Raw genomic sequence first — 71669 nt, 5'->3', positions numbered from 1 at the left:
GTCAGGGTGACTAGCAAGTAGCAGGGCAGGATTCCTAGAATACTGGCTACTAGAAAATCTGGAACAACAAGATGGAAATAACATGTAAGGAATCAGTGGCTGGACATATAGAAAGACAGAATATATCCTCAGAATATACCATATCAAATCTATCCATAGAATAGCCTCCATCCATGGATGGTCTCTGATGGTTCCCTGTATGTGTGCCATTCTGCAGCAGCAGGTAGCTGTAAAGCCTTAATTTGCAGAGCAGCAGCCTCAGTCACACACTTACAGTCACACTGGTAGTAACACCTGCTGGGAAGGCAGCATGCCGGATTCTCAAATTAAGGCAAAGATCTGTGCTGTTACTAGGCAACAGCACAGAGATGAATTTCTCCAATTTATTGCACTGCCTCCAAAGTGGTGTTGACTAGCGAGCGTGTGTGTGTGTGTCCTCTTCTGCAGTTTGTCCTTCCCTGCCCCCGGGGTTAGACCTACTCCAGTTTAAAAGGCAACTGGACTTTGCTCAATGCCAACAATGATTTCTGGCCTGCTTTTTCCCACCCAGATTGGGACAAAAGAGTAACATCTGTCCTTTTAACACACAACACATATGAATTATGTGCACACGGAGAGACGAACACAGGGTCCAATGTTGGACAGACAGTGATGTGTAAATCTCCCAGGTTGAGAGGACAACCAAAGTATAAGGACAACCAAACATGGTATTCACCATTGTAAATAGTAGCCAGGTATAGCTATGTAATAACCATCTCCAGAGACAACGGTCATCCAACATTAACCTGACTAGACAGTAGTCCAACAGTCCTAACAACCCCTAGAGACAAAGGACAGGCAACATTCTGTTTTGTATAAGTCAGCGAGACCATCTTACCAGTCGCCAAAGTTGCTGCTAATAGTGCTCCCTTAACTCAGCACACAGTGGCAGGCCAATAGAAATGAGCCATTTGAATTCAGACAACCCATTGTGACTGAAGTACTCTAATGACATGAGTGCACTGTACTTCTACAGGCCATCTGCACTGTACTTCTACAGGCCATCTGCACTGTACTTCTACAGGCCAAACAGCGTGTTTCAGAAGAATACATTTACATTTAAATTTTAGTCATTTAGCAGACGCTCTTATCCAGAGCGACTTACAGTAGAGTGCATACATTTTTATTACATTTTACATACTGAGAATAACATCTCACCCTCTTCTATTACAGATTATTCTATTCAGGCATCCTGTATAAAATGAAATATGAAGAAATGTTTTGTTATTATAGTATTGTATTATTGTATTTTCTGTGGATATCATCCACTGAGATAAGGTTTATTTTTAGAATTTTTTCTATTCTTTCTGGGGGTGCTGCAGGACCCTCAGCACCCAGAGCCATACTTCCTGCGGCTTTGCATCGAGGGCAGTCATTCAAATGAATTAAAATATCAATTGAATTTAGCACACAGCAAACGGATCCAGGCATGACTCTATGGAAATCTCAATATCCACTATACTCTCACAAATGGCAACCCCACAAACAATGAACTGATTTCCTGGTGGACAAGTCTTAATGATCGTCAAACCAGAATTGCTCAAACAAACGGTGGATGTTAGACATTTGTTCATTCAAAACACAATTCTCCGTGACGAACCAACGAGTCATCACCAACTTGGTAAGTCAGACAAAAATGCAATGAGTCAGGCTGTTTTTTTTTTAAACAAATAGTCTGCTTCGAAAAGTGGAAGAAAAACAAAAGCACCCCTATAATTATCTTGAAGCAATCAGTTTACCCTATTCTTGCTCTATCGGTTTCAGTCCGTTTCCTCTATTCAGGAGTTTTCCATGTTATTCTGAGATACTGGCCAAAGGAAAGCATGGGAACACAGAGCAGAGGCTGCTGAGAAAGCACTCCAAAAGCCCAGCCACTAACCACAGAGAGCGGTAAAGAGAGAGAGAGAGATGCAATAGTGAGGGGGAGAAAGAGGGAGAAGAGACAGAGGAAAGGGACGACAGAGAGCAACAATGTATTTATTGCCCTAAGCTTTTAGTGTGTTATATCTGTTCAGCCAAGGGTTCCTCTCCCTTTTTCTCCACCTCCCTCCTCTCTCTCTCTCTCTCTGCCTCATTCCTCATCCCACTCACATATTTACAGACCCAAGGGAGCTGTCATCATAGGGTACCCAGCCCACTGAGCCATGATGATTGGTCTGTTCTAGTCATGTGGGAGGCAACAGGGAAGTAAAATCTCAGAGATAGGTTCCACATAGCAGGAAGTGACTCATCCAGGCCATGCAGTGAATCTCTGGGGAGAAATCTCAGTGCAAAAAAGGACATGCCCCTTTTCTACCAAACTGCTCTGGGACACGTAAGCTGTTCAGCAGCTGCAGCAGTTCACTCTGACTCCCTATGCTACTTCTTACCCCACTCTCCTTCTTTCCGAATCAAAATCACAAGGCTGCTGAAACCTCTGCCAGGAAAAGGAAGGTAGAACTAGGACTGGCGTGTTACATTTAAGTGGGAAAGGGGTTTTCACAGTTTGGAAATACAGGCCAGTCCTTTATCCTGTCTCCCAGCCCTAACTAACAGTCAACATTCCTCCCATTCCTGAATGGTCAAAACTCATTTTGTTTCCTCTGTGAGTAGGTTACTCATCCTTCCTCTTTTTCAGGCGGGAACTTTCAAAATTCAAAAACCACATGCCCGCCTCTTTTCAAACCAGACTGGAAATACCAGATAAATAAGGTCCTCTGGTTTGAGAGACTGCTTTACTAAGAGTATTGTCAAAATTTGCATTAGAGAGGACTTATGTGTGTTTAAAATGAGGGATAAAACGATATCAACCAAAAGCAATTGAGTGAATGTCCACTTTTTTTAATCAGTTACACATTAATAAACAGGGTGGCAGCGGATAACCATTACTCAGATACATTAGTGAAGATAGAATGTTCCGCATGTCAGATAACTCATCTTCATCCTCATTGGAGTAAGCCTATAATATTTCAGCAGCGCAACATACACTGAACAAAAATATAAACACAACATGTAAAGTGTTGGTCCCATGTTTCATGAGCTGAAATAAAATATTCCAGAAATTTTTCATAAGCACTAAAGCTTATTTCTCTCAAATTATGTCCACAAACATGTTTACAGCCCTGTTAGTCAGCATTTCTCATTTGCCAATATAATCCATCCCCCTGAAAGGTGTGGTATATCAAGAAGCTGATTAAACAGCATGACAATTACACAGGTGCACCTTGTGCTGGGGACAATAAAAAGACACACTAAAATGTGCAGTTTTGTCACACAAGTTTTGATAGAGCGTGCAATTGGCATGCTAACTGCAGGAATGTCCAGATAATTTAATGTTAATTTGTCTTCCATAAACACCTCCAGTGTCGTTTTAGAGAATTTGGCAGAAAGTCCAACCGAGGTGGTGGGGTTATGGTGTTGGGCAGGCATAAACTACGGACAATGACCACAATTTGCTTTTTATCGATGGCAATTTGAACGCACAGATACCGTGACGAGATTCTGAGGCCCATTGTGGTGCTATTCATCCGCCGACATCACCTTATGTTTTAGCATGATAATGCACAGCTCCATGTCGCAAATATCTGTACGCAACTCCCGGAAGCTGAAAATTACAACATTCCACAGGCCACAATCAACCGTCTGATAAACTCTATGCAAAGGATATGTGTCGCGCTGCATGATGCAAATGGTGGTCACACCAGATACCGACCTGGTTTTCTGATCCACGGTCCTACCTTTTTTGTGACCAACATATGCATATCTGTATTCCCAGTCATGTGAAATCCATAGAATAGGGCCTAATGCATTTATTTCAATTGACTGATTATATTTCAACTGTAACTCAGTAAAATCTTTGAAATTGTTAGATGTTGCGTTTATATTTTTTGTTCAGTATATTTGAGTTTACATTTCAAATCCCACAGCAAATGCACAACTGTATGGGCATGGAAAAACAGAACGCATTTGTCTCGAACCCCAATATCTTAAATTAGAAAAAGCTAATTCCACAGCAGCTTAGCAATATATTACGAAGCCTATAGCTAGAAGGGGTAGTATTGCAATAATATAAATTCACCTTGAGAGGGGAATCATTGATAGAACATAAGGCAAAGTAACAAGTTCTTCATCACCCCCCACCCCACACACAAATATAAAATGTATGGCATTTTATAGCAGTTTAAATGTATATTTCAATTTCATACAGCAAGTACACACCGTTAAAAGACTACAACATACCTCTTTGAGCATGTCCAGTTCCTGGCGCACGGTCTCGTATTCGATCTCCAGGTCGTCATACTGCTGTTTAAGCTGCTGCTTCTCCTCCAGCACCGCCAGCCCGTACTCCGCCGCCTGGATCTTCTCGTGGGTGGTCTCACTCAGCTCCCGGGAAAGGCGCTCTACCTCGGCTCGCAGACACTCCGGTTCGGCCTCTAGCACGAGCATCGTTTCAGAATAGCGCTGCTCCTCCACCGACATACTGTGGATGTTGGTGATGGATCAACCTTGGCCAGCTAATCCTACGACGAACGACGAAGGGGATGAGACGGCTTCGAGCGGGTCCAATCTTGAAGGATCGCGGAGAACCCTTTCGTTTGAATAGATGATTAGATTCTTCTGTATTTGAACTGCATGATCGGTAGTCTTGCGTTTCTCGTTGACACTTTGGGTATTGCGTTATCGGTCATGAAGCTGTGGTTTCTTGATTTCTTCCGACAGGAGAGGCTTGCCTGTTATCCCTACAACTGCTCCATGACTGCAGTTCCTTTGCCCTTCGCCTCTCCCCGGCTGCTCAGAGCGATTGGGGAGAAGCTGTCTAGCGCTGTCAGATCACTCAGCTGAGATAACTAGAAAATAAGAATAGTGGTTGATGGGAAATGTAGTACCACAAACGCCAATGCATAGACGTCAGGCAAATGCACTCATATCCCATCAGGCATTGTGTGCAGGCTAGTCTAAGGTGAAACGTGTGGAACACGGAAGCGGCGTTTTATTTTCCAAGGAATGGGTCTAGAAAAGATTTAGTCACTGTGCATCTCGTGCCATCTGTCGGTTGTTTCTGTAGATTCACGATGCCGTAGTCATAGCTATAGCCTATAATACAAGTGTTTCCAGCGGCTTTTGACAGGAGCATCACTCTGAGCGATCAACTTGATCAAATGACTAAAGCAGACAATAGGTTGTGAACTAAATAGCCTATTGTCATTGATATTGCCATGCATTTATTGAGGCTAGGGGCTACTGGACGCCTAGTTTTTTTGCCGGTGTGGTGGTATAACTCGAGGTGTTGGAACATGACAATATGAGCGCTTATTGTAAAGAGCGATCAGTAAGCCATCCCCAGTGGGCAGAGCTAGGCATGTTGCACTGGACACGTTTTTTGTTTATACAATGGGTCCCCTGTGGGTCTGTATGGCCTAGTTATGCTAATAGACAATATTTGAGGCCAGTGTATTGCAGTTAATTTCGTCTTTGACTTAATAAGTAAAATATATTTGAGTAGTAGACCTAAACAAGGAAACAGGTAAATGCCAGTTGGAGCCCAACCACAAAGTCCCAGATCAAATTTCAATCCAATTTATTTATAAAGCCCTTCTTACATCAGCTGCTGTCACAAAGTGCTGTACAGAAACACAGCCTAAAACCCCAAACAGCAAACAATGCAGGTGTAGAAGCACCTGCCGGTGTAGAAGCACCTGACAGTTCTCAATAGAACATACCAAAGGGGGGCATCGTTTTCTATTTCAATTATTGGGGGTCATCTGAAATCAGTGGCAACCCATCATTTTTGGAGCCCAACCTGTTACACCTATCCAATGCTTGGATGAGGAGAGTGGTGGACAATTGGTATGCAGACATTGATTTCAGCTGGCTTCATCAACCGTGTCCCAAATGGCACCCTGTTCCCTTTACATAGTGCAGTAATTTTGACCAGAGCCCATAGGTGGTCAAAAGTAGTGCATTGTGTTTAGCCCCCCTACACACAATGTTTTTTATTTTGACATTAATACGTGTCACATATCAGTTTACAAACAATGTAAAAAATATATTGAGTTAATAAAGCCGCATACAAACACGGTCTTTTTTGTTTTGCTTTCTTGAGTAAGGCAGCTTCAAAATGTTGTTGTTTTAGCCTAGGTCAGTGCTTTCGGTGGTGCTTTCGGGCAGCAAGCTGATAATACAGAGAGTAAGGGTTGGTAATGTTCTCTCGTTGCGCCGTGATTGGCTCAGTGTTTTGTCAGTCATCGGGATACTACACTACCGAAAAATCTACAGGGAGAGCTATTGGTTTACATTAGAAGTGCCCATCCAAGAAGGCTCAAGGTCATTGGCCACAGACAAAATTACGTCAAATCACGTTATATCTACCGTAGCTTTGATTGGACTGATCATGTCAACATCATACTCTCAAAATCTTAGCTAGCTAGGTAAACAAGCAGTCATCATCATGAATCAAGTCGACAATCTACTGGCAAATACTTATGTAGCCAAATCCACATGTAGCCTATAGCCTGTTTTAGGGAAATGTCATCATCAAATCGAATGATCGAGATGGCATAGCAGTCAGACGTCCTTTTGTCCTCGTCTTGTCGTGTCCCGTATTTACACATTTCTTCGCATATCTTTTATATATTTTCTTTTCCAAAAACTCAATTTCAAAACGCTTTCCTGCAACCCGCCTCACCAATTACAAAAAAAAAATATTATTTACCTCAAATCTGAAAATCCACAATAGAAGCTAGCCAGAGGCTAACCTGAAGCTACCCAGAAGCTAGCCAGTTTACTGGCTAACGTTAGTATTTCAGCTAACCACGGTTTGTGGTCATCAGCTATTCCTTTAGCTCGATAATCTATCGCCACTTTTGTAGAATGCGACTCAGACCAGAACATACCGGACCTATGTATCTCCATATCCCCGGATTTCAACCGCAAGCTCTGGACATTTACACCTTGATTTCGCAGCTAGCTAGCTGCTACCCGTGTAACTATTGGCTTACGTCGATCCCAGAGCAAACATCAATTATTCCGGAGCTAGCCAGCTGAAGAGTTCCATTCAGCCACTCCTGGGTTACAATCACCTATCCGGACCCGTTTTACTGGCAATGCGGAGTCCCACCGGGCCTTCACGACTGACTACCGACGTTATCTGCCCGAGGGAGTTATCCAACTGGCACCTCCGTCGCGACGTTACCTGAACGCTCATCTGGGGCCCGCTAATCGTTAGCTGTCTTATCGGCTGCTATCTGAATAAGTCTATCGGACAATTTTTCTTGGGTCACTATAACTATATATATTTTGCCAATTGGATTGATCCCCCCGACCACACGGAACCCCACTAATCTACCGACGGAAACGCACGAGGTGGCTAAAAACAGACCTCCATCCTATGCTAGCTTGCTACCGATAGCCCGGCTAGTTGTCTGAATTGCCGGGACCCCAACCAACCTCTATTCACTAGACCCTTATGATCACTCAACTAAGCATGCCTCTCCTTAATGTCAATATGCCTTGTCCATTGCTGTTCTGGTTAGTGTTTATTGGCTTATTTCACTGTAGAACCTCTAGCCCTGCTCACTATACCTTATCCAACCTTTCAGTTCCACTACCCACATATGCGATGACATCACCTGGTTTCAATGATGTTTCTAGAGACAATATCTCTCTCATCAACACTCAATACCTAGGTTTATCTCCACTGTATTCACATCCTACCATACCTTTGTCTGTACATTATTCCTTGAAGCTATTTTATCTCCCCCAGAAACGTCCCTTTACTCTCTGTTCTAGACGACCAATTCTCATAGCTTTTAGCCATACCCTTATCCTACTCCGATGTAGAGGTGAATCCAGGCCCTGCAGTGCCTAGCTCCACTCCTATTCCCCAGGCGCGCTCTTTTGATGACTTCTGTAACCGTAATAGCCTTGGTTTCATGCATGTTAACATTAGAATCCTCCTCCCTAAGTTTGTTTTATTCACTGCTTTAGCACACTCTGCCAACCCGGATGTTTTAGCTGTGTCTAAATCCTGGCTTAGGAAGACCACCAAAAATTCTGACATTTTCATCCCTAACTACAACGTTTTCAGTCAAGATAGAACGGCCAAAGGGGGCGGTGTTGCAATCTACTGCAAAATTAGCCTGCAGAGTTCTGTCCTACTATCCAGGTCTGTTCCCAAACAATTTGAACTCCTACTTTTAAAAATCCACCTCTCTAAAAACAAGTCTCTCACCGTTGCCGCCTGCTATAGACCACCCGCTGCCCCCAGCTGTGCTCTGGACACCATATGTGAACTGATTGCCCCCCATCTATCTTCAGAGCTCGTGCTGCTAGGTGACCTAAACTGGAACATGCTTAACACCCCAGCCATCCTACAATCTAAGCTTGATGCCCTCAATCTCACACAAATTATCAATGAACCTACCAGGTACCACCCCAAAGCCGTAAACACGGGCACCCTCATAGATATCATCCTAACCAACCTGCCCTCTAAATACACCTCTGCTGTTTTCAACCAAGATCTCAGCGATCACTGCCTCATTGCCTGTATCCGTAATGGGTCAGCGGTCAAACGACCTCCACTCATCACTGTCAAACGCTCCCTGAAACACTTCAGCGAGCAGGCCTTTCTAATCGACCTGGCCGGGGTATCCTGGAAGGCTATTGATCTCATCCCGTCAGTAGAGGATGCCTGGTTATTTTTTTTAAATGCCTTCCTCACCATCTTAAATAAGCATGCCACATTCAAGAAATTTAGAACCAGGAACAGATATAGCCCTTGGTTCTCTCCAGACCTGACTGCCCTTAATCAACACAAAAACATCCTGTGGCGTTCTGCATTAGCATCGAACAGCCCCCGTGATATGCAACTTTTCAGGGAAGCTAGAAACCAATATACACAGGCAGTTAGAAAAGCCAAGGCTAGCTTTTTCAAGCAGAAATTTGCTTCCTGCAACACAAACTCAAAAAAGTTCTGGGACACTGTAAAGTCCATGGAGAATAAGAACATCTCCTCCCAGCTGCCCACTGCCCTGAAGATAGGAAACACTGTCACCACCGACAAATCCACTATAATTGAGAATTTCAATAAGCATTTTTCTACGGCTGTCCATGCTTTCCACCTGGCTACCCCTACCCCGGTCAACAGCACTGCACCCCCCACAGCTACTCGCCCAAACCTTCCCCATTTCTCCTTCTCCCAAATCCAGTCAGCTGATGTTCTGAAAGAGCTGCAAAATCTGGACCCCTACAAATCAGCCGGGCTAGATAATCTGGACCCTTTCTTTCTAAAATTATCTGATGAAATTGTTGCCACCCCTATTGCTAGCCTGTTCAACCTCTCTTTCGTGTCGTCCGAGATTCCCAAAGATTGGAAAGCAGCTGCGGTCATCCCCCTCTTCAAAGGGGGGGACACTCTTGACCCAAACTGCTCCAGACCTATATCTATCCTACCCTGCCTTTCTAAGGTCTTCGAAAGCCAAGTCATCAAACAGATTACCGACCATTTCGAATCCCACCATACCTTCTCCGCTATGCAATCTGGTTTCAGAGCTGGTCATGGGTGCACCTCAGCCACGCTCAAGGTCCTAAACGATATCTTAACCGCCATCGATAAGAAACAATTCTGTGCAGCCGTATTCATTGACCTGGCCTAGGCTTTCGACTCTGTCAATCACCACATCCTCATCGGCAGACTTGACAGCCTTGGTTTCTCAAATGATTGCCTCGCCTGGTTCACAACTACTTCTCTGATAGAGTTCAGTGTGTCAAATCGGAGGGTCTGTTGTCCGGGCCTCTGGCAGTCTCTATGGGGTGCCACAGGGTTCAATTCTTGGACCGACTCTCTTCTCTGTATACATCAATGATGTCGCTCTTGCTGCTGGTGAGTCTCTGATCCACCTCTACGCAGACGACACCATTCTGTATCCTTCTGGCCCTTCTTTGGACACTGTGTTAAACAACCCTCCAGACAAGCTTCAATGCCATACAACTCTCCTTCCGTGGCCTCCAATGGCTCTTAAATACAAGTAAAACTAAATGCATGCTCTTCAACCGATTGCTGCCTGCACCTGCCCACCCGTCCAACATCACTACTCTGGACGGTTCTGACTTAGAATATGTGGACAACTACAAATACCTAGGTGTCTGGTTAGACTGTAAACTCTCCTTCCAGACTCACATGAAACATCTCAAATCCAATGTTAAATCTATACATATATCTATAAACATACTATTTATATACTGTATACCACTTAGCTACTAATATTATACTATTTATATACTGTATACCACTTAGCTACTAATATTATACTATTTATATACTGTATACCACTTAGCTACTAATATTATACTATTTATATACTGTATACCACTTAGCTACTAATATTATACTATTTATATACTGTATACCACTTAGCTACTAATATTATACTATTTATATACTGTATACCACTTAGCTACTAATATTACACCAGTAACATACTGTATACCAATTAGCTACTAATATTATACTATTTATATACTGTATACCACTTAGCTACTAATATTATGCTACTACCCACCACTGCGAGCTGTACGCTCTCGTTGGCTGGCCCTCGCTTCATACTCGTCGCCAAACCCACTGGCTCCAGGTCATCTACAAGACCCTGCTAGGTAAAGTCCCCCCTTATCTCAGCTCGCTGGTCACCATAGCAGCACCCACCTGTAGCACGTGCTCCAGCAGTTAAATCTCTCTTGTCACCCCCAAAACCAATTCTTCCTTTGGCCGCCTCTCCTTCCAGTTCTCTGCTGCCAATGACTGGAACGAACTACAAAAATCTCTGAAACTGGAAACACTTATCCAGTGGGGCAAAAAAGTATTTAGTCAGCCACCAATTGTGCAAGTTCTCCCACTTAAAATGATGAGAGAGGCTTGTAATTTTCATCATAGGTACACTTCAACTATGACAGACAAAATGAGGGGGAAAAAATCCAGAAAATCACATTGTAGGATTTTTTATGAATTTATTTGCAAATTATGGTGGAAAATAAGTATTTGGTCACCTACAAACAAGCAAGATTTATGTCTCTCAGACCTGTAACTTTTTCTTTAAGAGGCTCCTCTGTCCTCCACTCGTTACCTGTATTAATGGCACCTGTTTGAACTTGTTATCAGTATAAAAGACACCTGTCCACAACCTCAAACAGTCACACTCCAAACTCCACTATGGCCAAGACCAACGAGCTGTCAAAGGACACCAGAAACAAAATTGTAGATCTGCACCAGGCTGGGAAGACTGAATCTGCAATAGGTAAGCAGCTTGGTTTGAAGAAATCAACTGTGGGAGCAATTATTAGGAAATGGAAGACATACAAGACCACTGATAATCTCCCTCGATCTGGGGCTCCACGCAAGATCTCACCCCGTGGGGTCAAAATGATCACAAGAACAGTGAGCAAAAATTCCAGAACCACACGGGGGGACCTAGTGAATGACCTGCAGAGAGCTGGGACCAAAGTAACAAAGCCTACCATCAGTAACATACTACGCCGGGACTCAAATCCTGCAGTGCCAGACGTGTCCCCCTGCTTAAGCCAGTACATGTCCAGGCCCATCTGAAGTTTGCTAGAGAGCATTTGGATGATCCAGAAGAAGATTGGGAGAATGTCATATGGTCAGATGAAACCAAAATAGAACTTTTTGGTAAAAACTCAACTCGTCGTGTTTGGAGGACAAAGAATGCTGAGTTGCATCCAAAGAACACCATACCTACTGTGAAGCATGGGGTGGAAACATCATGCTTTGGGGCTGTTTTTCTGCAAAGGGACCAGGACGACTGATCCGTATAAAGGACAGAATGAATGGGGCCATGTATCGCGAGATTTTGAGTGAAAACCTCCTTCCATCAGCAAGGGCATTGAAGATGAAACGTGGCTGGGTCTTTCAGCATGACAATGATCCCAAACACACCGCCCGGGCAACGAAGGAGTGGCTTCGTAAGAAGCATTTCAATGTCCTGGAGTGGCCTAGCCAGTCTCCAGATCTCAACCCCATAGAAAATCTTTGGAGGGAGTTGAAAGTCCGTGTTGCCCAGCAACAGCCCCAAAACATCATTGCTCTAGAGGAGATCTGCATGGAGGAATGGGCCAAAATACCAGCAACAGTGTGTGAAAACCTTGTGAAGACTTACAGAAAACGTTTGACCTCTGTCATTGCCAACAAAGGGTATATAACAAAGTATTGAGATAAACTTTTGTTATTGACCAAATACTTATTTTCCACCATCATTTGCAAATAAATTCATTAAAAATCCTACAATGTGATTTTCTAGAATTGTTTTTCTCATTTTGTCTGTCATAGTTGAAGTGTACCTATGATGAAAATTACAGGCCTCTCTCATCTTTTTAAGTGGGAGAACTTGTACAATTGGTGGCTGACTAAATACGTTTTTGCCCCACTGTATCTCCCTCACTAGCTTTAAGCACCAGCTGTCAGAGCAGCTCACAGATTACTGCACCTGTACATAGCCCATCTATAATTTAGCCCAAACAACTACCTGTCCCCTACTGTATTTATTTATTTTGCTCCTTTGCACCCCATTATTTCTATCTCTACTTTGCACATTCTTCCACTGCAATTCCAGTGTTTTACTTGCTATATTATATTTACTTCGCCACCATGGCCTTTTTTTGCCTTTACCTCCCTTATCTCACCTCATTTGCTCACATTGTATGTAGACTTATTTTTCTACTGTATTATTGACTGTATGTTTGTTTTACTCCATGTGTAACTCTGTGTTGTATGTGTCGAACTGCTTTGCTTTATCTTGGCCAGGTCACAGTTGTAAATGAGAACTTGTTCTCAACTTGCCTACCTGGTTAAATAAAGGTGAAATAAAAAAATAAAAATCATAAGACACCAAACAGAAGAAAACAGACAAACGTGTGCACTAAAAGATATGACCCTGGATACTGTGTAGCATCGGTAAACTCACTCACGTTCTCCTTCACTTAACAACTATGAACAACAAGGTACTTCTGACAGTCTTCCATTGAGAAGGAAGATTGGATCCCCATTCATTGCCAAACCACCGACCAACTGGACTCAGCATCTCTCTCTCGCCATCTCTCTCGGTTGAATGTTAGCACAGACAGACTGGTACCCAGTGCCCAGGCTACCCACACCCTCAAAGCACTTTATTCTTTCATTTATGCACCTTTTTTTGTGGCATTGTATTGTCTATGCTGGCTCTATTCATTGTATTGACAATTCCGTGTCATGTCAAATTTACAGCGATTAAAAGTATGCTAATTAGTCGTGTGGAAGTTATACTGTGGAATGCACGAGTGGAAACGGGATCAAGTTAAGGCTTTGATGCCATCATGCAAGAATGTTTTTAAACTGAACTGTTCTATTGGTCTAGCAAATTTTCTTTTTATAAGACTTGTTTTAAAATTATTTCACTCTGTGGCTTCAGTAATTCTAATCTCTCTCTACATTAAAAGCTCAATACCATTATTTACGCTGTTAAATGGACACTAGATGAGGTAGATGTTTCTGTTTTTAATCATGTCCGTGTTCTTATGTAACCTGCAATTCAGTTTTCTTCATTGTAACCTGCTTAAGTGCACAATTGTAGCACATGCATTTGTGTAAATTAAACCTGTCTATATATCTGACATTGTGTTGTAGACATTATACATCAATTTGTAATACACTGTACAAAGATATTAACTACCCAGATATCAACTGTACATAGTCACTTTCACTCCCGCTCGTATCCCTTATTGATCCCTCTCCATTCTCTCTCTTTCTCCTGCTGTAACAGAATACAGCACTTTCTTTTCTCATGTTTATGCACCTTGGTAGCATTGTGTTGTTTCATGTGCTCAGCTGGTAATAAGAGCAATCTCCCCTTGTATCAAAGTGACTCCGAACACCTCACTGCACCACGTTATGCAAGTATGATCAGTAGAGAGACAGACGGAGAGAGAAATGAGAGGGGGTGGGGGGGGGGTCAATGAGGGGCAAGGGGGGGGGAGCAAAAGTGACTCAAGTTATCTATTAATCCATTGCCCATGGGCAGTCAGACAGAGCAGAAGTCCAGCTAGAGTACTAGAGGTGGTAGCTGGCGGTAGAGGGAGAACAGGGAGGGAGTCCTAGACATGAGAGGTGCCCGTGTTCCATCGCAGAGATTCAGGGGGACATTAACCAAGGTACACAGCCTGATCAACTTATCTGCCAGCCATCACAATCTGTACTCGGTAGACATATGTTTGCCATCAATGTGGGGTAAGGAGCTGAAACCTGACAACCCTCCCCACGCCAACTTTCTTGTTGCTGGAAACCCTGAAACGAAAAACTTCTCCTGCCATCTACTGGCTAGACACCAAAACAGCAGCTACAATGTTCGCCCATTTTTGCTGTAGAGCAGGTGTTCCCTAACCTTTTCACTCAGGCCCCCCGGCTTCCAGCATTGGGGAACATCCTGCGTAACGTCTCTTTCTATGGGCACAAGCACTGTTCATGATACAAACTGTTCAGACCCCTCTTGTTGGTGGAGATCTTTTTTTTCTTCTTGCAATTCTATACATTTTGCCATGTCTAGTGTGTATTAATGTGATATTTCAGTCAAACATTACACAGGTGATCAAATATTCAAAGCTTGGTGATGAGTTGGTTGTTTGAATCAGCTGTGTAGTGCTAGGGCAAACAAAACAATGTGCACCCAGGATGAGTCGCAGGGCAGAGTTTGGGAAACCCTAAGCTAGTTGACTGCTGTGGCTAGCCAAAAATGACTTGTTTTGAAAGTGGGACCATCTTATTTAAGTGTTCTTACACTATGATTTGTAACATTCAAAGCAACTGGGAAACGTCCATGGCAGGCATTGTCACCATCGCTTGCTACATAACTTGTGAGTGATAGGAAGCATGAGCACCAACACCAGCCTACACCACTGCACACACACCCGTTGTTACTATGACAACTAGTGTAGCCATGTCAGCAAATGACTGCTGTCTGAGCACACACAAATCTGATTTGGTCACTTGTAACTTTAAAAAACTAAACTGATTTGTGCATTAAGGTCTGCAGTGTGAAGAAGGCTTTAGAGATGGGCCGGATCTAGGAACAACCCCTAGTCCAGCTATTCAATCTGCCTCGATGTAAAGCTCACTGATTGGTCAGTCCACATACCCGGTGTTTCATTTTCCTGATTAGACGGAGACAATGAGAGCCAGCAGTCCTTTGGTCCTCAAGTGTACAGTACATTTGAACAGACTCACTTTCAGCCAATTACGACGCAATCTGGATGCACACTAGTAAAAAAGTTACATTTTGACTTTTTAATTCTGACATTTAACTTTTTGTCTTGTTTTATTTACAGATCCTTGCAATACCACCGAGTGGACCAATGTTCCCAAGGCAGTTGGTATGTACACTGAACAAGAATATAAACGCAACATGTGAAGTGTTGGTCCCATGTTTCTTGTGCTGAAATGAAAGATCGGAGAAACTGCAGGAATGCCCACCAGAGCTGTTGCCAGAGAATTTAATGTTAATTTCTCTACCATAAGCCACCTCCAACGTCGTTTTAGAGAATTTGGCAGTACGTCCAACCGGCCTCACAACCGCAGACCACGTGTTTGGCGTCGTGTGTGTGAGCGGTTTGCTGACGTCAACGTTGTAAACAGTGCCCAATGGTGGCTATGGGGTTTTGGCAAGGGTAGGCATAAGCTACGGACAACAAACATAATTGCATTATATTGATCGCAATTTCAATGCACAGAAATACTATGACGAGATCATGAGGCCCGTTGTGAGGCTCTGTTAAGGTATCTGTGACCAACACATGCATATCTGTATTTGCAGTCATGCGAAATCCATAGATTAGGGCCGAATAAACACATTCCAAAGCTATTTGTCTTCCTAAAGAGAACCATTAACTTCTGACATTAAAACCCAGTCTCTTTCACCCCTTCTATTCGAGGCTTCTTCTCTGTAATTGATTTAATATCTCAATGTTCAAAGTTTAGCCGTGTCCAACAGTAGTTACAGTAGACTTAATTTGCAGTGCATAACACATTTTATTTCATTTGTTTGAATAGCAGCTGTGTGGTAGATGCAAAGATGGATGTTTATGTTGTGTTTGCTTTTAATTAGTCGCGTGATTATTCAAGTGCATAATACCTACATTTGGCACTTTTAAATGCTTTCTTAATCTTGCGGCTATTTCTTGGACAAATGCTCTACTCCAGGAGGTCTTTGAGACTTCCGATGTCCACGACGACGTCTCGCCACCATCGCTCACAGCCTCATCAGACTGGGCTAGCAGACACCAAATTACTTCAGAAAGGCTGAGGGAGGCGAGACTATATCTCATTGACAACTGGCAACAGTGTGGTACTAAACCAGCTGTCTTGCACTGTAGCGGCCGCCATCCGTGTCCCTTCTTTGGTGCCGATTTTGACACAGCCAGGCATTCTCTTTTTGTGTTCCACAATCGGGATGCCATGATGAAAGGCTTCCTACAGCCACTGCCTCCTTCTGCAGGCATCAGCCATTGACGGCAGCCCTGAACTGCATTGCTGGTTAAGGACTTGTAAGCATTTCACGGTTGTATTAGGCGCATGTGCCAATTAAGATTTGATTTGGATTTGATCCAAACCAACTTGGTAACTTTTTAGTGTTTTAAAGATCACTAATTCTACTTACCTTCCTTGCATGTTGAATGTCATTTGGTGTTGAATATCCTTTGTCATTAATTGTATTCGGATATCTGATGTTTTTAGTTAGCTCGTCTTCTGCCTGTAGAGATCCTGCAACGTTTTTGTCTGTGTCCACAACCAGCAATTATGGTTTGCCCTGGCAGATCTGTTGCACTTGTAACCATGGATACTAAGGATGCAGTATACCTTTATTAAGTTTGTCTTATTACAATATGTTTGAATTTTAAACCAATCAACTTTACTGACCCAATCCTCACTTTTAGGTCGTTATAATCTGGCATTGCCAGAGCTCCATTGTGAGACCTGCAAGGAGACCGGTACAGCAGGCATGAAAGACCTGCAAAGGAGTGGCAACTGTCCTGTCACCATTTTAACTTTTGCCTCATTATTAAAAAAAAAAAAAAAACTTGCCACAATTTCGCGATATCCAATTGGTAGTTACAGTCTTGTCCCATCGCTGCAACTCCCGTACAGACTAGAAGGTTGAGAGCCATGCGTCCTCTGAAACACGACCCGCCAAGCCGCACTGCTTATTGACACACTGCTTTTTTTCTTTGCAACTCTGCCTAGAAGGCCAGCATCCCAGAGTCGCCTCTTCACTGTTGACGTTGAGACAGTTGAGACAGGTGTTTTGCGGGTACTATTTAATGAAGCTGCCAGTTGAGGACTTGTGAGGCGTCGGTTTCTCAAACTAGACACTGTAATGTACTTGTCCTCTTGCTTAGTTGTGCACCGGGGCCTCCCACTCCTCTTTTTATTCTGGTTAGAGACAGTTTGCGCTGTTCTTTGTAGAGAGTAGTACACAGCGTTGTACGAGATCTTCAGTTTCTTGGCAATTTCTCGCATGGAATAGCCTTAATTTCTCAGACCAAGAATAGACTGACGAGTTTCAGAAGAAAGTTCTTTGTTTCTGGCCATTTTGAGCCTGTAATCAAACCCGCAAATGCTGATGCTCCAGATACTCAACTAGTCTAAAGAAGACCTGTTTTATTGCTTCTTTAATCAGTACACAGTTTTCAGCTGTGCTAACATACAGTTGAAGTCGGAAGTTTACAAACACTTAGGTTGGAGTCATTAACTCGTTTTTCAACCATTCCACAAATTTCTTGTTAACAAACTATAGTTTTTGTAACAGTTTTCTTCTGTGGAAGAAGGAGAGGACCAAAGCGCAGCGTGATTAGTGTTCATCATGTTTAATAAAAGACAATAAACTGAACACTTCCAAAAATACAAAACAACAAAACGTGAAAACCGAAACAGTTCTATCTGGTGCAGACACACAAAGACTGAAGACAAACACCCACCAAAACCCAACACAAAACAGGCTACCTAAATATGGTTCCCAATCAGAGACAACACAAAACACCTGCCTCTGATTGAGAACCATATCAGGCCAAACACAGAAATAGGAAAAACATAGAAATACAAAACTAGACTGCCCACCCCAACTCACGCCCTGACCATACTAAATAAAGACACAACAAAGGAAATAAAGGTCAGAACGTGACAGTTTTGGCAAATCGGTTAGTACATCTACTGTGTGCATGCCACAAGTAATTTTTCCAACAATTGTTTACAGACATATTATTTGACTTACAATCACTGTATCACAATTCCAGTGGGTCAGAAGTTTACATACACTAAGTTGACTGTGCCTTTAAACAGCTTTGAAAATTCCAGAAAATGTCACGGCTTTAGAAGCTTCTGATAGAATAATTTACATCATTTGAGTCAATTGGGGGTGTATCTGTGGATGTATTTCAAGGCCTTACCTTCAAACTCAGTGCCTCTTTGCTTGACATCATGGTAAAATCTAAAGAAATCAGCCAAGACCTCAGAAAAAATAATTTTAGACCTCCACAAGTCTGGTTCATCCTTTGGAGCAATTTCCAAACGCCTGAAGGTACCACGTTCATCTGTACAAAAAATAGTACGCAAGTATAAACACCACGGGACCACACAGCCATCATACCGCTCAGGAGGGAGACACGTTCTGTCTCCTAGAGATGAATGTAATTTGGTGCGAAAAGTGCAAATCCATCCCAGAACAACAGCAAAGGACCTTGTGAAGATGCTGGAGGAAACAGGTTCAAAAGTATCTATATCCACAGTAAAACGAGTCCTATATCGAAATAACCTGAAAGCCCGCTCAGCAAGGAAGAAGCCACTGCTCCAAAACCTCCATAAAAAAGCCAGACTACAGTTTGCAACTGCACATGGGGACAAAGATCGTACTCTTTGGAGAAATGTCCTATGGTCTGATGAAACAAAAATAGAACTGTTTGGCCATATAATGACCATCGTTATGTTTGGAGGAAAAAGGGAGAGGCTTGCAAGCCGAAGAACACCATCCCAACCGTGAAGCATGGGGGTGGCAGCATCATATTGTGTGGGTGCTTTGTTTGCAGGAGGACTGGTGCACATCACAAAATAGACGGCATCATGAGAATGGAAAATTATGTGGATATATTGAAGCAACATCTCAAGACATCAGTCAAGAAGTTAAAGCTTGGTCGCAAATGGGTCTTCCAAATGGACAATGACCACAAGCATACTTCCAAAGTTGTGGCAAAATGGCTTAAGGTCAACAAAGTCAAGGTATTGGAGTGACTGTCACAAAGCACTGACCTCGATCCTATATAAAATGTGTGGGCAGAACTGAAAAAGTGTGTGCGAGCAAGGAGGCCTACAAACCTGACTCAGTTACATCAGCGCCTGTCAGAAGGAATGGGCCAAAATTCACCCAACTTATTGTGGGAAGCTTGTGGAAGGCTACCCAAAACGTTTGACCCAAGTTAAACAATTTAAAGGCAATGCTACCAAATACTAATTGAATGTATGTAAACTTCTGACCTACTGGGAATGTGATGAAAGAAATAAAAGCTGAAATAAATCATTCTCTCTACTATTATTCTGACATTTCACATTCTTAAAATAAAGTGGTGATCCTAACTGACCTAAGACAGGGAATTTTTACTAGGATTAAATGTCAGGAATTGTGAAACTGAGTTTAAATGTATTTGGCTAAGGTGTATGTAAACTTCCGACTTCAACTGTATATATACGAAAGTTCGTGGACACCACTTTCAAATGAGTGGTTTCGGGTATTTCATCCACACCTATTGCTGACAGGTGTATAAAATCAAGCCCGCAGCCATGCAATCTCCATAGACAAACATTGGCAGTAGAAAGGCCTTTACTGAAGAGCTGTGACTTTCAACGTGGCATCGTCATATGATGTTATCTTTCCACAAGTCAGTTTGTCAAATTTCTGCCCTTCTAAAGCTGCCCCAGTCAACTGTAAGTGCTGTTATTGTGAAGTGGAAACAGTGTTCAGCTGTGCTAACATAATTGCAAAAGGGTTTTCTCATGATCAATTAGCCTTTTAAAATTATAAACTTGGATTAGCTAACACACTGTGCCATTGGAACACAGGAGTGATGGTTGCTGATAATGGGCTTCTGTACACCTATGTAGATATTCCATAAAAATCTGCCATTTCCAGCTACAATAGTAATTTACAACATTAACAATGCCTGCACTGTATTTCTGATCAATTTGATGTTATTTTAATGGACAAGAAATATGCTTTTCTTTCAAAAACAAGGATATTTCTAAGTGACCCTAAACTTTTAAACGGTAGTGTATATCAAGCAACTATTTTTATATTCCACAACTATTATCAGATTAACTGTTTTTGTACAGATAATTATCAGACTACTTTCACAAAAGTAGTGCACTGGGCCTTTACTGGTGCTGTCATTTTTTCCCCAACTGCACCCCCCCAAAAAATGTTTTTAACGAATTGTAGCACCCCACCCCAAACTACTTCCCGCGGCTATGCGTGCTGGGCGTTGCCTGAACCCGCCTTGTTGGTTCTTGGCTGGGGTTAGCTAGCTAGAATTAGAGCCTTCTGGCTAGCCTGTAATTTATGGTTGTAATTACGTTGTGTAACAGCAAAATGTCTATGTAGTTGTCATTTGGTTGTAACTAACATTCGTTTAAGTTGGCTAGCTAATGTTTTGAGGAGAACAGTAGAATCTAGACCAGGTGTGCAGCTGCTGCAGAGGCTGATGCAGTGCCCAGACGAGACGAGAGCAATCTTCTACAGAGTTAAAGTAAAATCTCTCGGATTATATGTTGATTTCAATGTTAAACAAATTTGAAGATGTACTTTTTTTGGCTTGCTAATTGAGCTGCTTTACCTGGGCTCGCGAGTAGCGCAGCAGTCATTGCTAGCTAGTTATTGTTTTACATTAACATTTTAGTCATTTAGTAAAGTGCCTTGCACTAAAGGGCACATCAGATTTTTCAACTAGTCAGCTCAGGGATGAACTAGATCTGTATTATATTCCATCGTTTTTAATCTAATTGCACTGTGTTGCTATCTGTCTCATGCTATACAGTTAATTCGCATGAAGATTGAATTCTGTTGAATTGTCAAGTAGACTAAACTCATTAAAATAACATTGTGCCTCTTTCAGATCTGCCAAACACACCTCTGCCTCTGACAGCTTCTCCCTGTGCTGACCACCGATGGACCGTACACATGAGAGCTGCCGTCGATGGGCTCAGGGAGAAAGACATCCTGAGCGGGTGGATGGGACATACAGCTCTACCACCAGTGTCATGACTGTGTCATTAGCTGCCACAGCTAAACTAATTTACTAATGTTTATTGCATCATATAGTATGTGTTTTCTTTTTCTCCATACAAGATCTAAGCTCCTTCCTGGTTGGCCCTGTCCGTTGAACAACCCCTTTGTCTCAGTCACCAGTAATTATGCTGCAATAGTTTGTGCTGGGGGCTAGGGTCATCTTTTCTTATCTGGTGTACTGTGTGTACTTAGGCATGCTCTCACTAATCCCCCCCATTTGTCAACAACAGCTTCAACACATCATAGCAACATGCTTGACTGAAAATCTTTAAACATGTATATAGACTTCAGTGGAGGCTGCTGAGGGGAGGATGGCTCATAAAAATGGCTGGAATGGTAGCAAATGTGATTTCCATGTGGTTGATACCATTTCATTGAATCCATTACTGTGAGCCGTCCTCCCCTCAACAGCCTCCACTGATAGACTTTATGGGGGTGATGCTGTTGCCCATCAAATGTCATATATTATGCCAATATGTCAAAGTTCTCAATTAGGAAGATGATGTTCAGAATGACATGTTCATGACTGTTGATGTTCACAGGACTCTCCAATGCTATGTTGAACGAGCACCACAGATGGAGGGGGAGGAAAACGGATCGCTTCTCTCTACCACACCTTCACCAAGTCATCCAATTTTTGCTTCATTTTCTAAAATAAATACAGAATTCATTTTGTTTCTAATAGTTTTTTTATGCTAGATGTGAGTTAATTTAGCAGGCCTATAATGTATTGTTTTGGAATGTTAATAAATATATACTCAGTCACAAGTCATTGCCCTTTTAAATATTTGCTACTTTGTAGATGCTGAAACAGTCAATCGTTTTGGGCTAAGACTATGATCTGTAAATGTCCACGACCCTTTTTAAAAAAGTTGAGTGAAATTATTTGTTTTGCCACTATCTGGTGAGGAAGTGGGCAATATGTAATCAGTTTATGGATGTATAAAGAGGGCATCTGTAAAAGACATGGACAACGTCAGGGAATAAGCAGGTAAATGTAGAGGCTGTCAATGACAAATGGTGCAGAGAAATAACATTACTTAGGATAACAGATATTAGATACTTTTGTGTGTTTGTGTATATATATATATAGTGTATGTATGTGGACACCCCTTCAAATTAGTGGTTTCGGCTATTTCAGCCACACCTGTTGCTGACAGGTGTATAAAATTGAGCACACAGCCATGCAATCTCCATAGACAAACATCGGCAGTAGAATGGCCTTACTGAAGAGCTGTGACTTTCAACGTCACTGTCATAGGATGGCACCTTTCCAACAAGTCAGTTTGTAAAATGTCTGCCCTGCTCGAGCTGCCCCAGTCAACTGTAAGTGCTGTTATTGTGAAGTGGAAACGTCTAGGAGCAACAACGGCTTAGCCATGAAGTGGTAGGACACACAAGCTCACATAACGGGACCGGTGAGTTCTGAAGCGAGAAAAATTTGTCCTCGGTTGCAACACTTACTACCAAACTGCCTCTGGAAGCAACGTCAGCACAAGAACTGTTCGTCGGGAGCTTCATGAAATGGGCTTCCATGGCCGAGCAGCCGCGCACACAAGCTTTAGATCGCCGCCATTGGATTCTGTAGCAGTGTAAATTCGTTCTCTGGAGTGATGAATCACGCTTCACCATCTGGCAGTCCGACGGACGAATGTGGGTTTGGCGGATACCAGGAGAACACTACCTGCCAGAATGAATAGTGCCAACTGTAAAGTTAGGTGGAGGAGGAATAATGGTCTGGGGCTGTTTATCATGGTTCATGCTAGGTCCCTTAGTTCCAGTGATGGGAAATCTTAATGCTACAGCATAAAATGACATTCTAGACGATTCTGTGCTTCCAACTTTGTGGCTCCTGTTTCAACATGACAATGCCCACGTGTACAAGCCAGGTCCATACAGAAATGGTTTGTCGAGATTGGTGTAGAACTTTACTGGCCTGCAGAGCCCTGACCTCAACCCCATCGAACACCTTTGGTATGAATTGGAATCCGGACTGCGAGCCAAGCCTACTCGCCCAACACCAGTTCCCGGCCTAACTGGCTGACTTGAAGCAATGTTCCAGAGTGGAGGCTGTTATAGCAGTAAAGTCCATGACTTTGTAATGAGAAATTCGACGAGCAGGAGTCCACATACTTTTGGTCATGTAGTGTATGTTAACTGGACGTGGCTAGCTAGCCGTTTTCAAAACATTGGACCAACTTGAGCAATGAGATCCCAGCTTTCTCCTGTAGATAGCATAGCCTAACCAAAAGTACACCTTTTTAGAAAACAATTTTGTAAAATACTGTTAGCTTCAACTAACATAACAAGTACATAGACCTAATTCGCTGTAAAACAACGTTAGATCCAGTCTATGATATTAGCCAGAAGGCTCTGATGCTAGCTAGCGAACAAGTCAAGTCTATGGAAGAGGCTAGCTAGCATCAGCTTTGTAGGTGTTATACTATGTTGAAACACTCATTTAAAAAATGTCTAAAATGTTTTCCGCAAGCGTATTGCTGTAGCTTTTAAATCCTGTGAATGTAATTTAACAATTTTAACGAAATCTCCTGTTGGCTGCCTGACATCGCACCTGAAACGGCTTCCCCAGTATGAAGATCGGTTGGAACGTTCGAGCGTGGAATGTGCATTGAGGGTAGTGCATCCTTCTCGTTACATGTCCTTATAATTAGAAAGATTGCTCAGAAAACCATGTGTTTTAATCGGCGTATGCCTTACGATTATTAAGATAAGCAGAGTAAGGTGTTTACATGGGCCTTCTGCCATAATCAGTTTAATATCGAATGTTTTGTGAATCGTTTCATGAACATTGTGCAGTACTGTACTCGGCCTCCAGGATGTGTCATTGATTCACATTAGGTCCATAGGCGCACACTGCGTCCATACGGAGACTCAGGAGCTGTCAAAATGGCTACGACTATGTCATGGGCATCATATCTCCTTATTCATTTAGTCATATTTTCATGGTATGTCTTTACGTTATCGGCGAATTGCTCATTGAAAAGCACAGAGATACATCCAGGAGCCAAGACATTTGGAGGCCGCTGGAAATATCTGACTTTCCTCAATCTGGTAAATGTGCTTGTTTGTTGACATCGAGGGCGACGCAAATGAAATGTCATTGGAATGAATGGGACCTGTACAGTAGTAGGCAAAAAACCGACAGCGTATGTTAGAAATCGGTTCCACATCCTCGTCTGTTGCATTACATCCCTTTTGATCTTCCTGTGGCTTCAAGACACGGATTAATTCACTGCTTTATTTATATAGCTAGCCATGTTGTTCAGAGTGTCCTAACCATTACTGAATCATTATTCCACAGGTTTTGCAGACTGTGTTCTTCGGGCTCGTTGTTTTGATTGACATCATCCACCTGATATTGCCATCCAAAAGTTTGAAGTGTGGTGTACCGTTCCTCCTAGTGAAATTAAGAGACACCATTTTCACTATTTTGGCGTTTCCTATTGGGACAGTAAGTGCCTTTTTCCCCCCCCCCTACATGTTATGTATTTATATTTTCTGTGCGCGCATATTAGACGTGTGTATAAGCTACATTTATTACTGATAACATGCTTTGTATTGGACAAAATATAACCCCTTTTCTCTTCTGTTCTCCCCAGTTCGTGTTCTTGTCCTTCTGGTCGATATATCACTATGACAGAGAGATGGTCTATCCTAAATTTCTAGATGACATTATTCCTAGCTGGCTGAACCATGCTCTGGTAAGCACACAATCATTTGCACATGCTGGACTTTGTACTAAAGTGATCCCAATGTATTCAATTAAAGATGGGGCTTCATCCAATTGGCAGTGCTGCTCAGCGTGGCTTTGCTAGAAATTTCTTGCTAGAAATTCAAGGTTAGAGGTTTTTTTTTTATAGGATCATACTCAGATTCACAAAGCTTTGTATCTCCTATGATCATTATATTATGGTTGCATTGTAAATGAATTTGTAGCCAGTCACACAGCAATTTGGTGTTCCCAATATTTTTCAACCAACTTAGCCCAATTTAGAACTACATTAATAATCTGTCAGTGCATAATGGACACTCCTCTCACTCTGTGTGGCCTCTTTCTCCACTACACCTATACAGTCCATACTACAGTTTTACAAGTTGACAGTAGAATACTTTGTCAGAACTGGTTCTAACCAGTTGCGAGCTGTAAAACAGTCTAGCAGACGCTTGCTGTAGATGTTTCACAACAGCCTGCAGTGACGATTACACAATAGCTGGACCTCTCTCCATTTCTCCAGTCTATCTCATTGTTTCTCAATCTATTTCAGGAGGTGCATTGTTTTTGTTCTAGCCCAACACTAACATGTCATACCCTTGTTTATGTGGCCACAATGCATTAACACATGCAATGGTCTATTGGTCTACACATTTGTTACACATGGGGCTATGATGATAGGGTTGTTTTCTATCATTCTTCAAGTGGCATGTCTTTTCCCTCTGTTTGCAGCACACTATCATCCTGCCCCTGGCACTGCTGCAGATGTATATTCAGCCTCATCGATATGGCAGCAAGATGAGAGGCATCCTAGGTCTGGCCTTCTTTTCTGCGGTATATCTGGGATGGTAAGCAAGGTTCAATTAATCACATTGTCAAGTTGTTGTGGTTTGACGAAACCTTTTCTGTTTCTTCGAGTCTTCTTCGTCTCGCTCACTCCTCCCCTCTCCTTGACTGAATGTTATGATACTTTTACAACATTGTGAAAATCTCCTAGAACAATCCTCCATCCCCATCATAGGGTTCTGTGGGTGCACCATGCGGCTGGTATCTGGGTCTACCCCATCATGGAGCGCCTGAGTCCCGTGGGCCTGGTTATATTCCTGGGGGTGGCTTGCATCACCCTGGCCCCCCTCTACCTGCTGGGGGAGAAACTCAACCACAAAATCTGGAGGAGCACTGCAGGATCTGCAGGTGGGACCGCTCTCATACTGTATGACAGGGAATAACCGCGCAGCAGTGTTTCTCTCCTAGAGTGCCACAAGGCCTCTGAATTTGATTTGGTAGTTTGTCAGGGAAGTTTACCTTTGGTGTGTTAGTTAAGCAATAATACACAAGGCCATGTGTTAAGACATGGTTATGGGCGTATTATTACTTTTATAAAATGGGTTACCAGCATTAAAAAGCAATATTCTTTCCCTAACCATACATTTTTCAACTAAACGTGATGCTACACTCATTAACACTGGTTGTCAAGTGTCATTTTAGGCGTTCTCTAGTCGTTAGTTATTCGTATTGACTGCCATGTAAAGCAAAACCACCCAGAACTTTGCAGGTTGCTATGGCAAACAATTTACAGTGGAGATCAAGTTTATGAATTGCATGGGAGGGCAGATGACAATGGATCTGTAAAAGTAGTAGCAGTGCGTTGCTAAGTAAACGACAAACGATGGCACTTTTTATAAATGTACTGGGGGCATGTGTATGTTTTCTATATCATGGGCAGGATAGGCTCTAACAATGAGAATTCCAAACCAACCTTTGAATAATTGTTAATTAACTACTACTACTCTCTTTCGCTCTCTTTTTAAAAGGACCTCAGAAGAAAAAGAAAAAGTAAGCGTGTGCTGGTATGAGTGCCACAGAGGGGACCAGAGAGGCCTATAATGTTGATATCACACGAGGACAGACAGGACACAGCACCCCCAGCACTGATTACCTCAACCAGAAGAGACTGGTGGATCTCTTGTTGGAGGTAGAAGTTGCCCCGAACCACAGATCTAGAACCAGATTACCTTCTCCTCAGTCCTCATTTGAACCATTACAATGAAAAAAAGTATATTATTCTGATCCTATATCAGCAGTTAGAGGCAACTTGTGCCTGCTCTGTATCGCTCAGGCAGATCTCAGGCAGTGGGCATAATGTGCTTCTATGGTCAAGCCAAATTATTTTAAGATTAAATTCAATGATTAGACTTAATTTACTCCAAGGGGATATTGTGCTACTTGTCACGGTGAGATAACAGCTCAATATAAAACTTAAGTTGATCCTTATTGGTTGTGTTAACCCAATTGTTCTCTCACCATCTGTGAAGTAGACTTGCACTGACTGTAGAATAATACTTTAGTATATGCAACTCTAGTGATCGCTCTCTTTTTTGTGATGCTATTTCCTTTATCATGACGCTGTTTAACTTGATACTGTACTGTTGGTTGTGAAAGGGACAGTTCCTTATGTGCACTTGCTAGTTTACCCTTTGAATTCATGCGTATATGCTCACTTTTAGAACACTAATTCCTTATGTAACTTGGAGAGAAATATGAGACCATGATGATGAAATTAAAAGATTTGAAATAAACACGTTGATGTCACTCCCTTCTTTATTAGGTGAAATATTCAACACATTGCAATCTGAGCTGCTTTATGACCACGGTGAGGATTCATTCTATTATACCGTGTGGGAATCTTTGCCCATCACTGCCATTTGTAGCCAGGTGATGGCGCCATCAGGTCAATATTTCCTCCTCTACAGGCAACCAGGGTAAACATTGTCTATGGCAAATAAATATCCCCACTCCTAGGGTATCGGAGGGTAGAATGGAGCTACCACCATTGTGTCTAAGTAAAGCCTTGTTCACACTGCAGGCCTTAATGCTCATCAGTTTTGTTTTTCTAATCTGTTTTGGACTTTTGACTGTCCAAACAGCAAGTTACAAGTGACCAAATCGGATTTGTGTGTGTTCAGACAGCAGTCATTTGCTGACACGGCTACGCTAGTTGTAACGTGTGCGCAGTGCTGTAGGCTGATTGGTGGTGGTGGATATCCTTGCTATCACTCAGAAGTTATGTAGCAAGCGAAGGAGACAACAATGCCTGACGTTTTCCAGTTGCATAGAATTTTCTAAATTATAGTGTAAGAACACTTTTAAAGCCTCAAAGGATAAGAGGATCCACATTTCAAAATGAATCCTGTTTGGCTAGCCACAGCAGTCAACTAGTGAGCTAGGTAGCTGTTTAGCTTTTCTAGCACAGTCACTAATTTGTTTGCAAACAATTAACAAGCTAGTTAGCTACCACGTGTTATTGTAAAACTGTCAACCGAGTAGCTAACAAGATACACCAAATAACAGTCTAAAAACCACTTAGGGGGGAAAAAAATCAGATGTGACACTTCAGACAAGTCACATGACCTGGAATCTGATTTGTATCTGATTTCAAACCACCTACGAAGGTGGTTTGAAATGTGGCTTGAAATATCAGAGTCCATGTGATTTTTAGCTGTTCAGACTGCAGGAAAAATAATAGATTCAAATCGGATATGCAAATAAATAGAATGAGTCACATCAAACTGCCAATGTGAACATGGCTTTAGCAGTCTTCTCTGAGCCAGACTGGCCCATAAGAAAGGTTCCTGTTTATGTAACGCTAGGCAGCTTGATGTACAAGTTTACCACCTGGACAGGGCGCTAGTGTGTCGCAGGGCCTTAATGGGGCATCATTTTGATAATCTTTGGTATGACTCAACCGGGGATCGAATCCCCATCCATCTAAGGGTGGACACTCTCTAACCACGAGGTGACTAAGCTGGTATTACCATTTTGTTTACCTACCAAAACATGTCTATATGAAGTGTCTAGCGGTGGGGACTATAAGTTGTTTATAGATGTTAATTTAGTTAGTGTCTATCCCTGGGCAGCTGTCCCCACACTATGATCTCACTCATCAGGCCAGGGTAATCTTCTAAACAGCATTCTCTCACCCAGAGGTCATGTATCACCCTCTTTATGTAAGACTGTAAGACTCCTACACAATTAGATATCTGTACAAAAGAGTGTACAACTGAGCAGAAAAGTAGTGGTATTTGGTCACACTTTAAATGAGGTGATGTGTAATGGCACAGTCCTGCACAATGTTGCATTGTGTCCCCAGAGGATCCAACAAGACTGATATTAACTAAGATCCTTCTCATCAATTGAGCCCCCTGATCCTGTCACACATTCATCAATCATCTGTTTTGAAAGCCATTGCTGGCAACACGTTCCACCACACCAGAAGGTTCTACTTTACCAGAGGGACGTCAAGGAAACCTGAGGTAACACTTTCTCTTCCAATTAAGAAGACCCAATTACCATTAATTGTGGCGTCCTTAAAGAGTGGCCTAAGATAAGTCAGCGTCATATCTTTTACTTCTTTCCTTAGTGGATGTATACATAATCAGCTTTCACGTACCTCAGGTAATCCAATCAGGAGCTAACTTGACGGTGCTTCCTATGTCATTCAGGCTACTCCGCAGTATCCGAGACTGGATGTCACAGTTAATGAAAGCTGCTTCAGTTAAGTTGTTATTCACATCAAACAAACGAATGTACTGTAACTTGTACATATATATATATACAGTACAGCATAGCACCCTGAATGATTCCATGAGATTACAGTTCATATTTTGGTAGTGTAGTGCGGAGCATTTTACATACAACCTTTTCCATATAGTGGACAAGAGCAAAAATAGACAGAACAATGGGCAACCATTACTTTTATACCATTTGACCTGTTTGTAATTAAAATCAGTTGTTGACCAACCACAGACCAAAATCAGAAGTAATACAACTATGATAGCCAATCAGATCAAAGCAGCTAACATTCTCTAGGAAGGGGGTCACACCTAAGTGTGATGGCCTGAGGGGGGAAGTCTGGGTACAATAGAGGTTTACTCTGAACAGAATATCTGAATACAGATACAGATGGCCATAGACATACAGCATATTAAACCTCACATATCCATATAGATGACATCAAAGTTCTCAGAATAACACTATTGCACCCATGTTTGGTATCTAACACACGTTGCAGTAGTCAGTCCTCTGGATACCGTAAGGCAGAGAGGAATTTTGTCCTCTCAACGGGGAAAGGGATGACTGGCCCCTAAAATAATATTTTGTATTGTTTGGGGGGATTTTTCCATTCGGACCGAGGTAAAATTGGATGTATTGATTTCTGATCACATGATATCTCTGGCTGATTGATCCCGGAGCCAGTAATGAAATGTCAAACAAATATTATCTCATTGTGCTTATCAACTGAAGGGAGTTCAAACAGATGGTCAGAGATGATCTGTCATTTTTTGCTCTACTGTGAGGTGAAGTGGCCACGGGGGCCTTTGCCTCTTGAACCTACTTCTACAGCAATGAGATTAGTGGGTTAATCCGGAGGGAGGAGTCAGGAATGGAGCTAGGTTCAGTACATGTCCAATGAATGAGGAGTGAGGTGTGTTACCATTCAGAGCCATGCTACAGATGAACCTACACCTCTGATGGTCCTCCTTTCTCTGACACCTCACAGTGGAGGCCAGGCCAGGGTACTGTATTCCTATGGCTGAAGCAAAACGCCCGTTCCTGGTGAACATAAAGGATGAAGTGAATGGTGTTGTTGCCCCTCCCTAATTTACAAAGATAATCTGCACTGAATTAACTGAAGACCCGAGGTGGTGCAGGACTACCAAAACGGAGAAAGAAAGCATTTGAGGACATTGCTGCGTCAGTGGTCCAACGTGGGAAAGTAGAGTAGTTTTATGTTGATGTCTGAAGATGCTGACGATCACTAACTCAACAATCGTTTTGCTTCAGGTAAACGTGCTGAGGATACTTTATTGGGAGGTTGCTGTATGATGTAGGTAGGCACCATCTAGCCATGTTCCAATTCCTAAATGGATTATTACATTATGGATTATAATGGTTGATGTCACCTAGGTCATCTTGGATTTTCATCTTTGACAGCTGACACTGCTCTCTGATTATGTGTGTACACTGTAAAAAAAAAACATTTTTACAGCAAGTTACTGGCAGCCAGTTATTGGATGTATTGATTTCTGATCACATGATATCTCTGGCTGATTGATCCCGGAGCCAGTAATGAAATGTCAAAGAAATATTATCTCATTGTGCTTATCAACTGAAGGGAGTTCAAACAGATGGTCAGAGATGATCAGTCATTTTTTGCTCTACTGTGAGGTGAAGTGGGCACGGGGGCCTTTGCCTCTTGAACCTACTTCTACAGCAATGAGATTAGTGGTTATCTGTAAATTATTGTAAAAAAAGTACAGTATGTTACCGTAAATTCCAAATAAACGTTGGTTTAACAGTACATTACTGTAAAGAACTGCTTTCTTTGGAATTTACAGTAACACACTGTACTTGTTTTTACAGTAACTTACAGGTAACTGCTTCCAGTATGTTTTTTTTTTTACAATGTAGTGTCGTAAACTGATCGATATAAGGACCTACCACACTATTTCACTACTATGAAATGTAAATGAGGTTTTGTCTTAGACTAACGTGAGTGTGTGTCCCAAGGCACTGCCATGGCAGTGGAGGTTTGCTTGAGTATTCAGTCATACAACACTCCACCCTCAGACAAGCAGTGGAGTCCCCTACCCCCTCATGGAGTCAGGTATGCCTATACTATATCATTACTCACATTTCTAACATAAAGGATCATGTACTACCGTTAACTAATATAATTTATCAACCTATTTGAAGAGAGTTTGAACAGGGTGTTGCGTTGCTATTTTTATTGTAATACTGTTAAGCCTTGTGGTGTGTGCCAGACGACAGATTAGCTTGCTGTAGATGGCACACTCCCTGCTGAACATTTCATAGTTAAGCTTGACACTACTTCTTTACAATAGGAACAACTCAGTTAAGCTTAACACTACTTCTTTATATTGGGAACAACTCATAGTTAAGCTTGACACTACTGCTTTACATTAGGAACATCTCATAGTTAAGCTTGACACTACTTCTTTACATTAGGAACATCTCATAGTTAAGCTTGACACTACTTCTTTATATTGGGAACAACTCATAGTTAAGCTTGACACTACTTCTTTACATTAGGAACAACTCATAGTTAAGCTTGACACTACTTCTTTACATTGGGAACACCTCATAGTTAAGCTTGACACTACTTCTTTACATTAGGAACACCTCATAGTTAAGCTTGACACTACTTCTTTACATTGGGAACATCTCATAGTTAAGCTTGACACTACTTCTTTACATTAGGAACAACTCATAGTTAAGCTTGACACTACTTCTTTACATTAGGAACAACTCATAGTTAAGCTTGACACTACTTCTTTACATTGGGAACACCTCATAGTTAAGCGTGACACCACTTCTTTACAATGTGCTAATCACAGATATTGTCACTGCAGTTTGTTTCAGTAAGAAGACACACTAGTGTACGCTTTATTACATTGATTGGGCTCCACTAGTCAAAACGTACATGTATGGTAGTTCATTGAAGTATCAGTTCTTTCCAGACTGCAACATAAAATATAATTCTGAATGTAAACTGCTGAGGTCAGCTGGTTGAAATGAGAGGACATTGTTTTACAACTCCTGTCTCCTTTCAAACCCCCCAACCCTCCATGCGTACCCCCAGTCAGGACACCCCAGTCGAAGTACACGTTGGTGGGGGAGGTGATACGTCACGTCATCCCTGGAGCCACACAATGCTCCATAGGGTGTGGAGGTCAGAACTGCAAGTATGAGAACCCTGACCGCTGGAGCAAGGACAAGCAGGCCATCAAAGGCCTCTACTCCTCCTGGTAGGAATCAGAAAGGCTTTATAAAAATGTTGAATGTAAGTGGATTATACCCGTAAGTTTAAGGTAGAAACATGTCTTTCCTTTCAGGGTCACGGAAAACCTACTTGCCATGGCCAGGCCCTCTACTGTATTAATAGAAAAATACAACATTATTGACCAATTTAAAAGGTAACACTATATTTTATTTCAGGGTTTGCTGTCGCCATAAGTCAATTCAATGCTGCTAGTATAGATCAAATAAATGAATTGATGTGTTATGAATTGTTTGTGTTTGTGTGTGTAGATGTGGCCTGAAGACAGTGATAAACCTGCAGAGACCTGGGGAACACGCCAGCTGTGGTCCTAATGCACTGGAATCAGAGAGTGGATTCTCCTACCAACCTGAGGTCTTCATGGAGAACAACAGTAAGTCTATGGCCATTCCTCTACAATGAGAAAAACTGAAGGGAGCCAAGGCAAATTTACTGTGTGAATGGTTAAATAATGACTGCCCTTATATTCCAGTATATTTCTACAACTTTGGTTGGAATGACTATGGGGTGGCCTCCCTCACATCCATCCTTGACATGGTGAAGGTCATGTCCTTTGCGATGCAGGAGGGGAAAATGGCTGTCCACTGTCATGCTGGTCTGGGAAGAACAGGTACTGTATAGGACACAAAAAAGTTGTATTATTAATCGAATGATTATGCTTTGTGGTCACATGACTGACCCTCTCGCTAATGGTTTTGCCACTGTCTTCCATCAGGTGTGTTGTTAGCGTGTTACCTGGTCTTCGCCACCAGGATGACCGCTGACCAGGCCATCGTGTTTGTGCGTTCCAAACGACCCAACTCCATCCAGACCAGAGGTCAGCTGTATTGCGTGCGGGAGTTTGCCCAGTTCCTGGTCCCTGTCAGGAGTATCTTCTCCTGCGCTGAGCCCAGGACTAACCCCATCACCCTGTCCCAGTTCCTGACCCGCCAGGGACACATGCTGCATGGCTATGAGCGGCGGGAGCTCAGGCACTTGCCCAAGATTATCCAGGTGATCTGCAAGCTGCTGCTGGACATTGCTGAGAACCGGCAGGTCATCGAGGAGGACATGCTGGACATCCCTGACATGACGGCCGAGGAGGAGATAGAGTTTGAGCGCTATCGTGACTTTGGATTCACCAAGGGAAGCTTCGGGGGAGGCGGCCTCGGAGGGCAGCCCCGCTTACCGGGACCCCCAACCAAACCCCGGCACGCCAACGAACCGCCCCTGTTCTACCATCGCAAGAGCCTGAGCTACAGCGAGTCGGACCTGCGGAGGCTGGGCTCTGAGCTGAACCTGCCGACCCTACCCCTCTCCAACTCGCTGTCCGCTTGCAACATGTCTGTGGCCTGTTCTCCCTCCCTGAACTCCCTGCCTAGGACCCCGGCCACAGGCAGCCCCATGGGGCCCAGGCAAATAACCACCACCTACGGCTCCCAAGATGGATCCCTCTGGGAGCAGAAGAGCCTCGCGGAGGGATCACCGCTCCTAAAGAAGACACAGAAAGCCTGCCAGCGCAGCGAGTCCGAGTGCAACCCCGAGAAGAAAGGGTATAGCAGCATGCTGTTTCGGTGGAAGAAGGAGCAGAGGGACAAGTTAGCGTACAATGGTGATGTGTCTCAGATAGAGGAGTCAGAGGTGCCCTTCATCACCATCCAGACAGAGCTGTCCAAGGAGGCCAGGCAGCTGCTGGTGGCCCAGGCCCTGGCTGTGGATCTGGAGCTGGACGGCGAGGAGGAGCACAGGGAGAGACTACAAGCCTGGCAGGTACGAACTTCATATTCAACACCATTGTTATTCAAATACTGTGTCTACCTTTTGGAATACTGTACATACAATATTATATATTGAAATAGTCTAGTCAGACATGTGGTGGTAGTAACCGAGTAGCATAGCACAATTGACAAATCCTGTTTACCTGAACAATATCTGACAACTACGTTTGCACATAAAGGAAATGTATAGAGGTTTGACTTTCCATTTTTAATACTGGAGTGGCGTTAGATTATTAGCGCCACTACACCTGATGTGGGTTTTGGTGACACTGATTGTGTATTCTGTGTGTTTTTGCAGTCAGAGTTGAACATGGGAGGGGCATGGGAGAGGCTGTGTACATTGGAGAAGGACCCGTTTGTGCTGTCTGGGCTGATGTGGACCTGGCTGGAGCAGCTGAAGGAGCCAGTCATCTCCGTCGAGGATGTACAGAATCTGGACCATAACAACAGTGACCCTGCAAACTCAGAGGCTGTCTTCAAACCACTGGACCAGGTCAGCAGCACTTACTGTAGGCCATTACATTTACAGTACCAGTCAAATGTTTGGACATATACTCATTGAAGGGTTTTTCTTTATTTGTTCTCTTTTCTACATTGTAGAATAACAGTAAATACATCAAAACTATGAAATAACACATATGGAATCATGTAGTAACCAAAAAATTTGTTAAACAAATCAAAATATATTTTATATTTGAGATTCTTCAAAAAAGCCACCCTTTGCCTTGATGACAGCTTTGCACACACTTGGCATTCTCTTAACCAGCTTCATGAGTTAGTCACCTGGAATGCATTTCAATTAACAGTTGTGTCTTTTTAAAAGTTAATTTGTGGAATTTCTTTCCTTCTTAATGCATTTGAGCCAATCAGTTGTGTTGTGACAAGGTAGTAGTGGTATACAGAAGATAGCCCTATTTGATAAAAGACCAAGTCCATATTTAGGCAAGAACAGCTCAAATAAGGAAAGAGAAATGGCAGTCCATCATTACTTTAAGACATGAAGGTCAGTCAATACGGAACATTTCAAGAACTTTGAAAGTTTCTTCAAGTGCAGTCGCAAAAACCATCAAGCTCTATGATGAAGCTGGCTCTCATGAGTACCGCCACAGGAAAGGATGACCCAGAGTTATCTTTGCTGCAGAGGATACGTTCATTAGAATTAACTGCACCTCAGATTGCAGCTCAAATAAATGCTACAGAGTTCAAGTAAGAGATACATCTCAACATGAACTGTTCAGAGGAGACTGCGTGAATCAGGCCTTCATGGTCGAATTGCTGCAAAGAAACCACTACTAAAGGACACCAATAAGAAGAAGAGACTTGCTTAGGCCAAGAAACACGAGCAATGGACATTAGACCGGTGGGAATCTGTCCTTTGTTCTGATGAGTCCAAATTTGAGATTTTTGGTTCCAACCGCCATGTCTTTGTGAGATGCAGAGTAGGTGAACGGATGATCTCTGCATGTGTGGTTCCCACCGTGAAGCATGGAGGAAGAGGTGTGATGGTGTGGGGATGCTTTGCTGGTGACACTGTCAATGATTTATTTAGAATTCAAGGCACACTTAACCAGCATGGCTACCACAGCATTCTGCAGCGATACGCCATCCCATCTGGTTTGCGCTTAGTGGGAGAATCATTTGTTTTTCAACAGGACAATGACCCAACACACCTCCAGGCTGTGTAAGGGCTATTTGACCAAGGAGGAGAGTGACGGAGTGCTGCATCAGAAGACCTGGACTCCACAATCACCCGACCTCAACCCAATTGAGATGGTATGGGAAGAGTTGGACCGCAGAGTGAAGGAAAAGCAGCCAACAAGTGCTCAGCATATGTGGGAACTCCTTCAAGACTGTTCGAAAAGCATTCCTCATGAAGCTGGTTGAGAGAATGCCAAGAGTGTGCAAAGCTGTCATCAAGGGCAAAGGGAAGCTACTTTGAAGAATCTAAAATATGAACTATTTTCATTTGTTTAACACTTTGTTGGTTACTACATGATTCCATAAGGGTTATTTCATAGTTTGATGTCTTCACTACTGTTCTACAGTACCTCGTAGAAAATAGTAAAAATAAAGAAAAACCCTAAAATGAGTAGGGGTGTCCAAACTTTGACTGGTGCTGTACATTTGTCATTTAGAAGACACTTATCTAGAGTGACTTACAGTAGAGTTCATACATTTTCATATTTGTCCGTACTGGTCCCCCGTGGGAATCGAACCCACAACCCTGGCGTTGCAAGTGCCATGCTCTACCAACTGAGCTTCTCACTCTGGACCCAATCATAAATAGCTCCATACTGTATGAAATTAATTTCTACTGACTACTTCTGTTCAGTTAACCAACTCATTCGGGGTGGCAGTAGCCTAGAGGTTAGAGAGGCCGACCAGCAGCTGGAAGGTTGCTGGCACAAGCCTTGGGCCAGGCAACACAAAATGGGAATGGAACTGGCAGCTAAGAGGATGCTGGTCTTTGATCCCATGTACAATCCCCTGCAAGGCACTTAATGCCCACAGTTGCTCTTCATCCAAGGATGTGTGTGTATCTGGGGGTGTTGTGAAAGGCAGAAGACACATTTTAGTTCTAACCAATGGACAATAAAGTTGTATTCTATTCTATTCAACCACATCCCCTCCAGGCTCCCAGGGAGATGTTAGTGTGCATTCTGGACTGTATGGCTCATGTTCTCACAATTCCAGAGGAGGTGGAGGCTGCTTTCCTGGAGCGCACCATCAAGGCTTTCACAAAGGTAGAACACTAGATGATGTAGGGTTCTCCTTTTTAAACCGCGGCACAGTTTAAAAAAAAAAAAAATATTCAATGGGTATCTCAACCATTCTAACTCTCCACAGATGGGAAAAGGCTCAGCGGTGTATCCGGCCATGACAGAGATCCTTAGGCTGGTCCTACACGACATGAGGTTTATTGCCATAGAGGAGGATGAGGTACCAGATATGGCGCCCATCCCTACTGTACTGATCCCATAAACCTGGGGTATTCTGTCCCAGACCATCGCTTGCTATATTAAAACATATGTTGTGCCTTCCTGTGCAGTTTGGATAGTTTTTCACACACAATATTTTTGTCATTAAGTATTGTACAGTAAGTGTATTGTATACGAAAGATCACTTTCCATTGTTTACTTCTGTATTGTACAGTTAAAATGCAGACCCAAGAAAATGCAGTTTATTTGAGAGTTAAAAATAAATGGTCAGTTTGGTTTTGTTAAGAAGATCAAGGGGCAGTATTTGTTACAGTATGTGCCCTAAAGATTTAGGTTATATTGAACATGCAACATCCAACACAGGGATTTAAATACCTAAGCTCCACATAAAGCCAGCTAAGTGATTATAACCATTCATTCCTGTACAGAAATGTGTTATTACACAAAAAATAAAGTATCATGGCACAGCAAACTGCAATGTTTTTCCCCTTCATTCTTGCATGTTCATGCTTTGCATAACATAAACACATCTGCGATAAATCTTGATTACAATGTATATCCCATAAACAGAGGGGATTGTAAAGGCAAGGCACAACATCAGTGATTAAACTACTCAGAAACGTGCACAATTCATTGTTAGTGACTGATGCTAACGACTGTAGTACCTGCGAAGTCCTCCTAGAGGACAGTGTTGCTCAGGAGTTGAAAGAGTAGGCCTTCAGGACATCCTTCCCATCCACTGCTTCCACTGAAGCCACAATGGTTGAGTAGTCACAAGCCACATAACTGAACCCTCTGTCAACACAAGACATGAAATGTACATCAGTTCACTACTACATTATAACAATCCAACTTTAAAATACAGAGCCAGAATGTACCATTTGTTTCCTTGACGGACGGAAATGTCTTTCTGTACCTGGACATGGAGTGAGAGCCTCCCAGTAAGTGGTATCGACTTTCCAGTGTGAGCCCTTTGTCCCTGTCAGTTTTCCACGTCAGAACTCTTAAGGACAGGTCCCGAGAAGCAGTGACTACACGGAAACTATCCTGAGAGAAAAGCCTCACTTTTAGGGTAAATTTCATGGACAGCCTTTCCCCGAGCACCATATAACCTTAAACGTCAATTCCCACACAGTCTTACCACAAGGTCTATATCCCAAGGGATATTCTGCTAAATAAGAGCCAAACTATTTAAAAAATAAATCAAGGGCAAAATATAATTATCTAGAACACTGCAGTTTTCCCCATACTATGTATAGCGCTTTGAACTCCAATATATAAATTCCAATGCGTAATTACTATTATCAGTAGTCCATACGCACGATAAGAGTGAAAAGCATACCACACAAATAGAGCAGATAGGTTCAGTATGGTCCTTGAAGCTACAGATGAGTTCTCCTTTCACAGTGTAGACCTTCAGCTCTCTGTGAGCAGCTACAACCAGAGTGCTGCTTCCCTTGCCCTCCAGAAGGATGTCCGAAGTCCTGCCCTCAAATACCAACTCGAACTTCTCCACCTGCTCAACTGAAATAGTAGAACATCTGTGAAAGTTAGGCCAAATCTCCATTTCTAGCATAACCACAAAAATGAGTACAACTGACAAAATGACACATGGGGACAAGCTTGCTAACGTAACAGGTATTGATCATCTAAATAGATGAAGATATTAAAACGTCTCGACTTGACACTTTACCCTGGATCTCTGTCTTGAATCGGGTCTTTTTTATGATGATGTCGAACACAGAGAGGACCTTGTTGTGATGCGTGTTTGAGTGTGAGTGGTCCTTGCAGTGGACCGTGGCCAGTCTGGCCGGCTGGGAGGGCAGGAAGGCAACAGCACTGCAGCCTGAGACAGGCAGACACTGGCACAGAGGATCCTCCTCCTCAGAGGGAAACGTCACACTCTGACTGGACAACACCTGCCAGTCAAACAACACAATACACATTTGAACAAAGATGAAACATTACTACTTCTCAGGACTTCTGGGATCCATAATAATTATTATAGACAAACATGTCAATTGTTACAATTACCTTTGGACTCATATCCATATTCTCTGTAGTTCCAGCTAGGATCCATTTCTTGTCTGGCGATGCCAGGAGTAGGTTTACTTTGAATGTGTCACACACCACCAGAGTGGACAGCTTTGACAGTGAGGGGCTAGTCAGAGTATGGACAGAGCCCTGACTGGTCCCCACCTGGTGAAAAGGAAAAATATCATGTATTATGTGTCAGTCAGATATTGATCTGGCAACCAACCAGACATGGTTGGCTGTTTGGGTACTCACTGAGAGAAAAGAGCTGTCTTCCATACTGTAGGGCAGTAAGGTGCACTGTGGGGACGCTGAGGAGTAGAAGGACATCTCCTGTCCACTCTGACCATCCCAGGCTTTGAGCAGCCCTGTCGAATCTGACGTGATGACCCCACCATGCCCACCGTCAGCTACCATCCCAGTCAGAGGACTCTGAACAGGGCTGCACCACAGCTGTACCCCCTGGTTAAAAGGGGAAAAGGAAACACCATTTCCTAAGTGCTAACTGCAAATCCTTCTTTGTGTAGACTAGTAGACCATATAATATGGCTACTGAAGTGGGTGCTACACCTTGGTGGAGGGTAGGATGAGTAGCCTAAATACAATGTAAAGTGCTCTGAAGCCTGGTAAATAAAGCCTCGTAATAAGTATAAAAGGGCAGTATTGTTTTCACCTGCTGGACATCCCAGGCACGGACTGTACCATCTGAGGATGAACTGCAGACAGTAGGGGTGGAGCTCCAGAAGTCAGGGAGCTGGGGAGAGTTCCCTGACAGGTACACACATCCAACCACCCTGCCTGGAAGATATAGATGTTGTAGGCCATACAGCTCTCTAAATACTGTTTCCATAGACAGTTCCATCCTTTCTAAAGAAAGAGAGAGGCTGTATGCTCACCTGTGTGTCCCCTCAAGCTTTTACAGGTGTAGTCCCCACCGGATCTGCCCTTGGTCATCTTCAGCTCCAGGTGAGAGCGACGCAGGAAGTAGCTCTTCCAAGCCTGCTTCCCATGTTCAGAGCCCAGCACCGCAATGTTACAGAAACCCCAACGCTGCAGACACATTTCTCTGCGGGAATAGATTACTAGGCATTAATACACAATTATTATTATATACACGTGTTATATAGAATATACAGTGCCTTTGGAAAGTATTCAGAGCCCTTGACTCTTTGTTTCATTACAGCCTTAGTCTAAAATGGATCAAATAAAATCTACAATCTACTAACAATACCCCATAATGACAAAGTAAAAACATATTAGAAATGTATTAAAATAAAAAAACTGAAATACATTATTTACATAAGTATTCATACCCTTAGCTATGAGACTCAAAATTGAGCTCAGGTGCACCCTGTTTCCATTGATCATCCTTGAGATGTTTCTACAACCTGTGGTAAATTGAAATGATTGGACATGATTTGGAAAGGCATACACCTGTCTATATAAGGTCACACAGTTAACAGTGCATGTCAGAGCAAAAACGAAGCCATGAAGTCGAAGGAATTGTCCGTAGAGCTCCGAGATAGGATTGTGTTGAGGCACAGATCTGGGGAAGTGTACCAAAACATTTATGCAGCATTGAAGGTTCCTAAGAACACAATGGCCTCCATCGTTCTTAAATGGAAGACGTTTTGAACCACCAAAACTCTTCCTAGAGCTGGCCCCCCGGCCAAACTGAGCAATCGGGGGAGGTGACCAAGAACCTGATGGTCAATCTAACAGAGCTCTAGAGTTCCTCTGTGGAGATGAGAGAACCTTCCAGAAAGACAACCATCTCTGCAGCACTCCACCAATCAGGCCTTTATGGTAGAGTGCCAGACAAAAGCCATTCCTCACTAAAAGGCACATGACAGCACGCTTGGAGTTTGCTAGAAGTCACCTAAAGACTCTCAGACCATGAGAAACAAGATGCTCTGGTCTGATGAAACCAAGATTAAACTTTTTGGCCTGAATGCCAAGCGTCACGTCTAGAGGGAACCTGGCACCATGTTTTTTAGCAGCAGGGACTGGGAGACTAGTCAGGTTTGAGGCAAAGATGAACGGAGAAAAGTACAGAGAGATCCTTGATTGAAAACCTGTTCCAGAGCGTTCCGGACCTCAGACTGGGGAAAAGGTTCACCTTCCAACAGGACAACGACCCTAAGCACACAGCCAAGACAATGCAGGAGTGGCTTCAATACACGTTTTGAATGTCCTTGAGTGGCGCAGCCAGAGCCTGGAATTGAACCCAATCGAACATCTCTGAGAGACTTATGTAAATGTGATATTCCCGTTATAACAATTTTAAAAAACATTTGAAAACATGTCTAATAACCTGTTTTTGCTTTGTCATTATGGGATATTGTGTGTATATTGATGAGGGGGGGAAAACAATTGAATTAATTTTAGAATAAGGCTGTAACCTAACAAAATGTGGGAAAAGTAAAGGGGTATTTTTACTTTGAATACTTTCCCGAAGGCAGTGGAATTCAAATATGATGCAGCTGACCACATTGTCAAAAACATGCCAAGAAACATTGATGAATAAGCTATGCAAATGTCTGGTGAATAACGTATGGAAATCAATATCTCTCTCATCATCACACAATACCGAGGTTTACCTCCACTGTATACACATCCTACCATACCTTTGTCTGTACATTATACCTCAAAGCTATTTTATCGCCCCCAGGAACCTGCTACTTTTACTCTCTGTTCCGGACGTCCTAGACGTCCAATTCTCATAGCTTTTAGCCGTACCCTTATCCTACTCCTCCTCCTCCTCTGTTCCTCTGGCGATGTAGAGGTGAATCCAGGCCCTGCAGTGCCTTGCTCCACTCCTATTCCCTCTTTTGATGACTTCTGTAACCGTAATAGCCTTGCTTTCATGCATGTTAACATTAGAAGCCTCCTCCCTAAGTTTGTTTTATTCACGGCTTTAGCACACTCTGCCAACCCGGATGTCCTAGCCATGTCTGAATCCTGGCTTAGGAAGACCACCAAAAACTCTGAAATATCCATCCCTAACTACAACATTTTCAGACAAGATAGAACGGCCAAACGGGTGCAGTGTTGCAATCTACTGCAGAGTTCTGTCCTACTATCCAGGTCTGTACCCAAACAATTTTAACTTCTACTTTTAAAAATCCACCTCTCTAAAAACAAGTCTCTCACCATTGCCGCTTGCTATAGACAGCCCTCTGCCCCCAGCTGTGCTCTGGACATCATATGTGAACTGATTGCCCCCCATCTATCTTCTGAGCTCGTGCTGCTAGGTGACCTAAACTGGGACATGCTTAACACCCCAGCCATCCTACAATCTAAGCTTGATGCCCTCAATCTCACACAAATGATCAATGAACCTACCAGGTACCACCCCAAAGCCGTAAACACGGGCACTCTCATAGATATCATTCTGACCAACTTGCCCTCTAAATTCACCTCTGCTGTTTTCAACCAAGATCTCAGCGATCACTGCCTAATTGACTGCATCCGTAAATGGGTCAGCGGTCAAACGACCTCCACTCATCACTGTCAAACGCTCCCTGAAACACTTCAGCGAGCAGGCCTTTCTAATCAACCTGGCCCGGGTATTCTGGAAGGATATTGACCTCATCCTGTCAGTAGAGGATGCCTGGTTATTTTTTTTAATGCCTTCCTCACCATCTTAAATAAGCATGCCCCATTCAAACAAATTAGAACCAGGAACAGATATAGCCCTTGGTTCTCTCCAGACCTGACTGCCATTAACCAACACAAAAACATCCTGTGGCGTTCTACATTATCATCGAACAGCCCCCGTGATATGCAACTTTTCAGGGAAGTTAGAAACCAATATACACAGGCAGTTAGAAAAGCCAAGGCTAGCTTTTTCAAGCAGAAATTTGCTTCCTGCAACACAAACTCAAAAAAAATTCTGGGACACTGTAAAGTCCATGGAGAATAAGAGCACCTCCTCCCAACTGCCCACTGCACTGAGGATAGGAAACTCTATCACCACCGATAAATCCACTATAATTGAGAATTTCAATTAGCATTTTTCTACGGCTGGCCATGCTTTCCACCTGGCTACCCCTACCCCGGTCAACAGCACTGCACCCCTCACAACAACTCGCCTAAACCTTCCCCATTTCTCCTTCTCCCAAATCCAGTCAGCTGATGTCCTGAAAGAGCTGCAAAATCTGGACCCCTACAAATCAGCCGGGCTAGACAATCTGGACCCTTTCTTTCTAAAATGATCTGCCGAAATTGTTGCAACCCCTATTACTAGCCTGTTCAACCTCTCTTTCGTGTCGTCTGAGATTCCCAAAGATTTGAAAGCAGCTGCGGTCATCCCCCTCTTCAAAGGGGGGGACACTCTTGACCCAAACTGCTACAGACCTATATCTATCCTACCCTGCCATTCTAAGGTCTTCGAAAGCCAAGTTAACAAACAGATTACCGACCATTTCGAATCCCACCGTACCTTCTCCACTATGCAATCTGGTTTCAGAGCTGGTCATGGGTGCACCTCAGCCACGCTCAACGTCCTAAATGATATCTTAACCGCCATCGATAAGAAACAATACTGTGCAGCTGTATTCATTGACCTGGCCAAGGCTTTCGACTCTGTCAATCACCACATCCTCATCGGCAGACTCAACAGCCTTGGTTTCTCAAATGATTGCCTCGCCTGGTTCACCAACTACTTCTCAGATAGAGTTCAATGTGTCAAATCGGAGGGCCTGTTGTCCAGGCCTCTGGCAGTCTCTATGGGGCTGCCACAGGGTTCAATTCTTGGGCCGACTCTCTTCTCTGTATACATCAATGATGGCGCACTTGCTGCTGGTGAGTCTCTGATCCACTTCTACGCAGACGACACCATTCTGTATACTCCTGGCCCTTCTTTGGACACTGTGTTAACAACCCTCCAGACAAGCTTCAATGCCATAAAACTCTCCTTCCGTGGCCTCCAACTGCTCTTAAATACAAGTAAAACTAAATGCATGCTCTTCAACCGATCGCTGCCTGCACCTGCCCGCCCGTCCAGCATCACTACTCTGGACGGTTCTGACTTAGAATATGTGGACAACTACAAACACCTAGGTGTCTGGTTAGACTGTAAGCTCTCCATCCAGACTCACATCAAACATCTCCAATCCAAAGTTAAATCTAGAATTGGCTTCCTATTTCGCATCAAAGCATCCTTCACTCATGCTGCCAAAGATACCCTCGTAAAACTGACCATCCTACCTAGCCTCGACTTCGACGATGTCATTTGCAAAATAGTCTCCAATACCCTACTCAATAAATTGGATGCAGTCTATCACAGTGCCAACCGTTTTGTCACCAAAGCCCCATATACAACCCACCACTGTGACCTGTACACTCTCGTTGGCTGGCTCTCACTTCATACTCGTCGCCAAACCCACTGGCTCCAGGTCATCTACAAGACCCTGCTAGGTAAAGTCCCACCTTATCTCAGCTCGCTGGTCACCATAGCAGCACCTAACCGTAGCACGCGCTCCAGCAGGTATATCTCACTGGTCACCCCCAAAGCCAATTCCTCCTTTGGCCGCCTCTCCTTCCAGTTCTCAGCCAATGACTGGAACGAACTACAAAAATCTCTGAAACTGGAAACACTTATCTCCCTCACTAGCTTTAAGCACCAGCTGTCAGAGCAGCTCATAGATTACTGCACCTGTACATAGCCCATCTATAATTAGCCCAAACAACTACCTCTTCCCCTACTGTATTTATTTATTTTGCTCCTTTGCACCCTAGTATTTCTACTTTGCACATTCATCCACTGCAAATCTACCATTCCAGTGTTTTACTTGCTATATTGTATTTACTTCGCCACCATGGCCTATTTATTGCCTTTACCTCCCTTATCTCACCTCATTTACTCACATTGTATATAGACTTATTTTTCTACTGTATTATTGACTGTATGTTTGTTTTACTCCATGTGTAACTCTGTGTTGTTGTATGTGTCGAACTGCTTTGCTTTATCTTGGCCAGGTCACAGTTGTAAATGAGAACTTGTTCTCAACTTGCCAACCTGGTTAAATATAGGTGAAATAAATAAATAAAGGTGAAATAAATAAAAATGCCCCGCCCCCCACCCACCCACCCACACTCCCGCCCTCACCCATATCTAAACCATACCCACCCAGTATATTATTCATTCTGACATGGGTATGTAAAACTGATCAGTGGGTAAAACCCTCAAACTCACCGCCACAACCAAGGTGTTTCTGCTGCTTCCTGCCATTCCTAGATAAAAAGCCACAAGTTATGGGTTTGTTAATGATCGGCTGTCACACCAGTCCAGTTATTAAAATAAATCTATCAACATATATTACAAACTAATAATAACGTGATGTTTCAAAGTAAAGCAACCGCTTGACAAAATAACTATATGTGGAACATTATAACAGAAAATAGAGAATATATTCAGAACTGTTTTACTATATTCCCAGATTGTATACCTCTACTTCCGCAAGTTTTTGTGACTCTCTTACCTTACAGACACTTGATGCTCGAATTAAATCATCTTCTTGAAAAAAAGAGAAAACGTGAATTAGGCAATCATTAGTTAGGTAAGGATGATAATCCATTTCGACGTTTTACAGCTATGCTGTATTGCTGGCTGTGAAGTAAGACTATCAGCGAAACATCAATATTTTGTCTGCAATTTCTACATAGGCTACGGGGAGGCTGAAAGGACAAAACTCATTTCCGTTATTTTTATTTTTTCAATACTACCAATACTTATTTGTCTGCAGATGGCGCTGTTATAAAGGGTACAAACATCTCCAAAGCAGAAATGCAGAGGAGACACACTGGACACTTGATGAAGGAGCTTTCACAGCTAAGCAAGTCGTGTAGAAATGTTGTGCCAACATACTATGTATAAAGGTGACCATTTGTTGGCATTGTTTAATGCCCAGTAGGTTATGTGAACAATTTATCAAGTGAGTGCAATGAAATGTGATGCATGCAATTCAATTTGAGTTTTTGCGCGGCAGTTCGAGTTACATGCGTGCATCAAGTACAATATATTGCCTAGGCCTAGATTAGGTTTAAACCCATAAAATGTATGTTTGAAGTAGGCATATAAAGGGGAAAAAACATATACAAAATAGACAGAAAATGTCAAATAGTTTTTGTAGTTACATATTTCAAAGTATTATTCAATGATAATCATACGACTTCAGTGAAAGTCATTAATTCTCATTATAATCACACAATATTTTGGCGCCGGAAAAAATGGCTGACCTTTTACGTGCTCCTAACCGAATGTGTTTTTTCGCTCGTTTTTTTTCGTTGTTTGTAAACTTATTTTTTTTACTTATTCTGTACATAATGTTGCTGCCAAAGTCTCTTATGCTCGCTATTGTTATTTTACTTTTGCTCTTTAATTACGTGTTCCTTTTATTTCTTATTCTTATTCGCATGTTTTAAATTGCATTATTGGTTAGGGGCTTGTAAGTAAGCATTTCACTGTAAGGTCTACAACTGTTGTATTCGGCGCATGTGACAAATAGAATTTGATTTGAATTTGACAACCATCACTATCCACTGCTTGTGTTGTTTTTATTAGAAAGTTAATTAATGAGCAATTAATGAGCAGGTGAATTGACACAAGTGGAATAGTTGTGGAGAGATTCAGCCCAGGCGGGATTCCAGAGTAGGGCTCCATGCCATGACTTCTCTGAACACGCCCCAGATAGATGAGCCAGATAGCCTATATAGATCTTGCTGGTAGCAAAAAAACTGTGAGAAGGAGATAATCGCACTACAGCACTTGCTCATCCTCCGTTTTTACCTGTGACACCCTCGCAATGATAAAACGGCACAGTAAAGGGGCCACGTAGGGGAGTTTACGGATATCATTAGCCTACAGCTAAGACTAGCTTAGTATATAAAATAATAGGCCTATCTGTTGGGGATATTCGTTTGTACCGACTTGAAGTAATTTTGGATAACTTGGACAGTGACTATCGGAGAATATATATTCATCGCTTTCTCTTGCACACTGCATGAAGCTGAGAGTGGAAGCATCATGAGTCGAAAAACTAGACGCTGGATTTTTCGGGTTTTGCTTTGCCTTGGGATTGTCTATTTGAAAATCGGGTGAGTTTGTCATTGGCATGTTCATTAGGTAGCCCGTGTTTCTAAAAAGAAAAAAAGAAAATATAAGAGTAGCCTATAACAGAAAGTTTCGGTGTGAAGTGTGTTTGAATAGACATAGCCTACATTTCTATAAATTAAACTGTATATAAATTATTATAATTATTCATCTAACTAAGCTATGTTCATTGCTTATTTGACATTGACCCGTCATCATGTCTGAGAGTTTTATTAATCTGTTCTAAAAAGCATATAGTTTGAGTTTTTACAGTTAGAAACCACCTGACGAAGGTTTATTCTGATTTATTTGCCCATCTATAGGCTACAACACATAAAATAAATGGTTTCCGGGTTAATTTATCAATTAGAGATGGCTTCAGATCTGTCCTTCATATTTTGTGACACACTTGTATTTCACTCAAAGACAGAATAATTGAGTTTAAAATAAACCGTGTTCTCACCGCTTATCTCTCGTATTTCTACAGCCCATATTTTTTTATAACCTCTTCTAGACAAGGAAAACAATAAGTGCGCGTTTAAATTGTATGAATGTTAATCCCTTTTTCACGTTATAAACATGTAGGTTATAACGCTTTAATAAACACCGTTGTATAGCCTATAGGACGATGAAAACCATGTTCAATGTCCTATAGGCTATCTGGCAGTCAGTACTTTCTCTTTAAATAGCCACAAAACGACAATATACCATTGTTATATGGGTTAAAAAAAAATGTAATTCAATGTCTAACTATTATACCCTTACAGTGGCTTTTCATCGGTGGTCGCGCTAGGTGCGAGTATAATCTGTAACAAGATTCCCGGTTTGGCTCCCCGACAGCGGATAATCTGTCAGAGTCGCCCGGATGCCATTATCGTCATCGGAGAGGGAGCCCAAATGGGGATAAACGAGTGTCAATTTCAGTTCAAAAATGGGCGCTGGAACTGCTCTGCGCTTGGAGAAAGGACGGTCTTCGGAAAAGAGTTGAAAGTGGGTATGTTGCAAATCAATTAAAGTTTGGTTAGAACATTTTGAAATGTCATCTTATCACTGAAAATGTCCCCATGTTTATATAGGCCTGAAGGTTCATTGTGCGTCAATAGCGCATTGTGGCGCTTGTAGCCAAATGGCCCGTATATTTTTGAGTGCCTGCATATCTGTTCCAATGAGAGTTGACACAAATCGTTCCTGGCTTTTCTGAATGTCATTTGCGGATGACACATTATGTGTGCCTTGATAACATGGACAGACGTTGGGGAAAGGTTATTGTGTGTCATTTGAGAACAACATGTGGTGGAAATTCCTATAGTTCAATTTGAGTTTTAAAAACGTTTCCCATAGGCTATACACTAGAAGTATCGACAGGGAACTTTCCCCCAAAAACTTAAATGCTCATAATTGGTGAACAGATCGAAGCTGTGTCTTACACTGGTCTTTCAAGATAGAGACAGAGTGTGAGAGAAAGGAGGGGAACTTAACAAGTCCAAAAGGTATCAGAAGCCAACACGGTAACAAAGCTCTTGTGAACATTGACAGCCTGTGTTTTCAGGTCAGCGTAGTCCCCCGAGGCATATATTCACTGGTCTTTATCCTTCTCTATCACTGGGTGCTGTGGCTCTCACTGTAAAGACGGCGATCTTACCACGGGTATAAGTTACAGTAGATAGAAAGTACAGAGGAATAAAAGCTTGAAATACCGAGCTGCACATACACAGGGGAGTAACGAAAGAAAGGAAAAGTTCAAATGAAGTACTGTAGCTACCTGGTTAGGCAATAGGTTTCACAGCATTGATGGATGTCTAGGATGTCTTTGGGGAACGCAGGGATGGCCTACAGTAGGTGCAGGTTCATGGCTGGTCTACTGGAGGCTGAACTTTCCAAAGAAACATGTTCAGTTTTCTTGTTCTGCTTCAAAACGTTTCCATGTTGTGCCTACCACACATGCCCTGAAGTTGTCTGAAGGACTTCTTGGGGTATTCTCCTGTGCATAATATTACATCATATTCTCACTATACTGACTGTAATGACTGTACAGTTACAGTTACTCGGAATAACACAACAGTAGATGGCTAATCTGTGCAGATTCTGTGCTACTCATATATTCAGGGAGCAACTAGAACGTAATCTAGGATCATATCCTATCCCAACCTGGATTTGGGCTGTTCAGTAGAGTCAAACACAACAAATAGCTAATAGCATTGTAATAGAACAGGTGTTTTAACCATCAAGCAGCTAGACTAGAGAGACCTTCATACAATGCATTCCTATAAATCCACAACTAGTGCATTCAATGGTGATTCATAATATTACTTCGAAAAGCTCTTTACAGCTGTTGGTGTGAAGGGCATAATCCTCTTCTGCTGTTCAAGTGGAAGCTGTGGTCTTTCACAATATGTTTTCTTCTTGAATGAGTGTTTTAAGTCACTGAAGAGTCTGGCATAGAGACCCATGCAAAATAGATTGGTTTCACGGATCAGATTAGAGGTTAGAAATGAATGCCATTGTTGATGTCTAGCGTGAGTTGGGTGGAGCTTGCACACTCTCGCTTGTGGCAGCCAAAGAAAGGCAGCCTGTCTAGGGTTTCTGTTCGCAGGGGTGCAAGGTGCATCTAATGTTTTGAGTGTTTCTGTAGTATTTTGTCCATTGCAGATCAACCAACACGCATATGTAAAGTTAAAACTGAAATAACATTTGATGTGACTTATTTAAAAGAGACTATTCTACACTTGGTGCAATGAGAGTATTCAATTTGCATATGGCTCTTGCTACTTACTCACTTAAAACCGGATAAAGCATTGCTTCTGTTGCTTTTAGGTCTTTCCAGTCAGGTCTCATGACAAAGTACTGAAGAATTCCTGCCATCCTTTGTTTTGAACCAATGCACTAGGGACTCCTGGGGGGAAATTAACAACGGAGCAGTTAGAACTGACTGCCCGGCACACCTTCTTTTCTGGCTCGGGGCCCATCGAATCTATAAAAACGTCCACATAATTGATGCCTCAATATGAGGTTATCTTTCAATGGCAAGGGCGCAGATCGTAGATGTTTATCGAAAACAGGGCAGCAGCACCTCGTGAATCTGGGTTCACCAGGAAGTAAAGAGGAAGGTGTCATGTTTGTTTTTGAAGAACTGTGGAGTAGTTCGTTTACATAGATATGATGGATATTGCCATCAGTCGCTGGTTGTTTGTATATACCGAACTGCAGATGCAGGTATTTCACTCTGTATGCATGCGTACACAGAAGTGCAATTTGGTTAATAATATGATTAATATTGATAACTGCAACACATTTGTTTGTGTCAGGTGATAACATTAAACCAAACAAACATATTGGAAAATGGCATATGGACGCACTTGTACAGTGGTATTGGTATAAGCCAGTTTCCCAGTTCTCTATTTACATAGCATGTTGGACCTTAAAATAGATGCTGTGACTAAGAACTTTGAACAAGAAGCTCACTCTTTCAATCATGACAGGTTCACCTTTAATTATATGCTGGTAATTCAAACATCCCAGTGTGCGTAAATGATTTGTTCAGTGGACATGGGAGAGATAACCTCTGAATCAAGATCCTCCCTGCAAGAATACACAGAGTGTACCAGGGCACTAATCTGATCAATAGCTCATCCTTCTCCACAGCCATCTCATTCATACTACTTTATTGATTAGGGAGTTCACAGACATTTTGTTTCTAAGGCAGGCCAGTTTCCAGGTCAGTTTTCAGATGACTGTAGTCCTTGAGTGGTTTGTCTGACAAATAAGTTGCCATGAGCACTGACACTTAATGGTTAAACTGCTCTCAAGTTGCTATTTTTTAACATACAGTATACAGTATATTTGATATACACCATATAGACGGAAGTATGTCATGGAAATCCAGATTTCCTCCCCCATCCCTGTGCTATTTATCAAGCTGTGAAACACACAGCTGTAGCACCATACAAAAAATATGAATTCTCCCAGATATCACACCAGTTTACACATTAAAATGATTAAGCATACTAAATACTAAGTCCCAACTGTGTTCCCTCCTAGGCAGTAAAGAGGCGGCGTTCACCTACGCCATCATAGCGGCCGGCGTTGCCCACGCCATCACTGCAGCCTGTACTCAGGGGAACCTGAGTGACTGCAGCTGTGACACGGAGAGGCAGGGTTTCTACAGTAAAGGCCAGGGCTGGAAGTGGGGCGGCTGTTCAGCAGACATCAGCTACGGCCTGGGCTTCTCCAAGGTGTTCGTGGACGCCAGAGAGGTCAAACAGAATGCCAGGTCTCTCATGAACCTGCACAACAACGAAGTGGGACGCAAGGTACGTGACCACGCCACTCCTCTTCCTCGTTCTCGCTCCATAGGGAAGGATTTTAGATGGAAGGCTGCATGTAGTTTTGATGGTAAAAATGTAATCCCAGCAAACCTAAACTGGATCCCGGACTATTTCATTAGGTTGTGGCAAAGAAGCAGGACCCTTCCAAAAAAAGGTACAGCAAAATCTGGGGGTAGTTCACTCAACAACAAAAAAATACAACTTTCTGTGGTAAAAAAAAAAAAAAATAGATTATTTAGGATGAATTGCTTTATTCTCTTATATGTCTTTACTGTAATCAGGAGATAGTTCCTTGAAGATTGACATGTGCTGTAGTTTACTTAAACAGTTGGGCTGCGGTTACACAACACAGCTTGCATGCAATTGTAGTTGCTTGCAACTGAGTTGCTTCTTGATTGCTTCATGAAACACCCCGTTGCAACTAATAAGCAACTGGTCTGCAACTTGGTTGCATCTAGCTCAAACTTTTAAACCTTGTGCAAATAGTTTCAAGCAACAGCCAATCAAAACAAAAACTTTTGTCACATGATCCATTCGATGGTTCGGGAATTACAACCCTGTTGACATGTCAACATAGCTGTCAGTGCTGCGCAGCAGAACCCGCAATCAGGGCTTTTAGTGAACCCAAACCTCTCAACTGAAATTGTCCCCCATAAACTGTGCTACTGTAGCTAGCTTAGTTCGTTGCTAGCTTGGTTAGCTTGTTCCTAGCTAGCTAGCTGTGTTTGTGGGCGGCAGGTAGCCTAGTGGTTGAAAGGTAACTGAAAGGTTGTTGGATCGAATCCCCGAGCTGACAAGGTAAAACATCTGTCGTTCTGCCTCTGAACAAGGCAGTTCCCCCGGAAGGCTGTCATTGTAAATAAGAATTTGTTCTTAACTGACTTGCCTAGTTAAATAAAGTTTCCATTTGAAATATGACCTAAATTGTACAGGCTGCATTACTTCTACATCCTTGCTGTTACAATAACCAAATGTTGGATAAACAAATTATTTGTGAAACCAAGGTGTAATGCAGTAGATGACATTGGGGTGAGATTAGAATTCTCAAACAAGCAGCTTCAGTTTGATTGGCTGTTGCATGCAATTTTAATCGCGTTTGAGTTGCTTCATGCAACAGCAAAGTTGCTTGAGATTGTGTCACTTGCAACTGCAACTAAAATTGTGTGAAAGTTGTTTCGTGTAACCCCAGCCTTACAGAGAAGAGACCGAATCTAAATCTGAGTCCGAAGTGTTGGTTAACTACACGGCCTACCGAATATAGACTAGGCCTCAGTAACCATGGTTGTTGTGATTTAGTAGTCTCCGCCATGCTTGGAAGTGGCTGGACCTTGCCAAGGATCTGGGCATTGGAACCAAGATTAAACAGGCAGTGAAATAAAGGGAAGCTTTTTTAGAGGTAAAGAGCAGTTTAAGTGGCAGGGTTTTATTACGACCCAGATCTCTGGGCTGAAAACAGATTGACACTGTACAAAAAGGCATTAGCCTGCTCCCCTATGATCTGCACTGTTGGCAGAGGATACAGTTGCTGTTTATCGCAATTCCTAAATTCCTTGGTTTGTCTGATATCCTAGAGCCAAGTGCTTATCGTGTGTAGTAGTCTTGTGCCACGGGTTGCTGTGTGGTGCTTAATATTGCCGAATAATATCTACTGTATCACTATGTCTCTCGGAAGAGGTTACCTGCCTAACAGAGATGTTACGTTCACTTGTGTGATACACCTAGTGTTGTGTAGGGTTTGTGGTCTTGTCAATGACTCACATTGTGGCAAATCCCTTGAAACGACCCAGATGGATCAGGGACGAGGTAATGTTCACATTCTCAGATCAAGGCTCCTGTGCATCCATGGCTGCAGCAAATACTAGATCAGCTCTGAGACTCCAGCAAGTCTGGAGGTCAAAGAATGAGCGGAATAATTGTGCCAAACAACTTGGGCGAGGCTCCTTAGCAGTACACTGGAGTTAGTGAAGAGGAAAGAAGCACCTCTCCCTCCAGAGTCAAGCCTTTACCCCTCTCTCTCTCGCCTCTCTCTGTGCCACAGAGGCCTGATTCAAACCACCAACACGTACCCAGACAGACTGAAAAGCCTCCACTCACACATTGTGCTCAACAGCTCACTGTTGCCTTTCTGTGTGGGGCCTGAATTCAGCCCTGCTTATCTAGACAGCTAAATTGCCTCTCACAGTGAAACAGGCTACACTCGTGGATTCAGATCACTTGGGCTTCTTTTTTTCCCCCGTATCCTTGGTAATAAATGGCCTCTCTGTTTTGATAGTTGTCCCCCCCCCCCTTTATTTATGCTAATCAACGCAGTGACACTGAGAAGGAGCGCAGTTCACAGCCCCCAGGTCCAATACGACCAGACAAAGCCTGTCACAAGTGTTGGTCACAGGGCTGCTGAGGGATTAGTAGCTGGGAAGCCAAGTGTTGTCTCGTATACCACGAAAAGCTAACTGCATTTGTATGCATTTTCAGTACAAGGCACTAAAATTCATTTGTTTTATTGATTCTAGAATCAAATTGCATTTGTGGAAAAGGAAAATCCATATATATGTTTCTTATACGACATTATTGAATGTTTTTCACTATATATTTTTTTCCCACTTTTCACTCATTGATTGCGGGAACTCACAAAATCTCTATCTATCCTATGATGAAGATAGTAGAATGCCAAACAAGCCCCTCATACATTTTAGTTCAAGGAATTGGGACAAATAGTGTAGCTATAGTGCTGGCTGTGCCTTTTCAGGTATGAGACAGCAGCCACTTGTAATAGTCATCGGAGCAGGCTTTAACGGTTATATCCACATCATTCAGCAGCTTGTGCAGTCAATCCTGACCTTACCGTGTTGTGTTGTGACTACACACGAGGAGACTGTAACCCGATCCAGCATTATGGCTTCTGTGTACAGTCTGTACAAAGCTACTGTTTTGGAAAGGGCTGTTGTATTCAACCTCACAAGTAGCTTGTTGCTGATCTAACGCACTGCACTGTGCGCACAATGTTACCCACCTCCTAGACTTTAACATACCTGAGTGTCAGTGTGTGTCACTGTGCTATGTTGCTGTTTTCAATGGGATTGCAACAATCGAATTATGTAGGCCTCTCATTTACTTCAACCTCCACTGACCCTTGGGACCCATACAGAATGTTTAGATTTTAGAGGGATCATTTTCAGGTTATTATGACAATAAACATATAAGTTCATTATATACATAATAGTATGGTATGTTTGCAGAGGCTTTTTCTTTCTCAGTGACTTACTCATATATAGTAATATAACCTTCAGCAGATTGTTTGCAAGGTCTGTAAAGGTAACCTCTCTCTCGGTTGTTTGTGTGTCTAGATCCTGGAGAAGAACATGCATTTGGAATGCAAGTGTCATGGTGTTTCGGGCTCCTGCACCACCAAAACCTGCTGGACGACACTTCCCAAGTTCCGCGAGCTCGGCTACATTCTCAAAGAGAAGTACGCCCATGCTGTGCACGTGGAACCGGTCAAAGCCAGCCGCAACAAGCGGCCCAAATTCCTCAAGATCAAGAAGCTCTACTCCTACCGGAAACCCATGGACACAGACCTGGTGTACATGGAGAAGTCCCCTAATTACTGCGAAGCGGACCCGATGACGGGCAGTGTCGGGACGCAAGGCCGGCTGTGTAACAAGACTGTTCTGCAGCAGGTCAGCGGCTGTGACCTGATGTGCTGCGGACGGGGTTACAACACACACCAGTACTCTCGCGTGTGGCAGTGCAACTGCAAGTTCTTGTGGTGCTGCTACGTCAAGTGCAACACCTGCAGCGAGAGGACAGAGGTGTACACCTGCAAATGACAATATTTATCGGACCGTCAGATGTGTGTGTTTGTGTGTGTGCATAGTGGATTTCTTTTTACTAATGGATAGATGCTGTCTTTGTAGAAATAGACATTGAGGAACTATAAGCGGAAGATGGAACAACAGCGATTTTGTTTGCACACAATGCTCCTCCTCCCCTCTCAATATACATGTACTGGGATGCTTGCATTCGCCGGTGACATAAGGAGCTGTGTGCGATGGTACAACATATGACCATAAAGGGAAACACTGTGTCTTGGAAGCCAGGATGGGACAGCCTCAGGACATGAACTATAAGACACTGAGCTGCCTACCTGCCTGCCTACCTGGATGGATGTGTACTAGCTACTTACTGTTGACTGTAGAGCTAATGGATTCTCCAACGCTCACCACCAATCAATGCTGGATATAATGCTGGACTGTGCTACTACTGTAGTTCTCTGTACCTGTAGCTCAATAGGACACGCTATGCACAAATGAAATTAAAGAGCCATCTGGAATATTTAACTTACTGTATTTAGAGACAAAATAATAATATTAATTTATTTTATAACGAAACTACTGATTTTGTCCGTTATGGAGCGAGTCTTAATTGTGTAGAGGATGGGTGGTTCCCCCAATTAGAGTTTGCTATTGGTTTGTTTGTTGCAATCAAACATAGAACATACAGTCATACACTGGATTGAGTCAGCCTGGAATTTTCCCCTGTGGAATATTATGTCCCTCATATTGTTCCAGGTTAGGCCGGTAATAGACTACTGACATTTACTTTCTCGTGAGTTTGGGCTAATCTGAAATCCTATTCCCTTTATAGTGTCTCTGACCAAAAGTAGTGCACTATATGGGGACTATGGTGCCATTTTGGATGTGGCTTTAGTCTTCCTTCTGTTTGCTGCTAGTCTGGGGAGTCCCTCGCTGTGGTCTAAGGGCATCAACACTACTGTCTGTGTTAAATGACAATGCTCACCTCAAGCTGACTAAATTTAACAAGGCATATTCAACCATCTCTTTTTGGTAAATACTGGTAAAGAGAGTATATTTTGTAAAAAGCCTATTTTTATATGAATGTCTTATTTATACTATTTCTTCTGGCATAATTCAATTTCAAGCTCTTCCCTCTTTATCCCGCTGTAAAATCCTCGTGGGACAATGTGTGATCTTGTTTTCGCCACTGGTGTCTCTTCACTGCCGTTGTTGTATACTGTATGTGATTGGAACCCCAAGTTTATCCCTGTGAGTATATGGCTGTGTTCAAACTGCTCTGTTTACGGTATTTCATGACTGGTATGGTTGGAATACAGGAACAGGATATGACTAACAAACCATGACTCTGAGGGTTTCATTTCACTACCAACCCTAACTTGCATGATAAAACAGGCAGCTGAAATTGGTTGTGATTTGCAGCCTGAATCTAGCCCCGTCCCTAAAACACACTGTTATTACATATTAATTACATGTTAACTACACATTCATTAACTATGGGGTTTATTACTTGGGACTTTAAGTTGATTGTATTGTATGACAGTTTAATGCCGCCATTAGGCTACAACACTCCACATTGAGCAAGCTATTATCTACTAAAGACAATGACGTTAAAAGAACATCGATTTCATATGGTGATCATGGGTAGGCCTACATGCCTCGAGTTAAATCAATGGCTGAAATGGTTCCCTCTACGATTGCAATCCGCGGGGGTAAGTAGCGGAAAAGAAAGAAAGACATTCTTGGAAAGGGGGCAAAGTTATTCAGGCTTAATTGAGGGCCCATCTTGGGCCCTGCAGACTGGGAAGGAAGTGGATGAATGTAGCGGAGGAGAAAAGCGTTTGTGCACTAATGGTAGGGTGTTGGTGTAATTGATGAGGCTGGTCGGGCTGGCTGTCATGGCGGTGATGACTTGCTCGGGCAGGGAGGAGTTGGAGCTGTCTGTTGATAGATGACTAGCACATCTGCTTCATTCACTCTCAAAGCCGCTAGTTGCCACAGCAACTCCCTCTGTGCCCCAGAAAATGTGAGGCGGTCTCCAGGAGATGGCCGGCCGACACGTCAAGGAAATGTTAACGATGCTCAAGCCCACAATCGCCCGCTTCCACTCCCCATATATAACTAGAACACGGAGAGAAAGGTGTTCACGGAAAAGTTGGTCCCAATGAATTTGGCCCCTAGCTAAATATTTCACCAATGTTGAGCATACCACTTACATTCCTATGGTGAGGGCCCTTCTTTCTCTCCCAAATAAAATCTTCTGATGTAATGTTCTGTATCATGGCCGCATTCGTAAAGCATATCAGAGTAGGACTGCTGATCTAGGATCAGTTTCGTGTTTGAGACAATAATGAATGGATAGTGGGACCTGATCCTAGATCAGCACTACAGGCCCAAGGATATAAGGGTCCGGCAAACTAAAAGTACTTGTACTAAAAGGACCCTGGAATATATTGCTTTTGATGACCCCCGAAGAGGAACATGGGAGTGAAGGAGGGTAGTAACTGTGACTTCTTTTTGATTGACAGAAAACCTCCCAGCGTTCATAATATTGCTCCAACAGAGTCCCGCATAAGAAAGGTAGCTGGCTAAACAGCCCTGGTTAAAGTTAAACCAGGGTTTGTGTTGAAGACCTCCCTCTCTTTACATATCTGAGGATCTAATATGGGTCATCTATTTAGACCTATTCACACTCACTTAGTCATGTCTTCAGCTAACCTTTAAGTGACTGTGGAGAATCTCAGGCTTGGGTAGACTGTGAATGATGTGTCCTTATGTTAGAGCTCCTCTAGTGGTTCAGCATCCATTAATGGTGAGTAACGACTAAATGAGGTGCTGTTACAGTCATACTGTCACCTATCCACTAGTCAGATCCAGTGACCCGAAGAAACACTACACATGTATGTGTCTGTGTGTATGTGTGATCCACCTGCAGCGTGACCCCAGTCAGATCTACACCACAACAGAAGACACAGTCACTCCCACCCCCCCCACCCCCCCCACACACACACCGTTTCATCAACCCAAAACCCTGTGTTCTTTGATATCACGGCACACAGTAAGCCAGAAACCCTACATCAAGTTAGAAGATCACAGCATTACTAATTATACGCTAAGCTGTGTTTCTCCATAAACACGAATATGTCACTGCCAAAACATTCAGGTGTAATACCCATGTCACTCTGAAGTGGAGGGTTTTTACCCTTTAGATGATTGTTTACAAATACACAAACACAACCATGCAGACACACTCGCATGTGCACACACAACCACACACGCACACGCACACACGCACACACACACACACACACACACACACACACACACACACTTATGCCAGGGGTAGTACCTGTGTTACCTGGAGATTGGCGGTAGTGACTGATTTATAGTTGGTAGTCTCGCTCACTCCCTGTGTTGTTACTGGAGGCTTGCCTATGTTCTCCTGTGACCTGCCACATTAAGGCAGCCATTCAGTCTGCTGTAGCCAGCATCCAGTGTCTAAATCACTCATTATTCATTTAAAGCACTTATACACGATTCATCCTCAATATCACCAGTTTAGAATAGTGATGAGATTGCCCGCCAACAGGTCTCACCCGATGGAATCTAACATGAGTGAATCTTTGGCTTCCATTTGATGAAGAAGAGGATAGGAATGTAGTTTACCAATAATATTCACATGTTCAACTTATTTTACTTTAATTGACCACTTTTGGTACCACTCACCAGATTTGAAAAATAATTGAATTCTATAAAATTGGCAGCTGTAGTCTTCATACCCTTATGACAAAATACATGAATTTCACATGTTCACATGTGCTCACGTGATTTTATGTGAAGTTAATGTGATAACATGTGACACTGTAAAGCAACCTTTTGATGAAAATACACACGTTGTAATGTGATCACATGTGAAGTGTTTCAAAAACACATGTTTTCAAATGATTTTGCACATGTGAAATTTAATGTGAAATCATGTGTTTTTTCTGTAAGGGTCACTTGTACGGTATATCACTACATACTTTATGTATAAAAATACATCTATGGTAAAGGGAGGTGACACCACTTCACAGCATAAAAGTTGAAAGGAATTGGATATATGCTTAATTCAAAACAAACCAGACTTAGTAAGAACAATAATTAGCTGGTTTCAAGCACTTCACTCATAGGACACCAGTAAAGACAGTAATTTAGGAGAGGGGCGGAGACAGAACATTTGCTTCTCTCGCTCTCTCTCCCTCTCGCTCTCTCACTTTGTCCATAAATCTTCTGACACAAGATTCTGTCAGTCATACTTTTGTTGTTCCTCTGGTTGGGACATGCACAAGCACCTGAGCTCCGCAGCAGTAAATTGCAGAGCACAAGGCTCTCTTTATGCGATCTCTCTGAGATATGGGCACATAGCTCATTGTGCAGTCTCTTAACAGTGTGTGCGTGGTGTTGGAGGCCCTGCGATCGAAGCGGGAGATAGCCGACAATATCCACTCCCAACGAGATCCTCCACTGTTTGACTCAAAGCAACCCTCACAGGGTGTATCTGGCTTCCCATGCTCTATCTGATTTCAGATGTAAACACTTTTGGCATGATAGCCTCCTGGTATTGTCAGTGGCATTAACAAAATCAGCAAGAGCCCTTGACAGAGGTCGTATCAGCTCTCTAGGGGACTTTCAAGGAGACATTCAAGTGGAGGATACTGGCCCGTTCTAACAGCCCCTGTGGTTGAGAAAGCTCCTGAAATATGTAATCCGGACACAGTAATGCATCTGAGAAATTGAGAAATGAGACCTTTGAGTGCACTGTTTAAAGACGGCCTTTGATGATTGTGAATGAGCTGTGGAATATAACGCAGTATCTTCGAAAGATCAGAGCGGCCCCATATGATACTTTTCCTTTTTTCTCTGCGAGTGGTTTGAAACGGGGTAGGTTATGGAGGACCCTCATGCCTGCCCCTCTCTGACAACGTCACCTGAGTCAAGCTTACAGTAATCCGCCGATGTCCTGGGCATCCTGACACGGGATGTTTTGAACAAAAACACTAAACTCAGAGACGCTTGGGAAATATCACTGATCTTCCTCCAGCAACGTGCCAGCCAGCCAGCAAGCCGAGCTGCCCTGGAAACAATAAAAACTGCCATCTCCTATCGTTGGATTTTTCCTCTTTGGTTGACAGTGCAACAGGTTCATAACTAACCTCAGAGTCGCGCAGGCTCACTTTTCGTCAGTAGTTGCCGACGGATTACAAAAGCCCTCTCCAAATAGGGTTCACCTCACCGGTTCAACACATAACCCTGTGATCTGGGAAGAAGAAAGGAGCAGTATCAAGCTTCACATTGAGACTAAGCCAAATCTTCTCCACGTTTTAATTACAGAGACTCATACTCTTAGGACTACGTACATATTCATAAACATATCAAGTGTCCTATTTCTTTTGATATTCAAGTGGCGATGACCGGCTTAAGGAATGGCGAGGAACGGTGCACAAATAAGTCATTGTGAAGTAAATATTCCGTGTGTACTTTACCGATGGTGTCATTGCTTCCAAACCCTGTCACTTGGCTGAGGGGTTCAGAGGGAGTTGCAAGGTATTCTCTCCTCCAGCATCTTGCTACCTGCCCGGACTTGCTCCTAAATGTATCATTGCAGGGAACCATGAAACAATTTGAGCTGAAGCTACCAGTTTAAATAACTAAACCGTGTGGTCAGACCTATTATGTCATTAATCTTCTGATCCTCTACTCATCCTGTGCCAAGCGATGGATAACACCCTCACGTTCACCCTGAATGATACTCTAAACTATTTTTTGTTTGATATACAACACCTTCACGTAGGTATTGAATGTGTGCTAACAACTCTTGAAAACTTAGAACACTTCAGGCAAGTTTTCAACTTCATATTTTAGCAGACACTCTTATCTAGAGGGATTATCTAGAGTGCATATCTAGAGTGGGAGTTGAACCCACAACCCTGGAGTTGCAAGCACCATGTGCTACCAACTGAGATCCTCAGACTGCATAATAACAGGGGAATTTCAACTTGCTAGGTGTTTTCAGAGCAAAGCCTTATTTAGCTGTAACAGCACAATCTGTTAGCACAGAAAATGTGTTCTGCCCAATTAAAAAGAGATTGAAAATCACCCTAGAATTCAAACGATAAAAGAGTAGAGACATAACAGTAGATCTGTTAAGGGGAGAATCTTCCCTCCAGAGTAGTTCTCTACATTCCAGATTCCCTCCCTGTAAATAATCGTCAGTGTTTGCTGTAAACAGCTGAAAGTAGAGAAGAGCTCTGATGAGTGGTACCTCCGGTCATTCTCTCTAGAGACACTGGACTGGTTGTTAGGCTATTCAAAAAAAGATCCACATCCACCATGTAACAGTGTACTGAATAAGGCCCAGTGTGAGAACGGCCCCTTGTGACAGTTCTAGATGGTTCTACAGTTCAGATGGAGGCCAAAGGTTGTTGTGTGGGGCAGAGTACCACAGCTGGATGCACTGCTCCGAGGTCAGCCTAAGTAATGGTAATAAGATAATAAATGGGACAAAAGATGGAGGATAAAGAGAGATGGGGGAGCAGAGGATAATTGTATCATCCAGACACTAATCAGAGGTTAGCTTGTCTCTCCAGAATGATTCCATTGATGTATTCTGAGAACCATATGTTTCTTAGAGCTAGGTGAAGGCATAGTTGTCTTATGGTTATTTTGCATACAACTTTTCCACAACTTTCTGGGAATGGTGCATTCTTAGCACATTTAAGGAACTTGCCGAAAAACGTTATTTTCTTGGTATTTCATTACTTTAACAGAACGTTTCCTAAAATTCAAACATGGTTACATTTAATAAAAATGTTGGTAATGTTCTAGGAACGTTCTCCAACTGGTTTGACATTGAGAACGTTCTCAAATAGTTCAGAGAACGTTGAGAAATAACTTCCTTCTGTGGGAATTTCAGTACTTCAGCATAACGTTTCCAACAGGTTTCCTCGTGGTTCTATTTAAAGTCATGTTCTCAAATTGTTCTGGGAACATTAAGAAAACGTTCCATAAAAAAAAAAAACACAAGGAAACTTCAGTAATGTTCAGAGAACGATCTGAGAATTGTATTTAAACACATTCCGTTCTCAGCATCAACAGAACTCTCTGTCCTCTGTCTTGTTAAGTGTGTTCATGTGTGTGGGCCACACCTGAACCCTTAATGAGTTGCCTGTTTCCTTTGAAATAGAGTCTGTTTGAATAGAATAAAATGAACAGCTTTGTATCCGTAAAAAAAACACAGCACACCAGGCCCATCCTGGTGGCACAGTGAACTAATTCACTGGATAGGAACAGAAGATTATAGGTTTGAATCTCACTGATGCTATGTCGCAATATTAAATAAATGTGTTTGCATGATTAATGGCTTATGAAATTAATTTCCATGTGTCCTCCCTGTGGTTGTAGTCTACAAAAGTAACCCAAAATAAGGTAGCAGTGTTATTATAAATGTCTGATTGAAAATTGTAAGGAAGTTATTCAAAAACCTCCAAATAATTTCCGTTGTCAGTGCGTTAATAAAACCTTCAAAAGATAACTTTCAAGGAACCGGAATAAAATGCTCTCAGAACCTCCCTGCAACCTAAAAAGAAATGCTCCAAGAACAGGCAAAACTTTGACTTCTAAAATATGTTCAGTTTCACTGGTCAGGAAACATATGACTTAGCTCCTAGAACCAATGGGAAACCAAAAACGCATGTTTCCACAACTTCAAAGGAACCAAATGTGCTAGCTGGGTCTGTATCATTAGGATGGACATGATCAATCATGAAAAAGAGAGATGTTGAGTCATAATTACAGTACTTGGTATTTAGGCATACATTATTTGAGTATGACAACCACAGGCTGGTAAACAGTGACACTGCATTAAGAGCTAGACAGTTCCAAACTCCCATGAGGGGTTTCTGACAGGAAGTGTTAAGACTGGAGGCTGTTCTGCAATCAAGAGACCAGCCCCTCTGACATGCACTGAGGAGAGGAAGACATTAGTGGCACATGTCAGGGTGGTTAGAGCGAGGCTTAATAAATGAGATGGTGTGGAAGGACGTGTCTATTGAAAGGCCGGTCCCACAGGGGGGGGAGGTATACTCTTATCACGATGAATTATTGACACCACTGTCTTCTTCAGATGAAAAAGAGAGGTTGGGTATTGTCAGCCAGCACAGATACCAGTGCTATCACTTCCATCATAAATTATACTTCTTCAAAAGCACTGATCTCTGATTACAGGAAGAGTAGTCCAGCTGGTAGTCTGGTAGTCCAGCTACAGTAGCATCTCAATGGGAGGAGCGGGACGGTTTAACACCACAGGCGACGGCTGGCGCTTAGAGGGACAACTCACTGAGTTGAATCAGGTATGTTTGTCCGGGGCTACAACACAAATGTGTGCTGTTGGGGATACTCGAGGACTGGAGTTGGGAACCACTGCTCTAATTCATATATTTTCTACTTTAACGGTTTCCTCTCACAGCAAGCCTACCTGATGATGACACAATATTTCCTGACTGAAAATCTTCCCCGAAATGTGTGTCTGTTTAAGACTGAATAAACACCACTATTTAAAAAAAAAAACTATTTTTCCTTCCTTACTCACTATAATGTAGTACACCCCAGCCCAGTAAGCAGTATGCAGGTTGATACAAGATTATGCACTGCAGCATGTGGCTTCTATTGTATTTTAATCATCCATCTTTGAAAAAAAAACACAATTTGGCCCAGGGGTTGCTGATTTTCATATGATTGGTTCATAAAATTGACAGACTCCGGCAGAATGTCTCAGTAGATGCGAGTGCCTTACTAGAGCTTGGATATATCTGGGTTGCTTTGATTATGATATTTATGAAAATGACGATGAGGATTGGCAAGAGAGCTACAATCCACTACAAGATCAAGCAGGACACGCAGTTCTTCCAGGTGAAGGCTGGAAACATCTACCCTACTGATGCCTTTAACAGGGGGAAGCCTGCTGCAGGTGGAAGGCCTTCAAAGGCAAGAAAGGGAGACAAGTTTAGACATCAAGAAAACGCTAGGCCTACTGTAATACATACAGTCTACGGGGGAGGCTGCATGCAAAGATAATGTGGTCATACTCACATGCTGAGCCAATAAAGTTCAAGGGAAGATGAGAACTAGAGCATAACCTTTACATGTTTGATATGGTATATGGGTCATGGGTCATAGGTCGTGGACGCGACATCTTTCAAAAAAGTATTAAATTAACTTATTTAGCCGTCAATAATAGTAAACTGCCGGAATAGAGATGCCATGAATGTAAAATGCCTTGCATGTTGTTATCATCATTTGAGGGCATAAACTTGCTCATGGTAGATACGTCATGGGTTTTCTAACCCAATAGTGTATTTTTTTAGGGCTCTACATGTTGTTTGTCTGGCAGGCAGATTCAGTCACATTATTTGTAAGCATTGTACTCCAAGTTTCAGAAGACTATGCCAAAAGTCTATGGTAACTTCTCCACTCCTCTGCCCCGGGTAGTACTGTAGGGCAACCCTTCAAAGACCTGCTTAAGTAAAGGCTTTAATAAACAGCCTTAAGTGGGTTACACTCCATCAGCCTGTATGGAGACAGGGCCCACTTTTCCCTAAGGGATTCATTCATAAAAGTCTGAATGAGTGACTAGTCATCACAGGACAAATCCCTCCCATTCGATGGGTAATACAGACATGTTCAGAGATCTGGGCTCCTGGTTGTTATTTTGGAATAGAGAGAAAGGCTGGCCACTTGGAGCCTAATCCACACCCTTGAATGTTTTTTTTTTTAAGTGCACTGAAAGGTATAAGACAAATAAAGAAAATAAAAAAAAGTATAAGACAAATAAAGATAAAGAAGCTGGATGAAAATATTAGTGAGGCTCAAATAAAGGAATTCTGCTGAGAGAGGGGGTACTGTTTGCGTGGCAGAGAGAATGGAAAGGGAGTGTCGCCCCCTTGGGTTATGGACAAGTATAACATCACCCTGTACTTGGCATTTCTGCCTATTGTTTCTCAAATATGTCAATACATTAACAGTGTCAATACAGTATTACTTACCACGAGTCATTGAATTACTGTGTCAAAGACAGAGGAATAACAATGCTAGGATGTGAGCTAGATCCTCAACCCTCCAATAACTGGATGAGACCACACCACAGATATTTCCCAGGCGATTGAGAAAAGGCAGAGACAGACGACAAGTCGTTGTTGGAGCTGAGCTCTGCTCTACACCCAAAAGACAGTGAGCAGCCATCTATAGGCAGCAGAGGTATATCCTGGGGGGAATTCCATTCCACTAATGCCCCTCTCAGAGCAGACTGCAGTTGTCAACATTGGGTCATATGATGATATATACACTGCTCAAAAAAATAAAGGGAACACTTAAACAACACAATGTAACTCCAAGTCAATCACACTTCTGTGAAATCAAACTGTCCACTTAGGAAGCAACACTGATTGACAATAAATTTCACATGCTGTTGTGCAAATGGAATGGACAAAAGGTGGAAATTATAGGCAATTAGCAAGACACCCCCAATAAAGGAGTGATTCTACAGGTGGTGACCACAGACCACTTCTCAGTTCCTATGCTTCCTGGCTGATGTTTTGGTCACTTTTGAATGCTGGCAGTGCTCTCACTCTAGTGGTAGCATGAGATGGAGTCTACAACCCACACAAGTGGCTCAGGTAGTGCAGCTCATCCAGGATGGCACATCAATGCGAGCTGTGGCAAGAAGGTTTGCTGTGTCTGTCAGCGTAGTGTCCAGAGCATGGAGGCGCTACCAGGAGACAGACCAGTACATCAGGAGACGTGGAGGAGGCCGTAGGAGGGCAACAACCCAGCAGCAGGACCGCTACCTCCGTCTTTGTGCAAGGAGGAGCACTGCCAGAGCCCTGCAAAATGACCTCCAGCAGGCCACAAATGTGCATGTGTCAGCATATGGTCTCACAAGGGCTCTGAGGATCTCATCTCGGTACCTAATGGCAGTCAGGCTACCTCTGGCGAGCACATGGAGGGCTGTGCGGCCCCACAAAGAAATGCCACCCCAAACCATGACTGACCCACCGCCAAACCGGTCATGCTGGAGGATGTTGCAGGCAGCAGAACGTTCTCCACGGCGTCTCCAGACTCTGTCACGTCTGTCACATGTGCTCAGTGTGAACCTGCTTTCATCTGTGAAGAGCACACGGCGCCAGTGGCGAATTTGCCAATCTTGGTGTTCTCTGGCAAATGCCAAACGTCCTGCACGGTGTTGGGCTGTAAGCACAACCCCCACCTGTGGACGTCGGGCCCTCATACCACCCTCCTGGAGTCTGTTTCTGACCGTTTGTGCAGACACATGCACATTTGTGGCCTGCTGGAGGTCATTTTGCAGGGCTCTGGCAGTGCTCCTCCTTGCACAAAGGCGGAGGTAGCGGTCCTGCTGCTGGGTTGTTGCCCTCGTACGGCCTCCTCCACATCTCCTGATGTACTGGCCTGTCTCCTGGTAGCGCCTCCATGCTCTGGACACTACGCTGACAGACATAGCAAACCTTCTTGCCACAGCTCGCATTGATGTGCCATCCTGGATGAGCTGCACTACCTGAGCCACTTGTGTGGGTTGTAGACTCCGTCTCATGCTACCACTAGAGTGAAAGCCCCGCCAGCATTCAAAAGTGACCAAAACATCAGCCAGGAAGCATAGGAACTGAGAAGTGGTCTGTGGTCACCACCTGCAGAATCACTCCTTTATTGGGGGTGTCTTGCTAATTGCCTATAATTTCCACCTTTTGTCTATTCCATTTGCACAACAGCATGTGAAATTTATTGTCAATCAGTGTTGCTTCCTAAGTGGACAGTTTGATTTCACAGAAGTGTGATTGACTTGGAGTTACATTGTGTTGTTTAAGTGTTCCCTTTATTTTTTCGAGCAGTGTATATATATGTGTACAATGTCAGTGGAAAGATTCCACTATTATTATTATATTTTTTTAAAGAAATGTATTTATTGGCATTTTTTACAATTTAACAATCAGCAAAATATGACACCGATAATGTCGTTATTCCTTCCACCTACACAAAGTGTGCTACACAGGAGCACATCGTACAAAACCCTTCCCTCCCCAGCACATGAACACCCCCCTCCCTCCCCTCTACCGGTGTTATAGTCAATGATTAACAACAAAAAAAGAAACAGAATGACCTTCGCATTCAATGCTAGGAAATAAATTATTCAACGCAAAAACAAATAATAATAATAATATATTAATTAAGAAAATAATAATTAGGCAGCTAAGGCGACGGCTCTAGAAACTGCTAAAAGTCCCCCCAGACATCAGTGAATTCAAAGGGTTTATTACATAAATTGTACGTTATTTATTCAGATGGAATATAGGAAGTTAGTTCTTTTAGCCACATCTACTTGCTTGGCAAAGTGTCACTCTTCCATATAGTAGCTGTGCATTTATTGGCTGCAATGACTGCCAATTTAATAAATCTGGTTTTGCTACCAATATTAACTGGTAGAACAGAGCCATCTCCAAGAAGAATAAGGGAAGGATCTACTGGTACCGTCATATTAGTAACCTGTGATAAAATCTGTATAAAGTCTTCCCAATAATTGCCTAGTTCAGGGCAGGACAAAAACATATGCTTAAGTGTGCCCCCGTTTTACACCTTGGGCAAAATTTTGAATATTTAGAATTGATCTTATACAGTCTCTCTGGTGTAAAGTAGACACTATGTAAAATATTTAATTGCATCAACTTGTGCCTTGTGTCAATCTAAAAAGAGCTTTCCCCATTTCTCATCCTCAAAAATGAGACCACGGTCATCATGCCACTTCATGCAAGCCTTCAGAGCTTCGTCGTTCTCCAACAGAGCTTGAAGACCAGAGTACGTGTAAGAAAGGAAACCTTTTACCCCTTTCTTCCCCAACCACAGTTTATCAGATAGGTTCACTCATGGGCTAAATACTACCTCCCTGCTGAGTGGCAATATAGTGCCTAACCTGTAGGTACTTGAAGAAATGCGTTTGAGGTAACTGAAAATGAGATGCCAGTTGTTGAAAGGAAATTAGTTACTTTCTCTAAACAGGACCAATTGTTTTAATTCCTTTGTTGAACCAAGAAAATGTAACAGCATCTCTCAGGGCTTTGGGTGAGATGGGGTTATTATAGAAAGGTGTTTGATCATATATACAGTTGAAGTCGGAAGTTTACATACACCTTAGCCAAATACATATAAACTCAGTATTTCACAATTCCTGACATTTAATCCTAGTAAACATTCCCCGTCTTAGGTCAGTTAGGATCACCACTTTATTTTAAGAATGTGAAATGTCAGAATAATAGTAGAGAGAATGATTTATTTCAGCTTTTATTTCTTTCATCACATTCCCAGTGGGTCAAAAGTTTACATACACTCAATTAGTATTTGGTAGCATTGCCTTTAAATTGTTTAACTTGGGTCAAACGTTTCGGGTAGAGTTCCACAAGCTTCCCACAATAAGTTGGGTGAATTTTGGCCCATTCCTCCTGACAGAGCTGATGTAACTGAGTCAGGTTTGTAGGCCTCCTTGCTCGCAAACGCTTTTTCAGTTCTGCCCACAAATTTTCTATGGGATTGAGGTCAGGGCTTTGTGATGGTCACTCCAATACCTTGACTTTGTTGTCCTTAAGCCATTTTGCCACAACTTTGGAAGTATGCTTGTAGTCATTGTCCATTTGGAAGACCCATTTGCGACCAAGCTTTAACTTCCTGACTGATGTCTTGAGAATTTTCTTCAATATATCCACATAATTTTCCGTCCTCATGATGCCATCATTTTTATTTTTATTTTTTTATCCCATTTTCTCCCCAATTTCCGTGGTATCCAATCGCTAGTAATTACTATCTTGTCTCATCGCTACAACTCCTGTACGGGCTCGGGAGAGACGAAGGTCGAAAGCCATGCCTCCTCCGAAGCACAACCCAACCAAGCCGCACTGCTTCTTAACACAGCGCGTCTCCAACCCGGAAGCCAGCCGCACCAATGTGTCGGAGGAAACACCGTGTACCTGGCCCCCTTGGTTAGCGCGCACTGCGCCCGGCCCGCCACAGGAGTTGCTGGAGCGCGATGAGACAAGGATATCCCTACCGGCCAAACCCTCCCTAACCCGGACGACGCTATGCCAATTGTGCGTCGCCCCACGGACCTCCCGGTCGCAGCCGGCTGCGACAGAGCCTGGCGCGAACCCAGAGACTCTGGTGGCGCAGCTAGCACAGCGATGCAGTGCCCTAGACCACTGCGCCACCCGGGAGGCCTTGATGCCATCTTTTGTGAAGTGCATCAGTCCCCCGTGCAGCAAAGCACCCCCAACTACCGTGATTCAGGGTTGGGATGGTGTTCTTCGGCTTGCAAGCCTCCCACTTTTTCCTCCAAACATAACGATGGTCATTATGGCAAAACAGTTCTATTTTTGTTTCATCAGACCAGAGGACATTTCTCCAAAAAGTACGATCTTTGTCCCCATGTGCAATTGCAAACCGTAGTCTGTTTTTTTATGGCGGTTTTAGAGCAGTGACTTCTTCCTTGCTGAGTGGCCTTTCAGGTTATGTTGATATAGGACTCGTTTTACTGTGCATATAGATACTTTTGTACCTGTTTCGTCCAGCATCTTCACAAGGTCCTTTGCTGTTGTTCTGGGATTGATTTGCACTTTTTGCACCAAAGAACGTTCATCTCTAGGAGACAGAACGTGTCTCCTTCCTGAGCCGTATGATGGCTGCTGTAACGGCGTTCCTCTCTCTCTTCATAAGAAGAGGAGGTGTAGTGATCGACCCAAGGCGCAGCGGGTTGTGAATACATGATTATTTATTAAATAAACAAAACAGACAAAGACGAAAACGAACTATACTTGATATAACTAACAAAATAACAAAACGATGTAGACAGACCTGAACAAACGAACTTACAAATACACGAAGCACGCTGACACAGGAACAGACTACATAAACGCACGAACAAACCGAAACATTCCCGTATGGTGTAACATCGACACAGACACAGGAGACAATCACCCACCAACAAACAGTGAGAACACCCTACCTAAATATGACTCTTAATTAGAGGAGAATGCAAAACACCTGCCTCTAATTAAGAGCCATACCAGGCAACCAAAACCAACATAGAAACAGATAACATAGACTGCCCACCCAAAACACATGCCCTGACCTAAACACATACAAAAACAACATAAAACAGGTTACAGAACCCCCCCCCCCCCTCAAGGTGCGAACTCCGGGCGCACCAGCACAAAGTCCAGGGGAGGGTCTGGGTGGGCAGTTGACCACGGTGGTGGCTCCGGCTCTGGACGCTGTCCCCACACCACCATAGTCACCCAACGCTTCTGTCTACCCCTCCCAATGACCACCCTAAAACTCACATCCCCTAAATAAACGGCCAGCACCAGGAGAAGGGGCAGCACCGGGACAAGGGGCAGCACCGGGACAAGGGGCAGCACCGGGACAAGGGGCAGCACCGGGACAAGGGGCAGCACCAGGATAAAGACCAGCACCAGGATAAGGGGCAGCACCAGGATAAGGGGCAGCACCAGGATAAAGACCAGCACCGGGACAAGGGGCAGCACCGGGACAAGGGGCAGCACCGGGACAAGGGGCAGCACCGGGACAAGGGGCAGCACCGGGACAAGGGGCAGCACCGGGACAAGGGGCAACACCGGGACAAGGG

General features: G+C 43.0%; 5 protein-coding genes across 5 annotated transcripts in view; 3 read left to right on the top strand and 2 right to left on the bottom strand.

Moving 5' to 3' along the window:
- Window positions 1-4884, bottom strand: part of LOC129830417 (protein bicaudal D homolog 2-like) — a 73886-nt gene extending 69002 nt beyond the window's left edge. The window contains exon 1 of the mRNA XM_055892979.1: window positions 4258-4884. Within this exon, the coding sequence (XP_055748954.1) occupies window positions 4258-4497 (240 nt within the window). The 5' untranslated portion in view covers window positions 4498-4884. The remainder of the gene's footprint in view (window positions 1-4257) is intronic.
- A 19106-nt stretch (window positions 4885-23990) lies between these two features.
- On the top strand, window positions 23991-27692 carry adtrp1 (androgen dependent TFPI regulating protein 1). The gene is made up of 6 exons (XM_055892978.1): window positions 23991-24452; window positions 24703-24852; window positions 25001-25102; window positions 25846-25961; window positions 26135-26307; window positions 26928-27692. Exons 1-6 carry the CDS (start codon window positions 24288-24290, stop codon window positions 26951-26953), a joined length of 732 nt encoding a protein of 243 aa, XP_055748953.1. The 5' UTR covers window positions 23991-24287; the 3' UTR covers window positions 26954-27692.
- LOC129829327 (protein tyrosine phosphatase domain-containing protein 1-like) lies at window positions 26966-37772 on the top strand. The gene is made up of 10 exons (XM_055891001.1): window positions 26966-27088; window positions 31671-31780; window positions 32781-32942; window positions 33030-33110; window positions 33226-33347; window positions 33447-33584; window positions 33690-34723; window positions 35030-35224; window positions 37365-37475; window positions 37579-37772. The coding sequence occupies exons 1-10, from the start codon at window positions 26966-26968 to the stop codon at window positions 37711-37713; spliced, it is 2211 nt and encodes a 736-aa protein (XP_055746976.1). The 3' UTR covers window positions 37714-37772.
- A 125-nt stretch (window positions 37773-37897) lies between these two features.
- fbxw12 (F-box and WD repeat domain containing 12) lies at window positions 37898-46399 on the bottom strand. The gene is made up of 10 exons (XM_055892976.1): window positions 46190-46399; window positions 45904-45941; window positions 40601-40770; window positions 40378-40502; window positions 39960-40166; window positions 39705-39869; window positions 39364-39589; window positions 39013-39194; window positions 38587-38717; window positions 37898-38465 (listed from the first exon to the last, which is right to left on the bottom strand). The coding sequence occupies exons 1-10, from the start codon at window positions 46283-46285 to the stop codon at window positions 38366-38368; spliced, it is 1440 nt and encodes a 479-aa protein (XP_055748951.1). The 5' UTR covers window positions 46286-46399; the 3' UTR covers window positions 37898-38365.
- Window positions 46400-47342: 943 nt separating this feature from the next.
- Window positions 47343-57276, top strand: LOC129830414 (protein Wnt-7a-like). The gene is made up of 4 exons (XM_055892977.1): window positions 47343-47804; window positions 48567-48793; window positions 51838-52109; window positions 55469-57276. Exons 1-4 carry the CDS (start codon window positions 47734-47736, stop codon window positions 55949-55951), a joined length of 1053 nt encoding a protein of 350 aa, XP_055748952.1. The 5' UTR covers window positions 47343-47733; the 3' UTR covers window positions 55952-57276.
- The last annotated feature ends 14393 nt before the right edge of the window (window positions 57277-71669 follow it).

This window comes from Salvelinus fontinalis, chromosome 31 (genome assembly GCF_029448725.1).
Source record: "Salvelinus fontinalis isolate EN_2023a chromosome 31, ASM2944872v1, whole genome shotgun sequence".
NCBI classification, from domain to species: Eukaryota; Metazoa; Chordata; class Actinopteri; order Salmoniformes; family Salmonidae; genus Salvelinus; species Salvelinus fontinalis.
This window is presented reverse-complemented; position numbering and strand designations above follow the sequence as displayed.

Bases quoted from the DNA above. Each gene is read 5' to 3' on its own strand.
- fbxw12 (XM_055892976.1), bottom strand. From the start codon at position 46,285: ATGGATTATCATCCTTACCTAACTAATGATTGCCTAATTCACGTTTTC. The intron at 40,167-40,377 runs GTGAAAACAATA...CCTTTTAACCAG, and splicing joins GTGCCTGGGATGTCCAGCAG to GGGGTACAGCTGTGGTGCAG. The intron at 38,466-38,586 runs GTACAGAAAGAC...TTGTGTTGACAG, and splicing joins GGCTCTCACTCCATGTCCAG to AGGGTTCAGTTATGTGGCTT.
- LOC129829327 (XM_055891001.1), top strand. From the start codon at position 26,966: ATGAGTGCCACAGAGGGGACCAGAGAGGCCTATAATGTTGATATCACA. The intron at 32,943-33,029 runs GTAGGAATCAGA...CTTTCCTTTCAG, and splicing joins AAAGGCCTCTACTCCTCCTG to GGTCACGGAAAACCTACTTG. The intron at 33,348-33,446 runs GTAAGTCTATGG...CTTATATTCCAG, and splicing joins GGTCTTCATGGAGAACAACA to TATATTTCTACAACTTTGGT.
- adtrp1 (XM_055892978.1), top strand. From the start codon at position 24,288: ATGGCTACGACTATGTCATGGGCATCATATCTCCTTATTCATTTAGTC. The intron at 24,453-24,702 runs GTAAATGTGCTT...ATTATTCCACAG, and splicing joins ATCTGACTTTCCTCAATCTG to GTTTTGCAGACTGTGTTCTT. The intron at 26,308-26,927 runs GTGGGACCGCTC...TCTTTTTAAAAG, and splicing joins GAGCACTGCAGGATCTGCAG to GACCTCAGAAGAAAAAGAAA.
- LOC129830414 (XM_055892977.1), top strand. From the start codon at position 47,734: ATGAGTCGAAAAACTAGACGCTGGATTTTTCGGGTTTTGCTTTGCCTT. The intron at 48,794-51,837 runs GTATGTTGCAAA...GTTCCCTCCTAG, and splicing joins CGGAAAAGAGTTGAAAGTGG to GCAGTAAAGAGGCGGCGTTC. The intron at 52,110-55,468 runs GTACGTGACCAC...TTGTGTGTCTAG, and splicing joins ACAACGAAGTGGGACGCAAG to ATCCTGGAGAAGAACATGCA.